At 36.3% G+C, this 72,089-nt stretch overlaps 1 protein-coding gene across 1 annotated transcript; it reads left to right on the top strand.

Moving 5' to 3' along the window:
* The first annotated feature begins 30,405 nt into the window (after window positions 1-30,405).
* ANKRD7 (ankyrin repeat domain 7) lies at window positions 30,406-42,156 on the top strand. The gene is made up of 5 exons (XM_030932566.1): window positions 30,406-30,611; window positions 39,974-40,088; window positions 40,244-40,417; window positions 41,274-41,380; window positions 42,015-42,156. Exons 1-5 carry the CDS (start codon window positions 30,406-30,408, stop codon window positions 42,154-42,156), a joined length of 744 nt encoding a protein of 247 aa, XP_030788426.1.
* The last annotated feature ends 29,933 nt before the right edge of the window (window positions 42,157-72,089 follow it).

Below are 72,089 nucleotides of genomic sequence, written 5' to 3' on the forward strand. Positions count from 1 at the left end.
GTGGTCTCTATCAAGTTGAAATTACTTTAATATTTTCATACTATTTATTTAAATGCGGAGAACATGTCTAACCATTCAGGGCCATTTACTTATCAAATTATTAATGATTCTTCCATAATAAACATAAACTGTCATATTTGTTGACTTATATTTCATTCCGTGAAATTCAAATTTAATTAATTGATAAAGCACATTGTACTTTTATAGTAGTTTATTCCTTAAGTGTTTGAATTTACACTTTTTTTCTCCTGTAACAGAATCTATTCCCAAGGCAATCAACATTTTAATGGAATGAACTGAGGTTTGCAATTGCTAATGTTATTCTCCCATCCCAGTTTTTACTTGTTTTTTGTAAAAAAGGAGGTTTCTAAATCTTGACTCTTGATTGACAATTAAATGGGCCAAGTTTCCCATTAGCAAACACTTTTCACATAATATTAGTATCTAAATTATATTAAAATCTCTGTAATTTGGTAGCAATTGACTTGAAATTTGTGATACTTCAACTTGTACTAGGTTGTAGTTTTGCTTGTATCACTCATAAAGAAGTACTAAAAATGCAAAGGGCAAATTTGAAATAACTATAAGAATAAACCTTTAATGAACTTTTTAATATGAAATACTCAATTGTAAATAACCATTATCTTTACTGAATCAGGAGATGTTTCAATAACTGTTACCAGTTATTGCAAGTTATTTATATGTTACAGAATTTTGAACTAAAGGTAAAGATCATCTAGCTGAATTTCCTTTATATTAAAGAAGAGGAGAAAATCTTAATTCTAGGTATGTATGAGCCTGGAGCAGCCATGGAGCATGTAGAGAGAGTCTCCTAGGTGATACCAACTCAGGAAAGCAGAATTAAGCAATAAAGAGACATTTTGGGCCTGATGACATCATTTCAGCACCTGGATCCAGCAATGCCTGAAGTTGTGACTCCTAGACTTTTCAATTACATGAGCCAAAATGGTTCCTTTGTGTCAATAAATTGCTCTGTCATGCATTTTATAATGTACAACCAAGAATCTTAAGATTTATTATTTTGCATTAAATATCAGTAAGTTTGATATAAAAATCTCAGTAAAATTCATTAATTTGAGAATGTGTCTGTATCATAGTTAAGTTTTAAACCTACATAATTTTCAATATTTATACCTTTTACTGCAAAAATAAAAATGAGTTTATCCTTGCCCTAAAGCTGTAAAATTAAACTCTGTACAATTCTAGTTATTTGAAATATAAAATAAAATTATTGGTCATTTCATGTATACATTTGTGGTAACACCTTAACTTTTTCCCTGTAAGGCTACCTTTTGATGTTTCTGTTTCCATCAAGCAGACTTTGAATGCAACTTTATCTTCTGGGTTTCCCTATTCATAATTAAGGGTTTGTCCCTAGTTCACAAGTAATCTTCTAGCACAAATTTTATAAACAAATGCCCTGTGAATCTGCATGGCATAGATCAAGTCTCTAGATCCTGATCACTTCTATGTGAATTTGTGATATTCTGCTTTTGGACTTGTAAGACCAAGAGCAGACTCCCTAAACACAGAGGAGGCAGTAATTTAGGACAGCTTATACATTGTGGCTGACTGCCACATCAATGCTATTTAATAACAGAATTCTGGGGATGTCTTGAAATATATACATTGGCAGTTTCTTTTGTTTTTGTTTTTGCTTTTCTCGCACATAATACTGATTAAGAATTCTGAAATTTGTTTAGGGTATAAGTTTCACAATTAAGAAAATATGCATACTGATTCTAAACAAGGGCTAGAATCTCAGATTTATTTGATCTTTTGTAAAATAAATCCCTAATGACTGTATTGGGGTAGGTTAAATAAGTAGGCTCAAATGAGACATTTAAAGAGAGAGGGGAAACTCTTTACTAGTGATAATTACAGTTCTACGTGCATAAAAAGATAGCACAAAGGTGTCCACAAGTCTGGACAGAATTCCAAACAAATTTATACAATAAGGTAGAAGAAAGAACAATTGAATCTGCTCTTAATTTCTCAGGAGACAAATAGATGCACCTCGTGATAGTCTCCTGAACACCTCTTAAGAGTTCATTTTGGAGGAATGTGATTATTCCTCCAAAGGCCAGAAGGTCCATACCTTGCATTGTAAAATCAAAAGGTCATGTCTCCTATTGGGCCTATTATGTTTTCAAAGAGACACCCTAATAAGAGGAAGGTAGACAGCCTTTCTCCTCAAAGAAAATCTCACCATTTTACCTTTACAATTTTCCCATTTCGTTACTAGTTTATAATAACATAACTTTCTATATAATGCCATTTGCCATATCTTTATTTGAGCAATAGCAATATACAAAGCAAAGCAATTATCAAAATTACAATAGGATGAATTAAGAAATTAAATAGTATGAATATGACAGCAAAGCAATCTACTTGCTTAGTAGCAAGCTTGTTAGAATATCTCTTTTTCTTAGGTTGGTGCAAAAGTAATTGCAGTTTTGGACCATGAATTTTAAATCATTATAACTAGGCTCAAACACATCTTTATTAATCAAAATAGGAACCATTACAATCAACACATTTTTACCAATGAGAAATAAGTTTATTACTGTAGTGTAAAAATCCTTGCTTCAGGATTTGACAAACTCTTGGAAAGTATTTTCTGCCTCCTGTTGTTTGTGGAAACATTTCCCTGCAAGTTCTCCAGATGCTTGAAGAAGTGGTAGTCAGCTGGCAAGAGGGCAGGTGAGTACGGCGGTGAGGCAAAACTTCGTAGCCCAATTCGTTCAACTTTTTTTTTTTTTTTTTTTTTTTTTTGAGAGGGAGTCTCGCTCTGTCGCCCAGGCTGGAGTGCAGTGGTATCGTTCAACTTTTGAAGCATTGGTTGTGTGACATTTAGTTGGGCAATGTCATGGAGAATTAAGCCCTTTCTGTTGACCAATGCCGGCTGCAGGAGTTGCAGTTTTTGGTTCATCTCATCAATTTGCTGAGCATAGTTTTCAGATGTAATGGTTTAGCCAGGATTCAGAAAGCTATAGTGGATCAGAATGGCAGCAGACCACCAGTGACCATGACCTTTTTGGTGCAAGTTTGGTTTTAGGAAGTGCTTTGGAGCTTCCTCTCAGCTCAGCTACTGAGCTGGTCATCGCCAGTTGTCATACAAAATCCACTTTTCATTGCACATCACAATCCAAACGAAAAATGGTTCGTTGTTGCTGCATAGAATAAGAGGACACTTCAAAACGACAATTTTTTTTTTTACTTCCGCTCAGCTCATGAGGCACCCACTTATTGAGCTTTTTCACTTTTCCAATTTGCTTCAAATGCAGAATGACCCTAGAATGGTTGACATTGAGTTATTCGGCAACTTCTTAGCTAGTTGTAAGAGGATCAGCTTCGATGACTGCTCTCAGTTGGTTGCAGTCAACTTTCAATGGCCAGCCACTGTGCTCCTCATCTTCAAGGCTCTCTCGTCTCCTTTGCAACATTTCTTGAACCATCACTGCACTGCATGTTTGTTAGCAGTTCCTGGCCAAATGCATTGTTGATGTTGCGAATTATCTCCGCTGCATTATAACCCATTTTGAATTCGAATAAGAAAATCACTCGATTTGCTTTTTGTCTAACATCATTTCCATAGTCTAAAATACACATAAAATAAACAAGTAATAAGTCATTAGCAAACAAACATAAAGCGAGAAAAGCTCATTAAAATGATGTATAACAACGACATTTCAGAATGTATTCCAATATCAAACGGCAAATTCCAACAATGCAAAAACCGCAATTACTTTTGCACTCACCTAATAAGTTGAGTGCATTAGATACTCTAGCAAACTCAGATATTCTAGGAAATAAAAGATTCTCTAGGGAGCTAATTTCAAGTTCTTTGTGGGAGTCATATATCAGTCTTCTTGAGTCAATGGCTTTAAAGGAAAAGCATGAGTCCAGTTGGGTTTTTCTTTGACTCTGATAGCAGTATGAAGTAATCAGTGACATCTAAAAGCTTACCCCTTGGAAAGGGATGTCTGTCCCTTCTTCAAAACACATTTATATTGATGAAATTTCGTGGTCACAAACTTCTTCAGGACACAAAGACTTTCTAGGTCCTTCTTCCGCAAATAAGAATTTTCTATCCTTAGGACTCTGTCTCAGGGTTTCTGATTCTGGGGGCATTGCTGAAATTTCGCCAGCTCACATTTTGCAGAAAGTCTTCAAGTACAGCTGGCTGTCAGCAAACCCTCTTAATGGGCCTCTAGCATTTTCAGCCCTGCCACTGTTATGGGGTGTTAGACAGTTAGCCTTTGTTGCCATCACTCCACCAATATGGTGAATTATCTTCGGGCTCCTGATGGGTTTGTTTCATTAAACAAGCAAAGCCTACTGGTAGTGGTATTTCATGCATCAGCCAGTGCTTTTCTTCATGCATAAGGCTGTGAATTGAAAACCCACTAAGGAATATTTGTGCAAACCTCCGGATTTTTCTGGGGTGAGGATACAGAAGTCTTTAAATGAGGTCTCTTGGCTGGAGAGAAGGGCATCTGCACTCCTAGATTAAGGTCCAGGATAGCTTCTTAATGGATCCATTTCACTGGTGACTCAAGTTCTGATGCCTTCGTGTGTGAATACTGTTTTATCTAGGTTTTCGATTATTCCTTGCTCACCTTTTATCATTTCTGCTTCTCTGATTACATGATATATGGAAGGTAGGGGACTCTTAGAGATGGAATGTGGGCTTACTCTTCAAACAGGAGACTGGATTTTAATCTTGGCTGTGTCACTTAAATGTACAAATAATTTAAGCTCATAAACGTTCAAATTTTTAACCTGTAAAAAATTAGACAAATGCCCAGACTTCTCCCTGGGTTGTTGTGAAGATTAAATGAGACAATGTATGGAAAGTACTTTAGAAACCATAAAGTGTCATATGAAAGGAAGTTATGATTATCATCAGTTAGAATGGTATTTGGCTATAAGCACTGGAAACTCTGACTGCCAGTGGCTTTAACAGGCAGAAGTTCATTTATCTCAAGAAAAAAGAATAGGCCGGGCGCGGTGGCTCAAGCCTGTAATCCCAGCACTTTGGGAGGCGGAGGCGGGCGGATCACGAGGTCAGGAGATCGAGACCATCCTGGCTAACACGGTGAAACCCCGTCTCTACTAAAAAATACAAAAAACTAGCCGGGCGAGGTGGCGGGCGCCTGTAGTCCCAGCTACTCGGGAGGCTGAGGCAGGAGAATGGCGTAAACCTGGGAGGCGGAGCTTGCAGTGAGCTGAGATCTGGCCACTGCACTCCAGCCTGGGCGACAGAGCGAGACTCCGTCTCAAAAAAAAAAAAAAAAAAAAAAAAAAAAAAAAAAAAGAATAGAAAAGTGAAAAGGAAGGCAGTTCAGACTGGGGCAACTACTCAAAGAAGTGACCCAGTACCCAGGCCACTATTTTCTGTTTGCCATCCTTTGTTCTAATAATTTGTCTGTGACATCTCATGACTCATATTTCCATCTAATTAGAGAGAATAAAGAAAGATGAAATAGGAAAGTGAGATTATCACATGGGAGAAATAAATGCTTTTCCAACTATAACCAGCAGACTATACTGGCAAAATATACTGCTTGAATGCCATCGGCCAGATCTTCGCCATATGGTCACCCTAACTACAAGGGAGGCTAAGAAGGTGAAGGATTTTTTTCCTTTTATAGTGACATTTTCCCATTTCAAATAAAAAAAGGATTGCTGTTAGGAAAAAGAGAAGAATGGGGATGGGATGGACAACCAGCAAAGCCTGCCATTGTGCTAGTATAGAAGCAAGTACCTCAGAGGCATGTGAAAACAACTTCTATGCCCAAACAGGATTCTTTTTATATCTCTGATATAAAATGCAGAATATGAATTTTAATAAATTCCCCAGGTGAATCATATGCACATTAAAGTTTGAGGAGCACTGATCTATACTGTCTTTCTACACACTTTTTTAACCTTACTTTATCCCTCAGGATTCTGGCATCGAGTCCCTCCCTATCAGTCTTTAAAAACTGTAGCCTTAAATCAGTAAGGATTTAGAAGACTTGAACAATATTCTCATCCATCTTGACCTAATTGCCATTTATAGAATGTTCTATCCCAAGACATCAGAATATATATTCTTTTTAAACATTTAATGAAAGGATTTAACTCCTAAACTCCAAAGAAAGATATTCTAAGAAGACTCATTAAAAAAATTAATCTTAAAAAACAGATTTTAAATTGTACAGGAGAAATGTGTATATGAGTACAGAATTATGGGGCATTCTGAACACTTACTTAAGAAAGAAATAGAAACCCCTTTTAAAACACATAATTTTCCCATTTCCCTTGAAGAAGATACTAATATTTTTGATATGACATAGGAGTAAAAACTGAGGGGAGGTCCTAATATCCAATATTAATAGAGCTGTGATTATTCAAGCTTTAGACTTAAATTTTTTAAATAGAGTAATGGTTGTTTAGTAGAGATTAATATCTAAATAAGGAAAATGAAGAAAGGGACCAAAAATCAAGTAAATAGGATAATTGAGTTTTAATGGGGAAGAATTTGTATATCATGATTTTACGACCCTGAATACCAAAGTCAGTGATGTCTCCAAAAGGCAAAGGGAAGTGTACCATTTTTTTTGAGCACTATAAAAAGTGAAAGGTCATCTGCCAGATCTAACATGGTATACTCTAATGGAAAAATCAAGATTCTCTTCCTTCTTATGATTCTATGGTAACTGTTGAATTGAGAAAATAAATCATAATTTGTGATTTCAAACATTTAATATGTGCACATGTATATTATAACATACTCATCCTTTATATTCATCATGTTTTTTTGAATAATTTTTCCACCTTATTGAATATGAAGTATATCTCCATGTTCTTATAGCTGTTTTTCTTGGTTGCTTTCAAATTCATTTCCTCCCTTATTGGTTACCTATGAATTGTTTAGTTCTAACAACGATTTGTAAATTTTAATATTATAGATGTACTGCTGTTAATTATTACATCTAAAAATAAATTATTTTACAGATACTACTAAGAATGTCCATGTTTTTTCTGAGAGTCTTGCCATATTTTAAGGGTGATACGTAATTATGGGGATAAGGGATGGTATGTAAAAATGGCAAGGACACACTTTTTTAAAAAACAAAAGTTTACATTTGAAGAAAGCCCTGGACTTTGATGATATAAGAAGAATTTTAATTATTGTCCCCAAGCAAGATTCAATTTTCTGATTTGATGGGGCTATATTTTTCATTTACTGCAGTAAAAAATAAAGCATATGAAACTATAAATAAGACACCTGCACGTGTATGCTTATCATCGCACTATTCACAGTAGCAAAGTCATAGAACCAATGTAAGTGTCCATGAGTGGTTGATTTGATAAAGAAAATGTTACACACACACACACACACACACACACACACACACACACACGCATATATAACATTTTTGTATATATACACAATAACATTTATTGTATACATATTGTATATATAGTGTGTATATATATAGTGTGTATATATATAATGTGTGTATGTGCATATATACACACATTCCATGATATATATAATACATAATACATAAAATTATATATATAATGGAATAGTATGAAGCCATTAAAAAGAATTAAATCATATCCTTTGCAGCAACGTGGATGGAGCTAGAGCCCATTATCCTAAGTGAACTAACTTGGAAACAGAAAATCAACTATCACATGTTCTCACTTATCACTGGGAGCTGAACAGGTACACATGGACACAAAAATGGAAATAATAGACACTTGCAATTACAATGGGGGGAGTATAAGACAAGGCTCAGGGTTGAAAAATTACCTATTGGGTAATTTTCACTCTATGAGTGATGAGTACACTAGAAACCCAATCTCCACCTTTACACAATATATGCATGTAATAAACATGCACATGTATCCTCTGAAACTAAAATTTAAAAAAAGTATATGAAATTTAAATTTCAAATTGTTACATAACTCAACTGACAGATTTCAAATACCTTACTTTCCTATATGGCTGAGAGGTAGTTATTAATTTGTTAAACTTAGTTTTGGTATATTCTGGAAAAATATTAAGAATAATGAGTATCAAATTGGGCCAAATAATAATATTCATCTTTGCTATGTGATCTAATTCAAAGAGTACAGGTTTGGGGTCAGACATATTTGAGATCAATTCCATGTTCTGTCTATTACTAACTCCTTTTTATAAGGCTAGGGTATAGATCAAATGAGATTAAATGTACACAATATACAAAAGATTACATTCCTTCCCCCTGTTTTATGACTATACATAGAATAGGGTATTCATTAGGTTACCATTTAGAGTACTATTGACGAATATTAGTTTTTGGAAATGAATCTAATTCATTATATATTGAAATGCCAGGTTCATGCCAACCAAATGATCTCTTGTAGAAAAAAATAGTTAAATTTAATTAGTGGTAGGAAGTCATTTAGATAAGTGAAATTATAAATGGTACAGGTTGCTTTGATTTGTTTAAAAAACTAAAGAAAAATGATTGTGCAAGTTCAGGTCCTTCCCAGAAAAAGAAAAAAAAAAAAAATAAGCACACACACATGCTGTGGGGGCAATGGGAGACTGTCTGCAGTTACACATAGCTATAAGTAGAAAGCTGTAAATAAATACACTGACAATGGAGATGAAAAAAGGAGATGAACTGAGAGAGACATTGAATAAACGGATTCTGTGAGGTGGACATTTCGCTTATAATAATTATCAAAGAAAAAGAAGAGAGAGAGAAGGAGAGGAGAAAGAGAGGCAAGTGAGAAAGAGGAAGGAAGGAGTGGTAGAGACAGAAGTGTGACAGGACAAACCAATTAGGTATGAGCTTAAGCCAAGGAAGCGAAAGAAAAAGGTAAGAATAATAAAGTCTATGACAATACATATCAGAAACTTTTTTCATAGACATTTATAATTAAAGTCATGTATATTATTTTACAATTATTTATTTATAAACACTTATTGTAATAAATATTAATAGCTTAATTTTATAACTATAAATTGTCATATGCTTATTACTACTACCTGACAGCTGTAGATTACTGGACAGAGCTAGAAGAGAGAGAGGTGCAAAAATAGATAAATTATTAAAATAAAATCTGATACTTCTCTCTATATATGGTTTGAAATGTATATTTAAGGATACATGGGCATGGGTTAAAAAATGAGAAATTATGGTCTACAATTCCCTGTATAAGCTTACAATTAAAAAATATCAGAGAACACACTGTGTTCTTCTTTTCTATTTATAGTTCTTCAACATAACTTAATTGAACTTACACATCATAAACATCAATAGGGAATATAAATGTATGCCATACATTTAGAAATTCAAAAATACTATTGCTAGGCATATTATGCAGATTACATTATTGTAATATTGCATTTTAATGCCTTTTATGTGCTGTACATTATTCCAGGTACTCCAGGAAATCTACAAATATGACTCCTGATCTCAAACAGCTTAAAATTATGCAGGAAATATAAAATGGGTATAAAATAACTATGAAACAAAAATTCCTGAGGTTGGGGAGCTCTAGAATGTGGTTATCAAGAGCTATTGCTTCTGAAATTATTTTTAGCAGAGCTTGCATTCTGGGATTTGGATGAAGAATTTTTACCATACTCTTAATGAATATATTTAGGAAGTATAGGGAAATTCCTTTGTAATATTGGTCTGGGGAAGATAATTTAAATTCATCTTACAAGATAAGCAATATTTCTAAGATTTTGTTCATTCGAAGTATAGAACCAGTAATGAAGATAGAGAAAAAGTTATCTCTCTTTATATACATAGAGTTCTCTTTCTCTATATATAATTACTAATATATATTAGCTTTATATATATTACATATATAATATGTTTATATATAATATATGAACATATTTATATTATATATAAATTTAGGTTATATATATATAAATATATATATATATATATATATATATATATATATATATATATACATACACACACACACAAAAGTTTTAGAACTGAGAGGTACCAGGGAGATTTCATGATTACTGCAGTAATTAATTCAAGAAAATAACATTTTATTAGGTATAGCTGATATAAAAGGCTACAATTAATTTGATTTAAATTCACAGTAAGACTCCTTACCCTCGACTTATTTTCCTAAGTAGAGAAACCAATTAGAAACACTCTCCAAATAGATGCTGAATCTAATTAGTATAACATAGTCCATATGCATAGTATATTTGCATTGTACATTGTGTTGCAAAATATGTATTGTAATTTCTAGAAGAACAGACTTGCCAGAGTAGGTATTGCTTATGTCAATTTCATGAAGCTAAAGAAGCCAATCAACTCACCTATGGTCCTGAGGCCACGGTTAACTGAGATCTGCCTTCAAACACTGGATGAGGAAAACAAGTATTATCACTTCAACTAGAACAAACTCTAGGCCTAATCAATCTTCTCAGAAATAAATTTCAACTGGAGTGAAAACATAACTAAATCTGACTTATTCAAGTGGATCTTATTGGATCCCACATTTTGATACTATTGCTGTACAAATACCATGGGGAGAGGAAAGAGAATGGGTTTGGGAGCCAGGCAGGCTTGGAGTTAAATTATGGTTTAACCATTTTTTTTAACTGTAGAATCTTGGGCCAATTAATCTCTCTGAACAGCATGGCAACCTTGTAGAGTTATTATAATTATGCAGAGAAGATATGCTTAGCACATAACATGGTGTCTAACCTGGAGTAAAACACTGAATAAATACTAGTTCCGTCTCTCCCCACTCTCTTATTTAAAAGATAATAAAATAATCATAAAATTTTGCCAGCTTAAAGACTATTCTTCAGAATTCTCATCCATTACTAAAAAGTATAAGGAATTCAATTAAACAATAGACAAATATATAACAACATTAAGAATATAATGTTCTGAGGCATTGCTACAAAGTAACCCTTGGAACATACTTGAACAATATTCCAGAGTGAATATTCATTATACTCTTGTTAGGCAATTAATGCATTAAAATGTCTCACGTGGCACATCATCATATGCAAGGGAGGATGTGATTTATGAAAATTTGATACCTAAAAGTGAATTACAGTTATCATAATCCTAACCTGACCCTATCAAACTAATAGAAAATGTCATCATGAACAGAATTGGTGTCACAATTGGATAATGACAAATTTAAATAGCGTGATGTTTCTGAGTTTATTCCAGTAGGGTCAGAGAGCATACTTATTTTGCTCTTTAATCCTTAAGTCCAAGGAGGGAATATTGGTAGACACCACTGAGTATAGCACAAAGCATCCATTGTAAGGTTTAGAGGCACTGTATTGTACAAAATAGCAGATGATAGAAAACAGGTAAGAGATAACGACCCTTGCAAAAACTTTCAAGATACCAGGGGAGAGATGTGCAAGAGAGACCAAAATACTTACTTATTCTCCCTATTCTTCTTCACAGGAAGATGTTCATAAATTCATTTAGTCCTAGCCATTTTATCTATCCTTTGACTGAATCCTGCAAACATGGGCATTTCTGTCTCTCTTGGAAAGAACAAATGAAAAAGTCCTATGTTAAGAATTCATATATTCTGAACGACTTGGAGGTTACACTCAATGAATTAAGTTGAAGAGGAACCTCTGAGAAAGTGGAGACATGTGCCAGAGTGGGACCATCTGGAGATGCAACTCATATCAACATGTTCAAGCTTCCAGAGTGTGTCATCAGTTGTCCCTCCCACAGTGGGATAAATGTTTGTTCATATCATGTAAGCAAAACTGTACCTTTTTTTTTTTATTGAGAAGGAGTCTTGCTTTTGTCGCCCAAGCTGGAGTGCAATGGCGAGATCTCGGCTCACTGCAACCTCTGCCTCCCGGGTTCAAGTGATTCTCCTGCCTCAGCCTCCTGAGTAGCTGGGATTGCAGAAAGGCACTACCATGCCAGCTAATTTTTGTATTTTTAGTAGAGATGGGGTTTTATCATGTTGGCCAGGCTGGTCTCGAACTCCTGACCTCAGGTCATCTGCCTGTCTTGGCCTCCCAAACTCCTGGGATTACAGGTGTGAACCACCACGCCCAGCCCTGAACTCTATTTCTAATAAAGAGTTTGTGATTCTTGTTTTAAGTGATGATCTCTTGGGATTCTCTCTTTTAGGTGGCAGAGAAGTTGTCTAGACTACTTCTTATGGCATGATGGTTCAAAGAGTTAGCATCATATGATGTCACTTTTCTAACCCTTTCCATAATCATGCTTTATCAAGCATTATGACAAGACCTATGCCAAAGGACAAAAACAAACAAACAAACTTGAATGGCTATAATCCATTAAATTGGCATTTAATTTTTTAAACTATTGAAAAAGCGATTTGCTGATTATTCTATTATGGTATATTGCAGCAAAACTTAACTGCCTGGAAAATTGAATATAATTAAAGATTTAAGTAAGGGAACATAGATATCACCCTCAAAGTAGAAGCATATGTAATACATAAAGTAATTTTAAAAGTATATTTAGGTAAGAAAAATATGTTTTATTCCCCAATATTAGGTCATAACCTAGTACCCCTGAAAGATACTTAATAATTACTTGTTGAATGAATAAGTGAATGAAATTAATTTGAAAAACCATTAAAACTAACTGTTCTGTATGGATACTTTGAAGATCAGAACTACACCTATTTCATGTTTGCATTTCTGGCATCTAGCAAAATGCCTGACTCATAGAAGTTTCACTAAACGTAGGCTAAACTCATCGTGGCCTCATGCAGTTGTTCAGGTCATGCACTACACAAGTTACCACACCTAAGGAGACACAATTTTCACTCTAGCATTATACTTTTGTTTTCGTGACACATTTTTGCACATCTATTAAAACTTTGAGTAGAGTCCGGAGATGGTTTCTTTGTATATTTATTAAACAAATGCACATCTTCTGGCTAATGCCAATAAAGTATCTTTGTTGTAACAAAATTAGTAAATCATGATGATTAACCAACAGATGAAATAAAAGTATTTTGTTCTAATGGGAGTCAACATATATCATTCCTTTCAACTTATGAAAGGGAAAAGATATTAGTAGACTGTTAATACAACATGTTACAACCATGTGTAAAATAACTTGTGATTTTCAGTAAAATGTTGCTTTTAATTTCTATAAGAATCCACAGGAGTAAACTGAAAATATAATTTGGCATTAATGTACACTGTCTAAACCTGACATGTCTTTTTTTTTCTTTTAAATCCGACATTTCTTATTGTAGTTCATATTTTCTTCTGTTTGTTTACAGTCTTAGTTTAAATAGACAAGCATTTTTATTATGAATAAGTCATATTGTATTTAATGGTTATTTATCAGTAATAATTCACTTCTAAAAGCAGTAGATCAATTTTATAACAAATCTAATGTTATAGAGAAACAAATAATATGCTTATTTTTAAAGTATATATGTACTTAAAATAATTTACTTAATTTAAGTAAAAACAAATATTATTCTTAATTTATTTTTTACTTATATAATGGTACTATATGGGCTTTTTGAACATAGTGAACTTTAGAACCTAAAAGTTTCTTCTAAATATATATATATACAATGGAATACTATCCAGGTTTTAAAAAGCAGGAAACAACATTGGCATTTAATTTTTAAAACTATTTATAAATATAAATATAATTTATAAATTAAAATTATTCATAAGTATAATAAATAGTTTAAAAATTAGACGTCATTTGTAACAACCTAGAGGGCATATGCTAAGTGAGATAAGCTAGGCACAAAGGGACAAATATTGTATGACCTCACATATAAGTGGCATCTAAAAAATTGGAACTCACAGAAGTAGAGGGTGAATGGTGGTTATCACATGCTCCTGGTGGTTGGGAGCTAGAGAGAAAAAGGGGAGATGTTGGTCAGTGTACAAAGCTTCAGTTGGACAGGAGGAATAAATTCTGGTGATTTTTTACATGGTATGATAACCATAGTTGATAATAATGTATTTTATACTTCAAAATGGATAAAAGAAGATTTTGAATATTCTCACCAGAAATAAATGATAATATTTGTGGTGGCAGATATGTTAATTACCCTGATTTGAGCATTCCACAACAAATACATGCATCAAAACCTCACACTGTACCCCATAAATATATGTAATTATAATTTGTTAATTGAAAACTTAAAAAAACCTCAAAAAGCACAAAAGTTGTACCATCTTCCAAGCATACTCACTGACAGGAGAACAAGAGCATCAAAAATAATGGGGAAAAAAAGGCATGAGGTAGAAAAAAATGGAAAAAGCATTTATTATTTAATGGATATTCATATTTTATATTTCTACTTATTCTGGTTCTGGTATATTTTAGATTTTAAAGAATTTATCCACTTTATCTAAGTTGTTAAAATTGTTGGTATTAAGTTTTTCGTAATACTACTTTATTATTTTTTAAATGTCTATGGAGATCTCCCCTTTCATTCCTGATAATGGTTATTTGTGTTCTCTCTGTCTCCGTCACTCTCTTACATGGGCTAGCTATGTTTTATCAATTTAGTTACTCTTTTCAAAGAACCATATTTGGTTTCATTTATTTTTCTCTACCTTTTGTACATTTTATGCTTCATTGATTTCTACTCTTATTCTTTTCCTTCTACTTTTTTAAAGTTTAAGTTGGAAGCTTAGGTCATTCATTGTAAGTCTTTCTTCATTTGTATATAAATATTCAAATGTACAAATTTCTCTCTAATCACTGAATTAGCTTCATCCCACATTTTCGTATGTTATGCTTTAACTACCAATCATTTAAAATGCTTTCTAACTCCCTTCATGGTTTCTTTTTTGATCCATGGCTTATTTAAAATGATCTTAAAATACAATTTTTAAATATTTGTGGGTTTTCCAGAAATATATGTTTTACTGAATTCTAATTTCAATCTGTTGTGATCAGAGAACATTTACTGTTGCATTTCAGACCTCTAAAATGTATTCAAACTTGTTTTATGGTCCAATGGTCTACCTTGGTGAATGTTTCATGACTATATAAAAATAATGTATAATCTTCAGGCATTAGGTGTAATGTTCTATATATGTTAATAGGTTTAGCTGATTGGTAGTGTTGTTTAAATTTTCTGTGTACTTACTGATTTCCTTTCGTCTAGTTGTTTATTGGGAGAGGAGTGATTAAAATCTTCAACCACTATGAAAGTAAGTTTGGCTTCAGATATTATTTCATAATTTGACAAATCACTTCTTAAATAATCCAAAATTCTTGACTTTTAAGAGAAACTAATAAATTTACATAATGATTTTTAAAATGATCTTTCATTGTCAAAACTTTCATAATCTTACTTTCCTCTTTAGCAGGACTACCAAAAGAAAACCTACTATCAGAAGTTTTAACCAGATTGCTGTATCTGAGAAAAAGAACATTTGGGTCTCTTATTTTTCCTGAGAAATTACTTGGTGATTGCTAAGTAAAAAAAAAAGTGTGATAAATAACACTACTATTTTAATACTGATATTAACATAAAGTAGCAACCGTATTACATAACACTCATTTCTGACAGAAGAGACAGCAGCTCATAACCATATTAATAATTATATAAAATTAGTATATATCTATCCACTTCAAATTTCTGAGCTGTATGAGTTTTATATTAGTATGCAACTGAAAAATTATGGCTGAGTAGTACTAAACTGAAGTTGCTATAACTCTTTAAGTGGAGATGGCATGATGTGATGGAAAGAGTCCTGAAGTCAAAAGAGTTTAGTAATTCTTGCCCTGGCTCTTACACGTAGTTATATTTTCTTGGTTAAGTACTTTCTCCTAGGCTCAGTGTCTTCTATCAGGTGTAGATCTTATCTGTACTTCTTAACTTAAAATAGTTGTTGCAAGGATTTAACAAAGACACATGTACACGTATGTTTATTGCGGCACTATTCACAATAGCAAAGACTTGGAATCAACCCAAATGTCCATCTGTGACAGACTGGATTAAGAAAATGTGGCACATATACACCATGGAATACTATGCAGCCATAAAAAAGGATGAGTTTGCGTCCTTTGTAGGGACATGGATGCAGCTGGAAACCATCATTCTTAGCAAACTATCACAAGAAGAGAAAACCAAACACCGCATGTTCTCACTCATAGGTGGGAACTGAACAATGAGATCACTTGGACTCGGGAAGGGGAACATCACACACTGGGGTCTACCATGGGGAGGGGGGAGGGGGGAGGAGGGAGGGATTGCATTGGGGAGTTATACATGATATAAATGATGAATTGATGGGTGCTGACGAGTTGATGGGTGCAGCACACCAACATGGCATAAGTATACATATGTAACAAACCTGCACGTTATGCACATGTACCCTAGAACTTAAAGTATAATAAAAAAAAAAAAAAAAAAAAAAAAAAAAAAAACCAGATAGCATATACTACTATTTTGTGAGGTAGTGAAGTAACAGAAGAATTTGCTCTTGAGCTTTACTACTGAAACTATTCTACTGAAACCCACTGTCTATTTTAACATAGGTTTTATGATTTCAAAGTTCTGCAGTTTTCACAAAATGTTGTAAATCCTGACATTGATTATTAGGTAGTCTATTGTTTGTGGTTTATAATTTCATGCACACAGGTTTCTATAGCAGCCTTATTCACAATTGCCAAAACTTGGAAGAAACCAAACGTCCTTTGACACATGAGTGTATACTTAAGCTGTGGCACATCCAGATAATGGAATACTATCGAGTATTACAAAGAAATGAGCTCTCAAGCCATGAAAACATGGCTAGTGATACAGTTTGGATATTTGTCCCCGCCCAAATCTCATGTCTAATTGTAATCTCCAGTACTGGAGGTTGGACCTGGTGGGAGGTTTTCAGATCATGGGGGTGGATTTCTGACGAATGGTTTAGCACCATCCTCTTGGTGTTGTACTGGTGAGTGAGTGAGTTCTCATGAGACCTGGTTGTTTAAAAGTGTGTGGCACCTCCCTTCTCTCTCTCTCTCTCTCGCTCCTGCTTTTGCCACGTGACATGCCTGCTCCCCCTTTGCCTTCTTCTGCCGTGACAGGAAGCTTCCTGAGGCCTCCCCAGAAGCAGATGCTGGTATGCTTCCTGTAAATTCTGCAGAACTGTGAGCCAATTAAACCCCTTTTCTTAAAAATAACCTAGTCTCAGGTATTTCTTTACAGCAGTGCAAGAACGACCTAATGCAGACATGGAGGAAACTTAAATGCATATTACTAAGTGAAAGAAGCCAGTCTGAAAGGTTACATAGTGTATGATTCCAACTACAGTATATGACATTCGGGAAAAGGCAAAGGCCTGGAGACAGTAAGATCAGTGGTTGCCAGTGGCTGGGGAGAGGGAGAGACGAAAGGGCAAAGTAGAGAGAATTTTTAGGGCTGTGAAACTATTCTACATGACACTAACATAATGAGGGATACATCATTATACATTTGTCCAAACCCATAGAAAGTACAAGACCAAGAGGAACCCTAATGTCAACTACAGATTTTCGGGTGATAATGATGTCTCAATGTAGGTTAATCAATTGTAACAAATGTACAACTCTGATGGGGTGATAATAGTGTAGGCTATGCATGCGTGAGACCAAGCAGCATATGGAAAATCTTTGTATCTTCTTTTCAATTTTGCTGTGGATTTAAAACTGCTTTAAAAATTGTCTATCGGCTGGGCGCGGTGGCTTACGCCCGTAATCCCCGCACTTTGTGAGGCCGAGGCGAGCAGATCACGAGGTCAGGAGATCCAGACCATCCTGGCCAACATGGTGAAACCCCATCTCTATTTAATATACACAAATTAGCTGGGTGTGGTGGTGCATACCTGTAATCCCAGCTACTGGGGAGGCTGAGGCACTAGAATCGCTTGAACCCAGGAGTCGGAGGTTGCAGTGAGCCGAAACCGCGCCACTGCACTCCAGCCTGGTGACAGAGCAAGACTTCGTCTCAAAAAAAAAAGTATATTAAAAAAAGAAAAAAGTATGTTAACTTCGTCAAAAATATTTTAAATTCAGAATTGAGTATGTTATGGAAGTATTTTTCTCTTATTACATACTTTTCTATAATATACTAATATTTGATCATCAGAAGTGTGTCTACTAAAATGGAAATGATGGTGTATCTACTTTATTTCTATTGCTGTTTATATTTAATGAAACCACTTTAAAGTTGTCAATCAAGTGGTCTATAATGGTGAGTTGTAAAAAGACAAGGATCCAGCTAAAGGTGTGTTGTCCCCCGACCCCCCTGTTCCCCACCCCCCATTCTTTGCGCTGTTTTTAAAGATTTGATTTATGAAAGACTGATAGGCACACTTGGCCTGGAGTCTGTGTGCAGTTACTGTTTCAGGTGCTTCGGTGTCCCTGGCTGAAGGAGCCTTAGAAGGACAGAACAGGCCTCTCAGAACTTGAAGACTTGACCAGCTCCGCAGCGGTGGACTCAAGGTCAGAGCGCGCCTCTCCCAGAATCTGTCCTGGGCTCAGACCCACGGGGCCTGTGTGCCTCCTGTCGCGCCGTCCTGTTACCTGTCCTTTTTGACTCCTAGGTTGAGACCATAGATCCCCAGCAAAACACTGTGCTGCATTTTCGCCACGCTGCCCAAGCGGCACCCCGGTGGATTTTCTCGAGCTCTGTCATGGCGCACGGTTCCCATCCCTCGTCTCTAGCCAGCGCCCTGAGGCCTCTCCTCTAGTCCTGGAGGAGCCGGGGGCCACTGTCCCTTTCTTCTGCGGGAGAATAAACCGTTTCATGTCTCTGGGGAGAGGGATGAGGATAGCCCGGACAAGTCCAGACGCGCAGTTCTCCTCTCTGCTTTTCGCAGGAACCCCTACACTAGGGCTGGGTCACAGAAGCAGGTCTCGCTGTGGCCCCTAGCACCAAAGCCCTGCTGCTTACAAACCATGGCTTCTGAGGCGGGAAAGGACGTCACAGCCAACTCCGCAGGTCTGCCCATGCGCGCGCCCTTTTGGTCGGCGCAGACCCAGCGCGCACGCGCAGACCAAGCACGCCGGCTCTAGGCTCTAAACTGGGTGGCGGTGGTGTTCATTGCTAGGTCTGGAGGTAGAGTATCTGGGGAGGCGGTCAAAGGGAGGCTGATGTCTGTGGAGAAGAAGGCTTGCACAGGACCTGGACCGTGCCGACTGGGGCTCCAGGACCCTGAAAGTCTCGTCGCAGTAAGCTTCCCCTGGCATCTCGCACTTAACTTTTTTTTTTGTTTGTTTGTTTAAAGAATCTTCTTCTCCCACTTTAATACCAGCCACCTCAGTCCCGGAGCATATTCTTTACCCACTTCCCTCTGGGCTCTTCCGCATATCGCATATGTTTCTAGAAGGTAAAGGAGATTATTAATGATTGAGAGCCCATTCAGCAACCCATGTCGCGGCTGTGGTTTCAGAGTGTGGCAGCACATCTTCAAGGGAAACTTATAAGAAAGAAGAGAAGTACGCAGTCTAGATGTAAAGAAAAAAGGGTATTCTGCAGAATCACTCCTCCTCTCCTCTTCTGGCTCTGTCTCATTCCATAAAACCTTACCTTTAAATTTTAACCCTAATGTCAAATGAGTGTCATGAATTCAGTCACAGAGATACACATACAAGATTTGAAGAATTCAAATTTGTAGCCAACGAATGCAATTCATATCAAAGATACATGGTTCCGAGGATGCTGAAGTAACATACACATAGGGTAAAGGAGAAAAGGTTCTCCTTTATGAGGTCAATCCTGGGAAGTGACCAGTACATCGTCTTTATATTACATCGAGGGAAGTGGAGCTATGGTTAATGTCTTAGTCTGTTTGTGCTGCTATGACAAAATTCCTTGAGACTGGATAATTTATAAACAATAGAAATTTATTTCTTACAGCTGTGGAGGGTGGGAATTCCAAGATCAACATGCCAGCAGTTTTGGTGTCTGCTGAGAGCCCAGTGTCTGCTTCCAAGATGATGTCTTAAACACTGTGTCCTCTAGAGGGGATAAATACTGTGGCCTCACATGACAGGCAGAAGGAAAGAGTTAAAAGGGCCAAGGTAGTTATCTCCAGACCTTTGATGAGGCAGTAATCTCATCCATGAGGTCAGAGCCTTCATAGCCTAATCACCTCCAAAAGGCCCCTCCTATTAGTACTGCTGGATTGGGAAGTGAATTTCAACATAAATTTCGGAGGAGATGCATTCAAACCTTAGCAGTTAAGAAGTTTGAAAATTATGATGCTTCTAAGTGACTAGGTAGGAGTTTGAATCTACTATATCATTTTCATTCTATTACTAAGATTATCAATGGAAATAGTAAATATATTAAGGAGGCATACAATATGGAGAGTTTTTCTCTTATGTTTGTAAAGGACAGAAAAATAATTTAAAAGCTTTAATAATAACTCTCATTAAATAGCCACATTTTCTGAAGATTTAAAACTTAAAAATCAGGATGCAAAGATATAATATTAGAATATGTGTCAGAGAGTGAATGTACAAATAGACAATGGCCAGACCATGTATAAAAGTAGAACTCTGACCCACAACCTCTGCAGCAATCAGCCCAGAATGGTCAGTGACTGCCAGTGTTTTGCCTCGCTCCGACCAGAACCAACCAGAGAAAACCAAATAGATCCTCAAACCAATCACATAAGTTATCCCATTTCTAGTTCGCCAACTTCCAGCGTCCCCATGCCAGCAACCCCCCAATCAGAGCACACTGGAAGTCTTTTCTTTTTTTCACCATTAAAGTTTTTTCATTTTCCTTTTTGCCTTTGAGTCTCTGTCAGATGCAAGTAATGGTGGCTGACTCCCTTGCCATGCAAACTCTGAATAAATAGGTTCTGATTATTCTCATTTGGGTTATCTTTATGTGCACAGTTTCCCTAGACCACCAGCGAGATTTGGTCTATACTGCCTATTACTGCAGACCCCATCCTTCAACCAGTGCTTCCCGTGGAGACTCCTTGCACCTTGCTTTTCATGGCTTGTTGAGTCTTTGCTGATGTGACTAAGTCAGCACAAGTCTGCATTCTGCTTTATGTATGTGTGTTCAGTTCCTCTACTATTTTTCTTCGATTTCTTGGTTTCTTAGTTTGGTATCTGGATTTTGCTACTGAGTCTCATTCGTTTGGCATCTTTGGTGAAATCGGGCCATTCTCTTTTATTCCTTCTTGCTCTGTATTTGGACTTTCATTTTGCATTGTGTTGTCTAAAGTGTTGTTTGTCATAAGAAGGAGAATCACAACATAAAACATATCCAGTGTTTTGTAAGCCTGGTGTTTAAGCTGGTCTCACAGACCAGTGAATGTACCAGGCTGGCATCCTATTTGGACAGACTTTGTTTTTGGTCACCAATAAAACTGGATGCAGCGTCAATTTTTTTTATCCTGAGATCTTGAGTTTGAGTAGTGTTTCAGATTTTCTACCTGTCAGGGGATTAGGAGAGGGACACATTGTAGAGTCTGTGTTTGGAGCAGTTCAACCATCAGATCGGGTACCTGAGGTACAAAGTGTCCAAGCATCACTTTTGTCAACATAAGAATCACAAATGTATAAATTAAGAAAGGAGACTTTATTTCTTATAAAAGGCTGCAGCCTATAAAGGTGGCCGGCCATTGTGACAGGCTGGGAAGCCTAGCCTTTAGCAAAGACTGTAAGCATGCACTTTGAAGGAGGAAGTGTTGGGGCAGGAACTTTATGTTGCACAGGTTGGCTAAAGATTACATATTTAACAGGTTATAGGAAGAGCTGTGAATAATCATAAAAGGGGTCCTGACACATGAATGAGGAGCATACATGCATGCTACATGCATTCCATGTTCACTTTGCATTTAAATGCATTACATTTAGGCCCATATGTCAAAAGGTGAAGCAGGGATATTAAGGCACTCAAGCACAGAGGCTCTGTAAACTGGCCAGAGCCAGTCTATGGTCAGCGAACTCTTATCAGAAGAAAGTTACTGAAACCAGTCTCTTGTCCAATCAAAACAGAGGTTATGGCTTGTGGAACAGAGGGGTCAGTTATTCAGTGTCTGTCGGTTGGTGAAATGCAATTGTTTGAATATTGCTTATCATGAGGTCAGTGCTTGTTTAGCTGCTAGAGAAAAATAAAAAGTATCCTGACAGAACAGTTTATTCTTTAGGTGTGGGGGGTGTGTGTGTCAGTTAACCCTTGCTTGGCATGACTCTAGCAATAAGATGCCAAATTAAAAACAGGACACAGATATCTTATTGCTTTAGGTATCTTGTTCCAATTTGATATCTTATTGCTACAAAGAGTCCATTCTGTCATTCTTATGATCTCTGTTTTGACATTAATGCTGATCAATTCTTGTGTCTGCACCACAAAAGGGAGGGGGTATAATGAGGCATATTAAGGCTCCTGTACTGTCATGGCTGGGAGCTCAGTTTTTAAGGTTTCTCTGGGGTCCCTTGGTCCATTCAGTCAGTTGCAGGGATTAGGATTTTATTTTTAGTCCTCACTTTAGAGGACTGCTAAAGTGACTGCTGCCAGCTGTATGGATGGAATCATCTAAATCAAAATTCTCTCCTCCTCCAGGAAAAGCTGCTGCTTTTTACATGTACACTTTTAAACCATGGAGGAAAAAACACTGATAGTACAAAACTGAAGCTAAAATATGTCCCAGGCAGAGAGAACAACATGTGTGAGAGCCCTGAGACCACAAGTAGTTTGTGGCATGAGCACAAATGAGCAAGGGAGAATGGTTTAAAGATATACTCAGAACACAGATCATGTAGAAGCTTAAATATACTGGCTAAGAATTTTTCATTTTTCTCCATGAAGAAACAACATAGAGTTTTAAGCAAGGAGAGTGACACAATTTGATTCATATTTTGAAAGAAATATCTATGTAAGAATTATCTAAAAGGTTTCTTCTCTCAGGCACAGCCTGGTCCTATAAGATAAGCAAACATGAAGAGATCAATAAATTATCTGAAATATACTCCAAACCAGCTCTGTCTCTTCTGTGTTATCTCTTCTGTGTTCAAGGCTGTGTGTTACAGGACTTGGGGAAATTGCTCTATGTTACATCAGGCTAATGTTTATATTTTGAGTTGTAGGAAGTGAAGATATATTGGAAAGTTTTCATCAAAGTTTTTAATAAAGTTAATGCTGGCAGCAGTGTGGAGGATGGGCAAGACTAGTCATAAAAGTTGCGGCTCAGTGATAATTTAGATGTCTGTTGTAATAGTTTAAGGAACAAAGAAGAGCCTGGACTAAGGCAACAGGAATGGGAGACAAGGGAAAAAGGGAAAAGATAAAAAACAGCTCGTCAGAGATAGAAGGCCATAACCTTTCTCTGTATCTGTGTGCCTCTCACATAAATGTAGATCTCCTGGGCTGTAGGTTCTGATGGGCGGTCCTATAGGATAGAGGTGTTATCTTCCCGAAGAGAAGGAACAGATATCTGGTGGAAGCAGGTTTGAGAAAGAATGTTAGGAGAAAAACTAGAAAAATAATTCCACACAACTCCATTAAGGAATTTTTGTGCTAAGAGAAAATGAGATCTAGGCAGCAGCTGTGTGTGTGTGTGTGTGTGTGTGCGCGCGCGTGCACGTGTGTGTGCATAAGCACACTATAAAGCATTGAGAAATTGCAGTATCTATTGAATGAAGGTAAAAGAAAACATCATATTCAAATCAGAAAAGGGAGAGTTAGTGGAGCAATATCCTTCAGAAGTTAAGAGGTGATGACCTGTTTCTCAAGGGCTGGTCTAATTAGGAGCAGGTGCATTTCATCCACAGTAAGAGGAAAAAAGGAACAATGGGCAAGATGCAGGCAGGAGGGTCAGAGTGGTCCAGGAAGCCTGTGTAAGTTGCCTTCTGCTGGCTTTTCACGTCAGTGAAATACAAAGTCATCAGAGTAGGAGACAGGTAGATATAGAAGATAAGAAATAGTGATCTGCAAGGATGGAAGTGTCAGTAGATCAGGGAACTATCATTATAGCCAAGTGACATTTAAATGCAGTAGAGGAAAAATTTCACAAAATATACACACCAGGTATTTTCAATGACTCACTTAGAATTTAATAATATTGTAAATGGAACTTTGAAAGATCGTCTAGTACAATAGCCTTTATTCAGAAATGCTATACTTTAAAGAGAAACAGAAATCTTCAGTTGGCACTTAGTACTAATACCTTTACTTTTTTTTTTTTTTTTTTTTTTTTTTTTGAGATGAAGTCTTGCACTGTGGCCCAGGCTGGAGTGCAGTGGCTTGATCTCTGCTCACTGCAAGCTCCGCCTCCTGGGTTCAAGCCATTCTCCTGCCTCAGCCTCCTTAGTAGCTGGGACTACAGGTGCCTGCCACCACGGCTGGCTAATTTTTGGTATTTTTAGTAGAGACAGGGTTTCACCGTGTTAGCCAGGATGGTCTCGATCTTCTGACTTCATGATCTGCCCGCCTCAGCCTCCCACAGTGCTGGGATTACGGGATTACAGGATTACAGGTGTGAGCCATCACGCCCGGCCACTTTTGCATTTTTCAATCACACTGACCAGAAATAGATAAAAATTGTTTATAGCTAGAAGGTCCTGAGAAATGGGAGTAAATGTCACAACAGGGCTCAGTTCACCTCTGAGGTATGTATGAATGAAAGAACTAATGGATAAAGGCCCTTGGAGGACTATTTTTAAAGAAAATTCAGAAAGAAAGGTAATAATTTTGGTATAGAAATATCTCACAATTTTGCTATTTTTAATTTTCAATTTTCTTAAGTAGGACTTGATTCTAATCTTTGTAAAATCTACAGAGTATACTAAAAAATACATTATTTAATTTGGAAAAGGAATTATATATTTTCAAGTAATTCAAAGAAACTACTAATACTATAACGAAAGAGATGTAATCTTTAGGTTTATGAGATTTCTGTTCCTGTACTTCCCAAGAACAGTTTCTTTATACTAAACTTTTAGGAAAATTTTGTATATGAGTATTAATGTTGATTATAGAAAGTAGGAAAATTGATGAAAAAAAGATAAAAATAGTAACCATAAACAAATGTGAAAAACAACCATTTATCACTTTAAACACACATACTTCATTGCCACTTTTATTCAGAATCATTTTTTTTTTCATAAATCTTGCTTGGATACTTCAACAGTTGATTTCAATTATTATTCTTTCTAAATTTGTATTGTCTATTTTTTAATACTTCTTGGAATAGGCATACTGTAAGTATTGAAAATAAGCCCTGATATGTAGTTCTTGTCAATTTTCTTGATGACCACTGTTCACACTGTCCACTCTGGGACTGAGTCATCTGGTAAAAATCAATATATAAGTCAATATATAAATTTGGAATTTACACGGATTTTTATTTTTTATTTTTATTTATTATTATTATTACTATTATTTTGAGACAAAGTCTTGCTCTGTTGCCCAGGCTGGAGTGCAGTGGTGCAATCTTGGCTCACTGCAAGCTCCGCCTCCCAGGTTCACGCCATTCTCCTGCCTCAGCCTCCCGAGTAGCTGGGATTACAGGGGCCCACCACCATGGCCGGCTAATTTTTTTGTATTTTTAGTGGAGACGGGGTTTCACCGTGTTAGCCAGAGGGTCTCGGTCTCCTGACCTCGTGATCCGCCAGCCTCGGCCTCCCAAAGTGCTGGGATTACAGGCATGAGCTACCGAGACTGGCCGCCTATTTTCATTATGTAAATACTCCCATTTCTGAGTGTAAGCTTCCAACAGTTCTTGTATATTTAGCAATCTAACCCTAGGTACGATATGAATGACCTCCATGGAGCTCACCACTGTTTGAATGATGTTTAAAGTGAAGGTACAGAAGCTATTTAAAAGGTCACAGAAGTAATCTAGGCAAGAGATAAAGAGACTAAATTAAGGTACTGGAAATAGGAGAGACTTTTTCTGAATAGCAGAGATGGAAGGGAGCTCCTGAGGGAAAGAATCCTTCCATATGTCTTTATATCCCTCATATGGGTGTTGGACTCCTGTGTTCTGATGACTTGTTCTGTCAAGCAGAGGGTATATTGCCCTAAACATAGTGGATTTTTAAAAAGCAGTCATCCAAATAAAAGATATCCTGGAAGAGGAAATGAAGGATTGAGTTGCGGATCTTTATCACATGGTAGAACAATTCACTAGTCTCTTAGTGCTGGACTCAGAAGATTCTAAGACATGAACGAGGGCATATTCTTTAAGTTGATGGCCTTGGAAAAGCAAAACAAAACACATTCATAGGTACAATCATGTGCCATTTAACAACAGGGTATTATCTGAGAAATATGTTTTTAGGTGCTTTTGTCATTATGTGAAAATCCTAGGGTACACTTACACAAACCTATATGGTATAACCTACTACACACCTAGCCTGTATGGTGTAGCCTATTGCTTCTAAGCTACAAACCTGTACATCATGTTACTGTACTGAATACTATAGGCAGTTGTAACACAATGATAAGTGTATATCTAAGCTGTCTAAACATAGAAGAGGTACAGTAAAAATACAGTATAAAGGATAAAAAATGATACACATATATAGGGCACTTACCATAAATGGAACTTGCAGGACCAAAAGTTGCTCTGGGTGAGTCAGTGAGTGAGTGGTGAGCAAATGTGAAGGCCTAGGACATAACCGTACACTGCTGTAGACTTTATAAGCACTGTGCACTTAGGCTACACTAAATTTATAGAAAAACATTTTTCTTTTTTCAGTAATAAATTAACCTTAGCATACTGTCATTTTTTTACTTTATAAACTTAAATTTTTTGACCTTTTGACTTTTTGTAATAACACTTAGCTTAAAACACACATTGTACAGCCATAAAAAAATATTTTCTTTTTCTACATCCTCATTGTACAAGGTTTTTTCTATTTCTATTTTTTTTTTAACTTTTTAAACTTTGTAGTTATTGTACACATTAGCCCAGGCCTACAGAGGGTCAGGATCATCAAGACATCCAAGACATCAGCAGGTCACAGAAATTTTTCAGCTCCATTACAATCATATGGGCCTATAATTGTATATGCAGTCCCTTGTTGACTGAAATGTCATTATGAGACACATGATTGTATTTTTTTGATTTACATACTAAATATACGAGTTCATGTGTCAGTGCACTAATATATCATGTCTATTGTAGAGCATATAAAATTATTTTCAAGGGAAGATGTAGAAATAGGTGTGAAGAAGTTCTGATACTTTTTTCCCCACCTGGCAGATCACTGTTTTTTATCACTTGAGTATGATGCACTGCTCTTTAAAGATTCCTGCTCTCAGGAGCACCCTAAGGGAATAGGAACTGGCAGTCTCCCATGGCCAGGACACTGCCTTCTGAAGGCACTTATGGAGATGGACTGGAGTCTGGGGTCTTGGAAAGTAGGCATATTTGATGGGCCAGTTTTACATTAAGTTCTGTAGTCTTATTGCATCTGACACCCTCAAGATTTTTATTAAATACTACAGCCTGGTTTTTAGCTTTGTTCCAGAGTAGGAAAAGTTTGAGCATAGGAAAAGTTCTGTGCCCAAAATTGCATCCAAGAATTCAAAGGGCAAACAGAAGCAGAGGCTATTTTTCATATACTTATCTGTTCATTTGACATAGATTTACTGAGCACTTAATGTGCCAAGACCTGTTCTGAGAGTTGAAAAGTAGCCTGGAGTAAAGCATACAAAAATGGCTGCCTTCTCAGAGCTTATATTATTGGGGCAGGACCAGCATTCCAGGAAAGGGGAGCGACAAGGTCAGGGTCCCTGAGACAGGAACATGCCTAGTGTGCTGGGAAATAAAGAAATCACTGTGATTGAAGCTATTTGAGCTTGGGTAGGAAGAACTTGAGGTCAGAAAAGTAAAAGTGGAGGCAGGGCATATGGGATTGGGGTCACAGATTGCATAGGGCCATGTGGATCAGTATAAGAAATTTAGCTCTTACTGTCAGGAATTCGAGAATCAAGTGGAGAGATTTTTTGCAAATAATTAACTTATCTGACAGTATGTTAACTGGATAATTCAGGTGGCTAGGTTGAGAATAGACCAGGGCAAGGGCAGTGTACAAAGGCAGAAGCATGAAGATCAGTCAGGATTCTAGTGTAAAATATTAAAGTAAGGTAATGCAAATGAGAGAGATGATATTAGTCTGGGATACATCAACAGGAGTGGTCAAATTCTGTTTATATTTAGGAAATAGTGCAGTTAGGCTTTGCTAAGTGATTAGATGTGGCCTTTGAGAAAGAGAAAAGTCAAGGATGGCATCAAAGCTTTTGCCTTGATCAACTGGAAGAATAGGATTACTTGATTTCAAGTAGGAAAGACAGTAAGAGTGGAATGTCAGGAGACCAGTTTAGACCTGTTGCGAGTGAGATGTTTTTTGAGTCTATAATAGAAACAACCAAATTCAGGTATTGAATAGGCAAGTGGATATACCAGTTGGGAGTTCAGGAGAGGGACCACACTGGAACTCTCAATTTGAGTGTCAGTAGCATATAGATGCCATTTAAAGCCATAAGACTGTGATAACCCAGAAGGGAATATGGATAAAATAAAAAAAAATTCTGAATATATTTTGTAGTTACAATTGACAGGATTTGCCGGCTGTCTAAATGTAAGTATAAAAGATAAAATTTGAGAATGTCTCCAAGGATTTATAAAGAATAAAAAAAAGCTGTTGGTGGATTGATTCTGGGGCTCTCCAATAATTGAAGATAAAGAGGAACCAACAAATTGGATTGAGAAAAAATGTTTAAAGAGGTAGGAATCAAACCAGGCAAGTGTGATATCTTGGAAGCCAAAAAAAAAAAAAAAAAAAAAAAAAAAAAAGTGTTTCAAGGAGGTAGCAATGGTCAGCTGTGTCAAATGCTGCTGTATTTACATGAAAGCTCAGAAATGACCATTAGCTTTCATGTGATAGACATCATGGTCAATCTGGCTTAAAAGTAGTGTCAATTGACTGATGGGAGCAAAAAGATGAAGATGGGAACTGCTCTAAGTGAGAACAGAAGGAGAAAAATTGTAGCAGAGATTATAACATTTTAGACAATCCTACTGAGGAATTTTGCCACAAAAGAGAGCAATTGCGGTGATGATTTCAGGGGTAGATGTGGTCAATCTTCCTGTTTGTTTTTTTAGGATGAGGCAAATACTAGCATGTATTTAAGCTAATAAGAATTGGTTAACAGAGAGGGAAACTTTAAAGATACATATGAAAGCAGGGAAGAAGGGTTTACTGAATAATGTTTTTGGATAGGCTAGAGAGGATGGGGTCTAGTACATGCAAGAATGGTGCTGGCCTTTGCAAGAACATGAACATATCATCTATATGAACAAGAGAGAGAGGTAAAGGGTTTTTTGTTTGTTTTGTTTTGTTTTTGCAAGGTGCAGGTAAGTGGGTAGATATCTTGGGAGCAGGTACAGTTTCTCTTTTGATTGGATCTTTTTCTCAATGGATCAGGAAAAAGGGCCATGAACCAAGGAGGTGTGAAGAGAGAAGAAGAATAACAGATAATCTGAGGTGGATTTTCCTGAACTGGAAATGAAAGATGATGGCAGGACTATGTTTTTTCCTTCGGTCACATTTCAGTGGCTTAGGGCAGACCAAACAGTTTAGATTTAATGAGGGTTTTGGTTTAGGCACAGATAGGTAAGAAAGGGAATGGGGGAAAACTTATTGAAGGTATCTGCATGAGAGTGATTATGATGATTGACCGTGGAATTTAGTTAAGTAGTGAAGTGAGGACACAGGGTGTAGTGGTCCAGGCCAGGGAAAGGATATGAGACTCATGGACTGTAGGCGCAGTGAGTTAGATTTTCAAAGGACTTTTGGAGTTTTGTGACCAGACAAAATGAGCTGGAATATGAGAAGTGGTGTTAAAAAGTTTGTATGAAATTGAGGTTATTGAGGAATTGCAGTTATTATGAAGACAATTTGTAGCATGTGGCCAGGGAGGTGAGAGGCTGGGAGTAGGTTGGAGGGAAGATCACTGGAAGAGATCCATCCCTATCCCCATCCTCATCCCCATCCCCATCACAAGGAAGGTAAATATTAGTTTGCAAGAGTTCAAGCCCTTAGATCTACTTCTGAAGGAGAAGAGGCTATTTGTAAGAAAGTTGTTAAGTTTCTATTCCAAGGTTCATGATCTAACAGGAAGACTGCAGGTGTGGCTGTCAGGCCCAAGTCCTAGGTGAGAATGCAGGTCTGCGAGCCCCTGGGACCGGACCATAACGACCTTAACAACCATAACGACCATAACTGCCATAACGGCCGGCTGCGCAAGGCCCTTCCAGCATTTCCACTTTCGTCGGGTACTGGAGAGAGCTGCCGTCCAGGTGCTAGGGCAGAGTGGCAGGGCGGACGGCTAGGAGGCCAAGGAACATCCTGGTCTGACGGAAAGACTGCAGTCTGCACCGCCATGAATAAGCTTTTCAGCTTCTGGAAGAGGAAGAATGAGACCCATAGCCGTACCTCCTCAGACCCGTCCATAGGCCAGGGTTACAACCTTCGAGAAAAGGATTTAAAGAAACTTCACAGAGCTGCTGCAGTCGGGGATTTGAAGAAGCTGAAGGAATATCTTCAGCTCAAGAAATATGATGTAAACATGCAGGACAAAAAATACAGGTGACCAGACTGAAGAGCCAGCGGGGGAGGACGGGTTGGGGCCCGGGTCCTTCAACCAGAAATAAGACAAGTAGGGGCTGTTTGACCCTAATTGTCACTCAGGGTTTCCCAAAGAAGAAAGATTGTCTGGTGATTATTGGCAGAGGGTCCCACTCCAACTTTTGGCTATTTATTTATTTTTAAATGCTGGGCCGGGCGCGGTCGCTCATGCCTGTAATCCCAGCACTTTGGGAGGCCGAGGCGGGAGGATCACCTGAGGTCAGGAGTTCGAGAGCAGCCTGGCCAACATGGCGAAAACCCGTCTCTAACCAAAAATACAAAAATTAGCGGGGCGTGGTGGCGGGTGCCTGTAATCCCAGCTACTCGGGAGGCTGAGGTAGGAGAATCACTTGAACCCGGAAGGCAGAGGTTTCAGTGAGCCGAGATCGGCCGCTGCATTCCAACCCGAGTGACAGAGCAAGGCTTGTCTCAAAAAAAAAAAAAAAAAAAAAAGGAATGCTTACTTGAATATTTTCTGCCCTTCCTGAATCCATCCCCTCCTCGCACCGGCTTGGTCTCCACTGGCAGTCCATCTTTTCCCCAACTTGTTGTTTTGCTTCTTGGTAATTGATTGTCCCCAGGCACTAAGATGCACAATTTTGCTCATTGGAGAATAGTAAAAGAGTAGAGATGACCCCCTAGAACATTGGTTAGTCAGATTTTAACACTTGGAAACATCAAAACAAGTAACTTTTTAATGTTTTGAAAAAGAAGCTTGCTGAGTTTATTGATACTTAGCAAACTTATTTGGACAGAGAATGATTTTTTCTCCCTTCATTGCTACTCATCACCAATTTTCTTAAATCGGTTTTCATTTTCTCACCAAATATGTGCTGCAAATATGTGTAACAACTGTATAAACGTGTCAGATTCTGGGATAATATGATAAGCCGTACTATTCATTAACCACACTCATTACCATTGAACTTGTCAAGTCACAAAGGTCCCTTGCAGCCCCCTGGGGCCTTGATGCAACACAATCAGCAATATGAACTCTGTTAAACCACTGTCCTTACTTTAGTTACAATTTAAAAGAGACTTTGAGAGTCTCCAAACTCAGAATTGCTGTTGAGCTGGGGTTGACAAAGAGAGGGACTCCCCAGATAGCTTCATACCCAGGTTAGCTTTATAACAAGTACAGTTTTAGACTCTATCTTGGCATGCTTGAGAGCACAATGGCTGCTTCCAAACAGGCATTTGAAGTCGCTGTTTAATCAAATTCTCCTTAAATCTAAAGTGAGTTTCTGATAGAGAGCATATACACTTAACCCTTGAACCACATAGGGATTGGGGTGGGGAGCCAACCCCCTGTGAAGTAAAAATTTGCTAATAACTTTTGGCTCCCCCAGAACTTAGCTATAAATAGCCCATTGTTGATTGGAAGTGTTACCAACAGCATAAACAGTTGATTAACACATATTTTGTATGTAATATGTATTACCCATTGTATTCTTACAATAAAATAAAGTTAGCAAAAGAAAAGAAAATGTTATTAGGAAAATTATAAGGAAGAGAAAATATATTTACTATTAAGTTGAAGTGGATCATCATAAAGTTGTTCATCCTGTTTTCTTCACATTAAGTAGATGGAGGGGGAGGAAGAGGAGGGGTTCATCATAGTATGTCTGGTATTTTATGGTAGTTAATGATAAAATAGACTGGTTCTACATATATTTTATGCATTCATGGCATATGTAACCTTTTCTTAATTTTTTAGTATTTTTAGGCTACTTGTTTCATCTGGAAGTTTTTTCAAATTGTTGCAAATTTCCAAAATTTTTCTAATATAGCTATTGAAAAAAATCTGTGTATAAGTGAACTTACACAGTTAAAACACCTGTTCAAGGGTCAACTGTAGTTGCACCTTGTGTTTTGTCTATTCAGCCACTCTTTGATTACAGAGCTTAATCTATTTACATTTAATGTATTTATAGATAGGGAAAGTTTTACTATTGCTATTTTGTTAGCTTTCATATTACTCTTATAGTTCCTTTGTCTTTTTCTTTCTTCCTGTCTTCCTTTGTGTTTTCTTGATTTTGTGCTTTGATATTGATGTGCTTTGGTTCCTTTCTCTCTTTTTTTTGTGTAACTTCTACAGATTTTTTGTGGTTACTTTGGGACTTACATAAAATAGCTCATAGTAGTTTAAGTTGCTAACAATTGAAATCCAATAGCATGTAAAAATTCTAAATTTTATCCCCCCCCACAAACTTTGTTGTCATAGTTAACATGTATTCATATAGTTTATGGGGAAGCTGGGGTGCTGGCAAGCCACCCTCTTTGCTCTCTTGGGTAAAGCTGGGAGCTAGTGGGTCTCTTTCTGATCATATGGCACGGTGTTGGAGGCAGGATCTTCAGCAAGAGGGTGTTCTGAATCTGTCTATTAGTTCTAGTACCTCTGCTTTTGTGTTCTCCCAGGATTCAGGAGACTTTCAATTAGTTTCTGATTTTTCACAAAGGGAGTTTGTCCTTACGCTGTTGCTGAATTGGTGTGTTTGTTGTGGGGAAGGGTACTTCAGGGTTTCCTACTCTGTCATATTGCTGACATCACTCTTGTTAATCTTTTTAATGTGGATCACTTATGAAAAATTTCCTCAATTACATATCTTCAAACCCGTTAACCACTTGCTGCAAAAATTAATACATGTTAAGAAAAAGAGTTATGTGTTTGGCATTAGTAACAGTAAATATGTACTCTCTGTGGCTGCCCTAAAATATTTTTGGGAGTTTCAAGTCAAAGGGTATGAAAAGCATCATCTTTCATCACAATTGGCTAAGTGAAAACTATATGGTTAGAAAAAAGATTTGTATTTAGCTTACTGGTAGTATTATGTCTCCTTTTTTTTTTTACAAAAACAGTGTTGTCCAATCTTCTAGATGGCTTTTATCCTACATCACTCCACTGAATGACTTTATAAGGTAATCAGTAACTTCAACATGACTTCATTCAGGGGTCAGTTTTCAGTCTTACCTTGCTGGCATGTCAGCAAAGTATTTTATTTGCCATATCAGCGGTATTTGAATTAATGTCTTTCAGAACACTGGGGCCATCTGGCATTTCTCTTAATTCTGTGGACACTTAAAGCGAGACTCCTTTGCTGGTTTCTCTTCATCTTCCTAACTTGTAAACACTTAAGGAGTTTCACCAGAAATGATTTCTGTCTGTGTTTTGATCTTCACTCTCCTGGTGAAGACAGATTAGTTTTAAATATATATATTCCAGTGCCTTCCAACTTTTAATCTCCAGCCAACGAGACCTCTTGCCTGCCTATATTTATACTTGGATATCTAATATTCACTGGTGTGCTAATAAATGTTTAATAACAGGCCCTTAATGGGTAGGGGAGGGAAAGAGGGAAAACCCTGATTCATAGGGTTTGTAAATAGTGGCCAATTTTAAGCTACCAATGTGCTATCAACTGGCTTGCAAAATTCTAATTTCAATTTCAGTTCTGAAAATTTTAACAGTTAGCTTGCAAGAACCATGAGCTCCATCACATCACTACTTAGCTTTCTCAAACTGAGGTCTCAAACATTCCCAAACTAAGATCCTGTTATTTCATTTCTGACCTGCCTTTTCTTTTTCTATAAATGACAAATGTTGTCTTTCAATTGCTTTAGGCTGAAATTCTAGAATATTTTTGATTCCTCTAATTCCTTCACATCCTTCATTTGATTGAATAGGAAATCTTGTTGGCTCCTCCTTCAAAATATATCTAATATCCAAGCATTTCTTACCACCTTTATAAGTACTACCATAGTCAAAGCCACCATTATGTCTCAACTAGAATTACTACAGTGCCCACTTAACTACACTTTTCCCTTTTCAGCTTATTCTCAATACAGCAGTCAGAATGATCCTGTGTAATGTATGTCAAATGGTATTACTCCTTGTTTTCATAACTTACAATCACTTCCCATCTTATTAGGGGTAAAAGCCATATCCATCCAGTGTCTCATACAACCCTATATGATCTTCATCCTCACCCTGTTACTTCACTGATCTTACATCCTGCAGCTCTTCCTTTCATTCATTTACCTCCAGCTACACTGGTCTTCTTACCGTTCCACAGAAATGCAAGACATGCATTTAGGGTTTTTGGACTTGCTGGTCCCTCTGCCTGGGGTGCTTTTCCCTCAGATAGTCGTATGACTTGCTCTTTCACTTCCTGTAGGTGTTATTCAATTGTTACCTTACTAGTGAGGCCTTCCCTGGCTACTCTTCACCTGCAATTGTACCCTTTCTCCTCACTGACGTTTCCTATCCTTCTTCCCTGCTTTTCTCTTTAGAACTTAATATTGTCTGATGTACTTTTCATCTTTTAAATTGTTTGTTGTTTACCTCTTCTACTAACATGTATGATTTATAAAAGCAGGTATTTGCACATCTTTGCTGATATATCCTCATCAGCTAGAACCCTGCCTAGCCATAGTGAGTACTTAATATTTTTAAAATACATGAATGAAAGGATGAATACATACATACATACACATATAAATAGGATAACTTAAAGATATTATTCAGCAATAAATGCTATGAATTATGGATATATGCAAAAAATATGGGTGAATCTTGAAAGTGTCATGCTAACTGAAAGAAACCAGACACAAATGACTCCACTTACATGAAATTCTAGAAAAGGTAAAGCATTGTAGCATACAGGAAACAACGAAAAAAAAAAAAAAAACTACAGTCCAATATTCCTGATGAACATAGACACAAAAATACTAGCAAACCAAATCAGCAGTATATCAAAAAGATAATTCAACACAATCAAGTGGGTTTTACTCCAGGTATACAAGGATGGTTCAACATATGCAAATCAATAAATGTGATTTACCACATAAACAGAATTAAAAGCAAAAACCAGATGATCATCTCAATAGTTGCAGGAAAAGCATTGATAAAATCCAACATCCCTTCATGATAAAAACCGTCAACAAACTAGGCATCGAAGAAACATACCTCAACATAATAAGGGCCATCTATGACAAACACAGCCAATATCATACTGAATGTGGAAAAGCTGAAAACATTCCTCCTGAGAACTGGAATAAGACAAAGATGTCTGCTCTCACCACTCCTATCCAACGTAGTACTGGAAGTCCTAGCCAGAAAAATCAGGCAAAAGAAAGAAAAGGCATACAAAATTGTCAAAGAGGATATGAAATTATCTCTATCACATGGACATAAAGGTGGAAATAATAGACACTAGGGTCTCCAAATGGGGGAATGTTAGGATGGGCATGAGAGTTGAAAAACTACCTATAAGATACTATGTTCACTATTTGGGTAATGAGTTCAGCAGAAGCGCAGCATTATGCAAGATACCCATGTAACAAACCTACATATGTACACCCCAAATCTAAAAAAAGAGGATAGTAACATAATGCAAATTAATAGTTAGCAGTGGTTTTAGATACGGGGGCAGGGGAAAGAATTGATTGCAGAGAATTGACTGTAAATTGACTAGTCAAAATTCTTAAAATTGTACACTTTATTATAAATTACACCTCGATAAAGCTGAATGAAAAAATCTCAAACTATATATTTCTGTTTGAATATTTGTGTGTGTGTGTGTGTGTGTGTGTGTGTAGAGAGAGAGATACTGAAAATGAGAAAGATAAAATCTTAAAGAACATATACTTAAATTGCTATTTCTGAGAGAGATGAAATGTGGGGAGAGGAAAGTAGATAGAGTGAGATGGTCATTGGGAACTATTCGTTTTGTTTGAATTTTTAATAAGGTAAATTACAATGTTTTATCAAATGTTTCACAGATTCATTTTGGAAGCATTGTGCTTAAGGTCTCTGAAACCTCATGTAAGCATATGTGCATATTAATGGCCTAATGGAAGTAATATTTTTATATATGTTTTCTAGTAAAAATAATGATACTGAAAATTGGAATTTCTGGTTAAAAAAAAAAAAAAAGAAACAGGGGAAATAGCATAAGCAGATCGTTCAGGAAGCCATAGTGGCCTAGTAGGAAAAACATTGTTCTGAGAGTCAAGATGGGAGTTTGAGGCCTTCTCTACATTTGTATAATGCAGAGATACCTTCAGTCTCATCTTTCAAACTAGAGCTACTACTCGATTAGTGTTTTTTTAAACAAAGATCTGCAAAGCTCTGTTGCAGGCATCTTATTAAATCAGAATAGCTCCCTGTTAATGTGCTCTGCATAGTTAGCTTCTATTATTGCTTTTATTTCAAGAGCACTGTGCCTAATAAGGTTGAAAATGAATTGGAGATGTTTAATATCTCTCCTGCTATAAAATCACTTTTATGGTTTTTAATAAAAAAGCCCTTCAGATCACCTTCATAAATTGGTAAGTGGAGGCCCAATTCTAAATTAATACCTTCAACCTTACTACTCAAACCTAGATTACATCGAAAGTGCCCAGTCTAGAGTTGAAAATAGATGACCTAGGGTGAGTTAGCATCCTTGGTTACCACTCACCCTGAACTCTTTAAGTTATCAAGAGTCCAAGAATATTACTTAAAAAGGACATTCTCATGATGAGACTCAATTGAAGGCTACAGCTATGCCCTGGCCCTGTACTCTGTCTAGCAGACAACACTTTTCACTTCAGCTTTCAAAGTAATCATTCAGCCTTGACACTCATCTGAGTCATGCCTTTTGCTGAAGTTCAATTTGAGATTTCTGGTATCTGATCATCACCTGTCCATAGTCTATGCTGACAATTTTTCCATTGATATAAAAGAGAGTGGGAGTCTGGGGGAAAACAGAACTTGAGTGAAACAAAATGACACCAGTTAGCCTGAAAACCTAGTAACCAATACTAAGCTTCACAGGAATTTAGATTTCTGGTTAGATTAAGTACCATGAGTTAAGAAGTAACAATATAAAGTCTTAAATTAGGAGCATAATGTATTGATGAAAGTTAAGGATTTTTGACAAATGGAATAATATTGATTTAAAAATGTTTCTCCAAGATATCTGTAAATATACTTTTTGCATTCAACTATTTCAAAAAATAGAATGGCTTTTGTTTTTGACATTAAGTGGAAAAGCATTCCTATTGGCCTTGAGGCATTTACATTATGTGTGTAAACATATAGAGAAGTGGCCATGACAATTTTTTTTCTTTTGCTGCTTACTTCAAGTGTGAGCTCTAAAATTTTACACTTAAATCTAAAATTTAAAATAAAATGAATGTAAATGTTAAATCTGTATATTTTTAAAACTTTTTTTTAAACTAAGATAACTGCTTTAAAAGATGCCAAATATTCTAAAAATCTTCTTTACAAGACTGACGGTTTGCGTGAATATTGTCAACTTTTTAGTGTTTTGTGCATGCTCAAGCTAGATTAGTTCTTGTTTTCAGATTTTGTATAAATGACCCCAGGCTGCATTGTTCAATACCTCCTTTGAGGGTGGAATCTTTCAAGGCTATTTTATTTTATTGAATTTATGGCTGATTTCCTAAGTTCTTGGAGTTTAATATGGGCCATGAAATTTTTTTGTAGATTTGTTACTGAAGGTTTTAGATTCAGTTGGTGGAAGAGTGAGGTATACAGCAGTATGCAACAGCTATTTGTGGAGGACCTATTGGGAATCCATTTACTTTCTTAGTAAGAGCAGTGTCTCTCTGTGTGTGTGTGTGTGTGTGTGTGTAATTTTATGTATTTATTTTAAATTAGGTAAAAAATAAAACTGGAGTTGGAGGGAGAGGCAGATCTAAAAATTGGGTGGAAACCACCAAAGTTCCTTGGAACTAAATTCTCAAGATATGTGTAATGGCAGATGAAGGGGACACATCAAAATGTTTGCCAGGATTTGCTATCTACTGCAAGGACTTATCTTTGGTGGGCTTAAAGCTATTTAGCCCTGTGTTGTGTTGGGATTGAGGGCTCTGAAAACTCCTATTATGTAAGGAATTTCATCCTTAAACCAAATTGTAAATGTGAGCAGAAAGGTTAATCAGTGCTTCATTGTATCAGGATGACTGAGAAATTAGTCATCAGAAATTTGCTTGGTAAGGATGGAATCACAGTAAAGTAAGGTGGATAGTTTTGAGGGAAACATAATTTAGACCATGGTGTTTGATGAATCACTTTTGTCCTACAACAAAGTTCTTCTTTGTTTGTTCCTTAAATTCAGATTGTCTTTTCCATGAAGTATGTTAATTATGGATAACTTCTGGTTTTATTCTGTTATGTTAGCTGACTGTCCTCTTCCTGACTGTGCTCTCTCTTTAGCTAAATAATAATATAATTGGGTAAAATTTGACTTTTTATATTGTAGTTATATTACAGTCGTGCCTTCCAGAGATTACATTCAGGTAAACTTAATTAGATTTTTAGCTTCCTCCAATTTTTTTGAACTGTTTTTGTATTTTCTTGGTTTATTGCCAGAGATGGTAAGTTATTGTGAATAGGTTTTGTTAGTTTATCTTTTTGAAAATTACCTTGTTTTTAAGTAGTTATCTTATTTTTGAGGTTCATCTTTTTGCTACTCCTGTGTGTCAATAGCGGGTCTATTTAGGTACCCATAGAGTACTTCTGAGGAGCTAGAGTGAAACAAGGAAAATATATTTAAGCTTCTTGTTTTAAATGGATTATTTATATGTGGCCTTGGTATTATAAAATTATCTAAAAACAAGGCTATAATGATATCACCTTAGAAGAAGATAAATGTTTATTGAGGGTCAGTCCAGGCTAAAAATTACAAAATTTAAATGGATCTAATTAGTCTTCTGTCAAAGTTCATGAATGTGTGTCTTGTTTCTGGCAGGCTACCTAGAATACGGTTCTTCAGAAGTGGAAATTAGTGTAATAACTTAAAATAGGGTTAAGATCTACAACTTAGAGAGTCCTTAGGCATTCATCTTTTACTTCTCAGATACAAATGCCAACTTTAATCACTGAGTAAATAAAGAAAAACACACAATTAGGGATAGCATGTCATTGATTAAGTAATATACTTTCCTCCTGTTACCTATTAGATGCATCTCAGGTTTTAAATATAATTTCTAAATTTTATTGTGATACCTAACTTTATTATCTTTTCCAAGCCCAGACATCATTTTGGTACTTTTTAAAAAATCTGCTTTTCATCTAATTATAGTTACATTTTCCTTGAAGTGAAATCAGTTAAATATTTAATCTTCAACACACTTGCATAGTCCTGAAAGTTCAATAAAAGGTAATTGTAGTTAATGTACATTTGTTTAAATAGAAATATGTGCATGAAGCAAGTACTTTACCAATGTACAATCTGGCTTGTTTTTAAGTAAAATAAGTAACTGGCTCAAACGGAGACTTATCTCTAACTTTGTGTTTTGTTTTATTGACGTAGAACACCTTTGCACCTGGCCTGTGTGAATGGACATAGAGATGTTGTACTTTTCCTAATTGAGCAACAATGCAAAATAAATATCCGGGATAGTGAAAACAAATCCCCATTGATTAAGGTATGCCATAATTTTTCTTTTTCAATTGGAATGTGTTTGAGTTCTCCTAGTTAACTTTTGTTGATTTTTCATGTTTTAAAACATAGTATCAAACATTAATTTATCATATCCCAAATAGTAAATTTGTTACTCATCTACTCTTGTTGCATTAACAGGCAGTACAGTGTCAAAATGAGGATTGTGCTACTATTCTTCTAAACTGTGGTGCAGACCCAAATCTGAGGGATATTCATTATAATACTGCTCTTCACTATGCTGTTTGTGGTCAGAGTGTCTCATTAGTTGAACAACTGCTTGATTACGAAGCTGATCTTGAAATGAAAAATAAGGTAGTTTTCTATTAAAGAAAAAAATCCTATATTTTAGAAAGCAACTGAAGAGCATATTTCAGATAATTCATCTATGTTGAAATATATGTTATATAAAGAATGAATTTTCCAAACTGAAATTGGGGAGAAAGAGAAGAGATTATCAAAAACTGATAAAATTTTTCTTCTCTTAAAGTCTTCTTTATTTTATTGCAGATTGTAATCCTGACCTCCAAAGAAACACTATATTTAACAATTATAATTGTCTAACAGTCCATAACAAATGAGGAATATTTAATTTTCTTATAACTTGATATTGATAAAAACATAAAACCCACCTTTTTTCTATTTTATTGATATACTCATGAATAATAATAATAGGGTTGAAATAGCAAATCACATAATATTAAAATTAATCTAACTCTTCCATTAAGGCATTATGAATAACTGATGAATTTTTTTAAAAAGCATATTGATACTTTACTGATATTTTGTCTACATGACATCCAAAATAAGTGCCAGCCTTGGAGGTTTAAATGAAACCCAATGGAAATCTGAAGATGACAATATTATGAAATGTGAATTGATGGTGTGCAATACTTACAATAAATGCTAGGTGCTCATCACTTACTTATTCTAGGCTGCTCTTACCTACAATTTGAATTAAGCCTAAAATAGCAACTTTAATTTTTTGTCTGGCTCAACCCTGATTTGTTTTATTGGTCTTTGAAATCACATTTTTTTATGTACTAAAATCTTTTAAGGGTTACAGTGTATATTCAGAAGTTTTTATACACACGTATTTTAAGTTGAACTTAAATCTAAAGAGCATGAAAATTTGCTACAATATTTTAATCATTTTGAAATAATTTTTCAGGATGGTTATACTCCACTATTGGCTGCCGTTGTTAGCAATAATCCAAAAATGGTAAAATTTCTTCTGGAGAAAGGGGCTGATGTGAATGCTTCAGATAATTATCAAAGGTATAATTAATAAATAAGATAGCACATAACTAGAGCTACCTAATAGGATTATGTGTGTGTGTATGTGTGTGTGTGTATGTTCACAAAACACGTATATGATACTGAGAAAATATAGAACCATAAGACCCATAGGATGTATGCTCACATGCTTTTGGACAGATTATCTGAACTTTCAGGATTTGTTTTTCCCTTTGTAAAATCAAACAGTTGGACCAACTACTAATTGGTTATTATTGTTATTATTTATTTATCATTTATTATTAGAATTTAACATTAGACTCTTACATAGGTGATCAATTGTTGTAGTTAAATGGGATCAGGGGACCCAAAGTCACAAGACACATTCCTTCATGGAATTTTGAGACATGTTTTTGAAAACACTAGGCTTCCAGGAAGAAGAGATTGAAAATGACTGAGCTAGCTGCTTCCTAGGTACTATTCATGTTTAGACTCCATGATATGATATGTGACTGGCACACTTTTTTGAGCAGATCTGCTGTACTTTTTACATTCTTGCCTTGACTCTTTCTGATAGAGGTCCTACATTTGAGTAGTAAATTGAGAAGACTGACTTTTTAAAATGAGGCATGTTTAAGCTCTTTAAATGGGCATTCGTTTCTATTTCTTGCTCCAGAACAGCCCTTATTCTTGCTGTCAGTGGTGAACCAACACGTTTAGTAAATCTTCTTCTTCAGCAAGGTGTGGAATTATCTTGCCAAGATATTTGTGGATTCACAGCTGAGGAATATGCTTATTTCAATGGTTTTACTGTGTAAGTGATACTGCATGTCTTTTAACAACTGTGTGGGGTTTGATTATAAGGATCAAAGCCTAAGCCCCAAAGTACAAGCCTGGAATAGGCTCAACAGTAGGGGTAACCACATGCAAATCTGTGCAGGGATTCTTGATTTTCTCTGTTTATGAGTTCAGTCGATATAAGGGCTACAGATGGGCTGAATATGCAAATAAACTACCAGAGGCATGAGCAGTGAAAGTGTGCCAGGACAGGGATTTAGACACTTGTAACATAGCCATTAAAAAACAAAAGGTGATAGAGTTGGACAAAAGATGATTCTTTCACACAAAGCCTTTCATTGCCTTTAGATGTTATTAATGTATGGATTTTATTCATGTTTTGAATATTATTGTTAACATTTCATTAGCTAACTTTAGTTTGATAAGTGTTCAGAATTCTAAAGTATACTCTATTTACACCCAAAAGAAAAACTACTTTCATGTATGAATACGAAGTTCGGATTTTTAATAGTTAATGAGAAAATTAGATATGATGTAGATAAATTTAATTTATAGCTAATGAATTTAGCTTATAGATAATTTATAGCTAACTTAATTTATAGCTTAATGAAGTTAAATAACATACAAGGTATTTTCTCTCTAATTTTATTTTAAGAGCAATTTAAAATTATAAGTAGGTATTTTTTTCCGTTTTTATTCTTCTTTCACTGCTTTATTCACATTTTAGGAATACTTGTTAGTGATTAGTTCCATATGAAAAGCATAGATGGGAGGGAAGAAAAATAATCACATATAGATACAGGTGTTTAGTCTTAATTTAACTTTAGACACAAAATAATTTTTATTCTATTAAATGTATGAACCATAATTGAATAAATATAGTATTTTCATCTTTGTAATATGGAACAGGTGTACTTTGTTTTACTTTGGTTTAAGCAGATCATATGCATAAAAACTTAAATGAAATGAACACATAAATTATTGGTGAATATCCAAACTATAAAAGGATTCTTCACTCTATAAAAGGGGTCCCTAAATTTTTTTTATGTACAATTTTTTTCCATCACTTAAAAAGCTTAGGTATATGAAACTGGAAGACACATGTATCTGTTTAGTAATGTGTCTATTGGTCAAACACAGTACTTGTATATTAAAATACTTATTTACATCTATGTAAGCAAGTCTTATGAAGGCATTATTGGATAGTTTGATGAGAAGGAAATCTTACAATCTTCCTTTATCTACCCCAAATGGCTTTTAGAACAGAAAATTCTTTTTGTACATTGCTCCATCATTAATTTAAAAATAAAAACATTGACCATGAAGTTTTTGTCCTCTTAATAGATTCACATTTTCAATGTTGAAAATTCTAAGAGAATTACATTTTTTTTCTTTTTTTTCAAAGAGGTGAAAGGGAAGAGAAGCAACTTCCTAATGATTAAGCAATTACCTCTAGGATGTGGAAATGATCAACATTTAATAAAAATTACAAGTGACAAGTGACTCTTCAAAACTACAGTCTAATTCCCCTTGTTCTTTTGCAGTATTTGCCCCTCTTTTGCAGTGGGAACTAAGCTTTCTGTAATTGTGACTTTTGTTGCTCGAGTAGCTGTTGCCTATCTAACGTACTCAAGCATGTGCTGCTTCATAGCATCATTTGTTGACTCTCTATGTAGAATCTACATAGATTCTATGGCTTAGTAAAGTGGAAGCATAGATAATATTCCTTATATAGTTTTAAAAAATTAGTGAAACACCTCCAAATGAAGGAATTATATATTAAGTATTTATTTTATGGTTAGCCATAACCCATGCATTTCTTCATTTTTCGCATTAAAATTCAGAAGTCATATGGCTCTTTTCTGTCATGGAGAAAAAGTATATTCATCACTGGATGTGTTTCAGTCCCTGACTGAGTTAATTGTCTTCACTTTGTTAATTTACTATTAAACCTGAGTGCTGTGAGCTGAATTTCCACCTAAAATTCACATGTGAAAGCCCGTGGCCTAGTACCTGTGAATGTGACCATTTTTGGAGATAGAGCCTTTAAAGGGGTGATTAAGTTAAAGTGAGGACATTAGGGTGGGAAATATCAAGTGATCCCCCGCAATACTCTGAGCCCTAGGCTTTATTTTCCTTTTTACCGTAGGAGGTCTAACCGGCATTGTACTAGCAAACTCATCACTAGATATCGTACTACACGATACCTATTATGTCGTAGCTAATTTAATATCTAACCTGGGTCCTTATGAAAGCGGGAGGTTAGAACATGCAGAGAGACACTGGGGTGCTTGTGCTCAGAGGGATGATGTATATGAAAAGGCCAGTCATCTAAAGGGCAGTCTCCTAAAGCAGGGTTCCCTAACCCCTGGGCCATGGACCAGACCTGTTCCATGGCCTGTTAGGAACCAGGCAGCACAACAGGAGGTGAGCCGTAGGCCAACAAGCAATGCCACCTGAGCTCTGCCTCCCGTCAGATCAGCAGAGGCATTGGGTTCTCATAGGAGCGCGAACCCTCTTGTGAACCGCTTTGCAGGGCATCTAGTTTGTGATCTCCTTATGATAATCTAACTAATGCTTGATGATCTCAGGTGGAACAGTTTCATCCTGAAACACCCCTGTCCCTCAACTTCTGTGAAAAAATTGTCTTCCACAACACCGGTCCCTGGTGCCAAAAAGGTTGGGGATCACTAATCTAAAGAACAGTTATCTAAAAGGCAAATGAATGCCTGGGACAGATTTTCCCTTAAGGACCTCAGAGAAAGCCTACCCCACTGGCACCTCAATAAATGTGCAGCCGACAGAACCATGCGAAAATTAGTTTCTGTTTAACCCACCCCATTTGTGGTGTTTTGTTATGGCACCCCTAGCAAATGAATACACCAAGTATAAATTAAAGCCATTTTTTTTTTTTTTTTTTTTTTTGAGACGGAGTCTCGCTCTGTCGTCCGGGCTGGAGTGCAGTGGCCGGATCTCAGCTCACTGCAAGCTCCGCCTCCCGGGTTTACGCCATTCTCCTGCCTCAGCCTCCCGAGTAGCTGGGACTACAGACGCCCGCCACCTCGCCCGGCTAGTTTTTTGTATTTTTTAGTAGAGACGAGGTTTCACCGTGTTAGCCAGGATGGTCTCGATCTCCTGACCTCGTGATCCGCCCGTCTCGGCCTCCCAAAGTGCTGGGATTACAGGCTTGAGCCACCGCGCCCGGCCAATTAAAGCCATTTTTACTACCTTGATAGTGGCTTTTGAAAAAATCATATTTGTGATAGCAGGAAGAAAAGAGGTGCCAGAGAATGGGAGTACATGAAATAAAAGTGGTGTCTGTTGACAGAGTTGGCTCAAGAGGAAGCTTGTCCTCAAGTGTGTTACATTCTTGGGACGGCATTGGCTGGTGTCTAAGGTTTTGATTTGATACTTGTAGGTTAGGAATTAAATTTCTATGCATGCTGGCATTCACCACATAATTTCCTTTATGGATAGATATCCACAATTCACTGCAAGTCATGGAAAGAAGAAACATGTTAAATAGACACCTTATTCTTGGCACTACATGTGACTAAAGGAAGGTAAGAAGATTGCTAACTGGATTAGTGTTTTTTTTCTTCCTTTTTGTTTGTTAATTTTTTAGGAAAGGAAACAACTTTCTTAAGTAACATTTAATTTTAAAATGGAAATTTTGTATTATTTTGAAATGTCAAATATTTTTAAGAACATTCTAAATAATATTTGTGATTAAAATATTCCAACATTGTTTTGGCTGAAAATGTAAAAATGTAATGTAAAAATATGCTTAATGATTAAGATCATTTTTTAACCCATTGTTTCATGTCTAGCTATAAAAAACAAAATTTTTGCACATATATAGACATTTTAATAGATGAAAAGCGATCATAAAAATTTTAATTTTATTGTAAAAATACATTAAGCAGTGTCGATAGTAGTTGATATGATATACCAAATAATTATATAAAATTTAAAACAAACAATATTTGTAAAGAATTTACTGTGCATCAACTAAAATAAAATTTTGTTATTCATTTTCAAGAATGTATGCAGTTATTTAGGTCTGTAAAAAATAGTTTTTATTGACAAGTATGTTTTACACTGACTTGTTTTATTGGATGAGAGAAACTTTTAGAACTCTCCTCTGTATTCACTAGCAGACTCCTGCACTACAATTCATCCCCAGTGTAAAATGGAAGAAAATAAAAAGGACATAGAAGGAGTGTGTAGGCAATAGGAGATCATATAAATTCACAATTATTCAAGCCCTCTCCATCCTCCATCCCCACAAATCTATAGTGATAATGCTTATAACAATGTTTGGTCCTATCAATTCCAGGTGAATAAACTTAAGGGAGAATTTCTCTGAATTATCTTTTTGTTTGTTTGTTTGTTTTGTTTTGTTTTTGAGATGAAGTCTCACTCTGTCACCCAGGCCAGAGTGCAGTGATGCAATCTCAACTCACTGCAATTTCTGCTTCCCGGGTGCAAGCAATTTTCCTGCCTCAGCCTCCCAAGTAGTTGGGATTACAGGCGTCCACCACCATGCCCAACTAATTTTCGTATTTTAGTAGAGTTGGGGTTTCACCATGTTTACCAGGCTGGTCTCGAACTCGTGACCTCAGATGATCTGCCAACCTCGGTCTCCCAAAGTGCTGGAATTACAAGCATGAGCCACTGTGCCTGGCCCTCTGAATTGCTCTTAATGCACACTCTTATTTCCTCTTCTCCTGCACCTCTCTCTCTCTTTTAAATGTCTCTGCAGCTCTAAGAAGTGAAGAATTTCTGTGATTTACACTTCGTTTCTTAAGGGAACTAAAGCAGTAGAAACTACTGAAAAATCATTGCTGCGTTTTGAGTGCCTCTTGAGGGTAGACACTTAAAACCAAGCTCAATCATTTTATTTTGGCAAGCTTTGTTTACAGTTCATAGTGAAATGTTAATCTTAATTAATGTTTTAAAGCATAGATTTATTGTGTCAAGAAAATTACCAAAAGATGTTGCAAAAATGGTGAACGTAAAAAGTTATATTTCTGTCAAATTCAAAAGGGACAACTTAATCATTTAAAAAATTACTATTAGGTATAGAAATGCTAAATTATAATTGTGTTGTAGCTGAGACATATAATTTAAGAAATACATGTAGAAATGGAAATATTTAGACATAAGTAAAGACATTATAAATATCATTTGTTTCCTAGATTTGGAACCCATTTCTACAATTTCTTTGTTGCTTCTTTGAATTGGAAAAATATATTTTGAAAGAACCATTAAGTGAACTATTACAACATTTTTGCTGACTACCCAGTTGAAGAAAAGTTTGTTAAATGGATGGGATTTTGTTTTTCGCATTAGAAGACATGAAGAAATTTTAAAAGATAAACATCTACATTGTGAACCATCAGCCAAAAAGATATAATTTGTGTTCAATATATAGGCAGAAAAAATTTGTGTCAAAATATTAAATGGAATAATAATGAGTAAACTGTGTTAGGCTTGCATTAAAACATTTAAATAAAATAAAAATACATTTCAGCTACAAAATGAAGGTAAACATTATAAATAATCCCGTATAAATCAAAATTATCTTTTATTTACAAGTATTTTCACTGGTAAAGCCTTTTTGATTTTTTAGAAACACTGCAGTACTATAATATATATTCAGAAAACTTGGGTATTACAGAAAAGAAAAAAAGAGAATGCATCACTCAAAGTCTCATTACCCAAACAAAACATTTATTAAATTTTTGGCATGTTTTGTAGTATTTTAAAATTTGCTTAGATTTTTTTTTTTTCCTCAATGAGAATTTCCAATTTTACATTTTTCTTCTTGAAAACACAATACATTGTTCAGTTTTCACTGTGCTCTTTGCTACAGCTTAAACGCATCAAGTGTGGTCTGGCTTCAGAACAGTTCCCTATAAGACCCTTTTTCCTTTAGCTATTTCCTAGGACAACTCCTCATGGGACCTCAGTCGCTGCTCTGTCATTCTGTCACTTACAATGTACAGCTCTCTACTCTTCTTGTATCTTGGAATTAAAGCTCCATAAGGGCTTGAACTTTTTGTTCCCTACTACTTGTAAAACGCCTGGTAAATAGTAGATATTCAATTTGCTGAATAATAAGTGATACTTGTCGGTCCCTGTTCCAGTAACCTTACGTATCTTACCTCATGATCTTTGCACAGTCTTGTTGAGGTAGGAAGTATTTATATCCTCATTTTAAGATGAGAACATTGAGGTGCAACATGGTTCAATGACTTGCTTGAGGTTACTGAGCTAGAACACTGGGAGCTGGTGTATAAACCTATGCTCTCTGGATTTGAATCTAGCCAGTCCCATGCTAGAATTCGTACTGTAAACCAATATGCCATGTCATTTCTCTCATGAATGTATATCATCCTTGTAGGCTCTATTTTTAATGGCTCAGAAGGAAGGTTTTCTTTTAATTTGAAACTTGTTTAAATCACTCTTTTATTTAAGTATGTTTGTTTCACTTATTTCTAGTGCTAGGTGATGTTGAAGAGCTAAAATGGAGGGAAGAAAAACCGACAATCCTGACTTCAAGTCAAAGAACATTTAATTTCTGCTATGGTTTCAATCAGTGATTCTTAACTGGGAGCAATTTTGACCCCAGGGGATATTTGGCAATGTCTGCTGAGACTTTTGGTTGTCAAGACTGAAAATCAATACTGCTTAATATCCTGTCATGCATGGGACAGTCCCCACAACAGATAATTGTCTGGCCCCAAATGTCAACAGTTTCAAAGCTGAGAACTCTGATCTAGATTCTATATTATGTGCTGGGGACCAAAGATGAAAAAGATGTTTTTATATACTCTGTCTTAAATGAACTCACAAATGTTTAGTTTCCCTCCTCCCAGTCTTTTTAGTAGGTAAGTAAATGAGAGAACATGTGTAATGTACCTTCGCCATTAGCAGAAAAGGAGGGAGTGGTAACTAACTAGAGTAGGGAGGGTCAGGGGTGATTTCAGCTAAAAAGGAACTTTTTGGCTGGGATCATAGAATAAGTAGGGTTTCTCTAGGTCTCCGAATCAAAACTTAACCATAATAAAAAGTTCATAATAGAGGCAGAAGCAAAACACCCAAGAATCAGAGGAGAGAGGAAGTCACCACAAGGTTAACACTGGTGGGGCAGATGAGATTTTAACCAGGTTCTGAAGGGTAGGTGGAATTTTGACATAGTACATCTAATAAAAAATTAGGCTTGGCACGTTGGCTCACACCTGTAATCCCAACACTTTAAGTGGCTGTAGTGGGAGGATCACTGAAGCCCAGAAGTTTGAGACCAGCTTGGGCAACATAATGACATCCCATCTCTACAAAAAATTTAAACTCGTCAAGCACGGTGGCACATGCTGGTAGTCTCACCTACTCAGGAGACTCCTGCTGAAGTGGGAGGATTGCTTGAGCCTAGAAGGTCGAAGCCTCAGTGAGCTGTCATTTTGCCACTGTACTCCAGCTTGACCTTGTCACAAAAAGAAAAAAAAGTAGATTAGGTGGAATAAAGAACTTTGTGTGTTCTATAATAGAATTTGTGTTGACTACTCTTTGGGGAAAATGTATATTCTAAAATGGTATGCTGTAGTGCAGATGTAGTGCACAGATATTTGATCTGATTTTGCTAGCTCTGCTTCTCCATTACTGTTACCTCTCTAGGAACATTTTTGTGAATTCTCTCAAGTATTTCAATTCTTAGAATATTGTCAAATTGTGAATTACTTTTTAGTGTGTCTGGTAATATCTAAAACAGAACATTTACTCTTCCTTTAAGAAGTTTAACAACAGAAAACAACTATTTAATACATACCCAACTTTAGGTAAACATGTACACTTCCTTTAAGCAACCATATAAGTAGACTACTTTTCTCATGTGGACAGCTGGGAGGAATACATTTCTTCGTGAATGATCTCTTCCCCTAACCAACTTAGAGTTATGGCATAAAGTGGTGCAGATTTAGAGCACTCTCGTGGAGGGAGTGATGCTGACTAAACCATGTGCTTTGACACAAGTCCGTGTCAAAGAAAGGGCACATTTTTCTAATTTTTCAAAGGTAAGTGGAAGTGACAGGTTGCCTTTTTTTTTTTTTTTTTTTTTTTTTTTCCTATCAGAAGCCCATCACCCTCTTGCACTCTTGCCATCCGCTCCAAGGAGAGCGTGTTTAGATAGCAGCTACTTCTCCAACCTTGGTCTCCCAATGAGACACACATGGGGCATGTCTGATTTAAGCCCAGCTGATAAGAGGAACCCTGCTGGACTCAGCAGAACCACAGCCAATACTCAAAAGTAAGAAATAAACGTTTGGAGTTTAAACCACTGATACTGTGAGATTGTTTATTGTCCCCAGCAAAAAGAAGACTGATAACAGAAATCCTGGAGTCAGCTTGTCAGATCGTGTGCATCTCGACCCATGTTCATTCTCTAGAAATCAAGCCTCTCCCCACAAAAGATTCTTTTACCAGCTGCAAGGAAAACTATTTCATGTGTTACATAGGTGATGCTTTTATTCTGCAGTCTTTACTGAGATTTATCATACATTTACATAATCACTTTTTGCCTTAAAAGAAATACCTGACATTTCTTTCCTAAGGAGTTCTATGAGTTTGCTGTTGTTGCTTTAACAAACTACCACAAATGCAGTGATTTGAAACAATGCCAAATGATTATCTTACAGTTTTGGAGGTCAGAAGTAAAAAGTGGATCTAGCGGGGTAACCACAAGATGTTGGCAGGATGAGTTCCTTTCTGGAGGCTCTGGGGGAGAGTTTGTTTCCTTGCCTTTTCTAGCATCTAGATGCTGCCCACAATCCTTAGCTCCTGATCCCCAGCAATTATATCACTCTGACCTCTGCTTCTGTCCTCAAATCTGCTTCTCTGACTTTCCTGCCTCCTCCTTTCACTTATAAAGATGCTTGTGATTACATTCAGTCCACTTGGAAAATCCATGGTAGCCTGCCTCCCATCTTGAAACTCTTAATCTAATCACATCTTTACATCATTTTTGCCTTTTAAAATAACATATTCCCAGGTTCTGGGCATTAGAATATGGATATCTTTGACAGGCCATTATTTTGCTACGCACAGGTGCAGTGGAGTGGATTGGAGATTACTTACTGATTTTATTTTAAATTTTGAAACAAACAAATTTAGAGAAAAATTGTCTTCTCAGTACAATTTTTTTTCTGAACCATTGTGTGAGTAGCTGACCTTATGTTGTATCGCCCCTAAGCCTTTTGTGTGTATTTTCCTCAAATAAGAACATTCTTCTGCATAATCACAATATAACTATCTAAATTGAGGAATGATTAATACTGATACAATGCTAACATATACTTCTCAGATTTCATTCATATTTTCCCAAATGATCCAATAATGTTCTTTATAGCAAAATAATCAAATATTGCCTCTATCTTAGCTCTTGATTCTCCTTCACTTTCCAATAAATCTTTGGTCTTTCATTTTTATGGCCTTGACACTTTGGGAATTATAAGCCAGTTGTTTGATCGGATGTTCTAATTTTGAGTTTGGTAATTCTTTATGATTGGGTCCATGTTATGGGTGTTTGGTAAAATTATCCCAGAAGTGTTGTTGCATCCTCCCTTGTGCCACACCATTTCAATTTGCAGTTTACTTTGATCACTGGATTAAGGTGGTATTGTCAGCCAGTCTTCTGCAATGTAAAGCTGCTCTTTTTTTTTTTTTTTTTTCTATTTGTAATAATATGTATCTTGTGGGGAAGTATTTTGAAACAATGTAAAGATCCTGATCCTCATTACAGTTTCCATTTGTTTACATGAACTTGAATTCATAGTTTCCTATTTCAATGGATTGTGTAACTTATTTGATGCTCAAATTTTCTCAGAGTTGCATGTTTAATTTTTTTGGTTTTTTTTTTTTTTTTTTTTTTTTTTTTTTTTTTTTTGGTGAAAGACTGGACATTCTAGAGAATATATTTAGCAATTCTGGTTTCTGTTTTATTTTTCTGAGGGATTTTTTTTTAAGCCTAGTATACTTCAGTTATTTTTCCTGATCCTCTCCCTCCAATTATCCGCCATCTGATAGGACCCAGTGCATGTTATTCCTCTCTATGTGTCCATGTGTTCTCATAATTTAGCTCTTGCTTATGATTGAGGGCATGCATTATTTGGTTTTCTGTTCCTGGATTAGTTTGCTAAAGATTAGGGCCTCCAGCTCCATCCATGTCCCTGCAAAGGACACGATCTTGTTTTTTTTTATGGCTATATGGTATTCCATGGTATATATATACACCACATTTTCTTTATCCAGTCTATCATTGATGGGCATTTGGATTGTTTCCATGTCTTTGCTATTGTGAATAGCACTGCAATGAACATATGCATGCATATGTCTTTATAGTAGAATGATTTATATTCCTTTGTGTATATACTCAGCAGTGGGATTGTGGGGTTGAATAATATTTCTGTCTTTAGGTCTTTGAGGAGTCACCACACTGTCTCCCACAGTCATTGAACTAATTTATACTCTTAACAGCAGTGTGAAAGCATTCCTTTTTCTCCACAACTTTGTCAGCATCTGTTATTTTTTGACTTTTTAATAATAGTCATTCTGACTGGTGTGAGATGGTATCTCACTGTGGTTTTGATTGAGCTTTTTTCATGTGATTGTTGGCTGCATGTATGTCTTCTTTTGAGAAGTATCTATTCATGTCCTTTGCCTACTTTTTAATGTGTTTTTTTCCTCTCATAAAGTTGTTTAAATTCTTCATAAATGCTAGATATTAGATTTTTGTCAGATGCATAGTTTGCAAAAATTTTCTCCCACTCTGTAAATTGTCTGTTTACTCTGTTGATAGTTTTTTTTTTTTTGGGGGGGGGGGCGGGTGCACTGTGCAGAAGTCTTTAATTAGATCCCATTTGTCAGTTTTTGCTTTTGTCGCAATTACTTCTGGCATCTTCATCATGAAATTTTTGTCCATGCATATGTCCTAAATGGCATTGCCTACGTTTTCTTCTAGGGTTTTTATAGTTTTGGGTTTTGCATTTGAGTCTTTAATCCATCTTGAGTTTATTTTTGTGTATGATGTAAGGAAGGGGTCCAGTTTCAATTTTCTGCATATGGCTAGCCAGTTATCCCAGCACCATTCATTAAATAGGGAATGTTTTCCTCATTGCTTTTTGTCAGGTTTGTCAAAGATCAGATAGTTGTAGGTGTGTGGTATTATTTCTGGGTTTTATTTCTGGTATTATTATTTCTGGTATTATTCTGTGGTATTATTTCCATATTCAATGGAACTATTCTGTTCCATTGTTCAATGTGTCTGTTTTTATACCAGTACCATGCTGTTTCAGTTATTAGTATAGTTTAAAGTTGAGTGGTGTGATGCCTCCAGCTTCATTCTTTTTGCCTACGATTGCCTTGGCTATTTGGACTCTTTTTGATTCCATATACATTTTAAAATAGTTTTTTTCCAATTCTGTGAAGAATGCCAATGGTATTTTAATGAGAATAGCATTGAATCTATAAATTACTTTGGGCAGTATGACCATGTTCATGATATTGATTCTTCCTATCCATGAGCATGGAATGTTTTTTCCATTTGTTTGTGTCATCCCTGATTTCTTTGAGCAGTGGTTTGTAGTTCTCTTTGTAGAGGTCGTTCACTTCCCTTGTTAGCTATATTCCCAGGTATTTTATTTTCTTGGGGGCAATTGTGAATGGGAGTTCATTCATGATTTGGCTCTCAGATTGTTGACTTGTTTAAATGTTAGACCATGCCAATGTATTTTTAATGTGGACTTAAGTAAAACTGACACTAAAAAAGAGACTGTATCTTCTAAAAATGCCTAAAATTCTAAAATGTTACTGAGAAGAGACTTAGGGGCTCAGAAATCTGGCTGAGATTTTACTCTCCCATCCTCACATACGTGAAATATTTTGAAACATAGACATTTCACAGGATGAAAACAATGTTCACTCTAACTTGGTACCTTAATCATTGGTATTACAGGGCTATGCTGCTATAAAAATAAACAGATTAAATGGAAACCACTGGATCCATATGATGATATATAAGATGCACAATAATCCTTCTTTTTGTGAGGAGACTATAACCATTTCTAATAAAAAACAGCTGTTGGTTCTATTTGTTTGAAAGTTACATATGCATCATTCATTGTAGCAGACAGTATGTGGGAGAAGTGGACACAGAGGTCAGAGGATCTCTTATATCCTGAGTCAAATATTTTCCCCACATTAGTGTATCTAATTAGTAAGCACATAAACTCTTGCTGAAAAACATGCCTAAGAAGGAAGCAACACTGTGTGCCTCAGAACTCACTATATTTTTGAACATGATAACTTTTAATATTTTGATATAACATTTCAAAAATAATTCTAAGGACATTTTTGTGGAAACATCCATTTTTGGAAAGATGAACCCTTTTGTATTGGATAACTCAAGACTACTGTAAATCAGCAACTGTACTATTAAAAGTATATCATTGTTAGTGGACCTGGCCGTTCCACATCTTGGCATATATTCTAAGAAAATGACTAGAAAATAAGGCAAATATTTATATATATTGATGTACATCACAGATTTATTTAAATATTAGCAAAAGTTTGGAGGTCATTTTTGTTCAATCATAGAGGATGCCTTGGACTTCTAGGGTGAGATGATCTCCTAATGCTAAATACGAAAAATAAGTTTCTTGCCCTCCTGCTTACTGGCCAGTAGCCTATGTTGATGATTCTGCTGATTCTTTGCTGTTCTTTACTGTATTTGTTTTGCCATTTTCTTTTGATGTATTAGAAAATATAAACTTGGGATCAATTTATATACTTATGAAGGGAATAAATTGACTTACCCATCAACCTTGGCTGTGCCTCTCTTCTCATGTGGCAGCACTGGGTATTAGCAATCTTCAGATCTACCCGTTGGATACTAGTGGTGGGGGAATATCTTCATATTTATTAGCCATTTGATTTCCTTTTGGGACAATAGTATAAAACGCCTGACCTATCCTTTCCTGTTTTTTTCTTAATTACCTTCATTAATACTTAAAATATGAAGACTACAAATACACATTCATATGCATTTTTTGCATATGACATACTTTGTAGTTGATTTAACTTTGAGTCAACAGATTTTTTCAGTGATTTCTTACAGCAATCAGCTCCACCCCCAATAATATATTTATTCTTCACTGAACTACTACATATTTGAATAGGTCCTCTTCATATGATTAATATTTCTCTTCTAGACATAGTTATTATTAATAAGTGATTACAGTCTTTTACAATCTAGACTGTTTTACTCACAGAGTTGATTATGGCACATGTTTATCTTATTTACACCTATTTCACTGAAAAATAACTGTGCACCTTGTATTTAGTCCCTATAGTTAAGAAAGATTTCCTTTATATAACTTTTCATTTCTTGTCTTTTTTCTCTTTTTGGCCATGTTTTTGATTTCATAAGCAATGATAAGGTAATAGGAACATCAAAGGATTTTATTCTGGATAAGATTAAGATTCAAGGTGCTTTTAGAATATTTTATTTGGCATTTGCTTCATTTGTTAAAAGCCCTGCCTTTTCTTTATAACAGAATCTATAATTCTATAAAGTATTTGTTCTATTGTGTATTTCCCTGTGTAAATATTTGCCATCTAGTGGACAATCTAAATGCTGCTCAGTTTTGCAAAATAAAGTTTCCAATTTGATCTTTTCACAATGTCTTGTAGGGAGAAAACCTTTTTTCCACATTTTCAAGTTTAAACTATTTTAGTACACAGGGATTTATAAATCAGTTCTGATTTGTATATAAAAGAATTGTTATTTTGAAGGAATTTGCATCCTCTCCCATATCTACTACATTTCTTAGCACCTAGTAGGCACCTATTGAAATTAAATATTTTATTGAATGGAATATTTGTTGAATGAATGAATAAAATGTTTAGTGAAGTATACATGTCTTTCAGTGGTTGCTGCATTTACAATTTTAATACTTCATTATTTCTATTTAGTAGAGTTAGTAAAAAGAATGGCTAGAAGTCAGAGGACTTGTTCATATATTACCAAAGAATGTCTATGTTACATGACCAATTTATGCATCTAGACTACATGTGAATGAATGTTGACCGATTTGCTACTTTTGCATTTTTTCATATTCAGGGTTTTCATAATTCATGGGCATAGTGAGTGAAGCTATGCTGCTTTTACTAGGAACTATTTCCTTTGGGATTTTGGTGGCATATTCAACTAGCAGGGAACTTCAAGTGGAAGTTCAAGGCAGTGGACATCTGATTGCCTTGAGCAATTAAGGCAATTGAAGGTGCTGGAGAGTAAGGTTAATCAATGCATGTTTTAGAAGTCTGTATTCACAAAGGAAAGTCAAGTGTTCCATTCAACAAATACTGAGTTTCTGTTACATATCGGTCATGTATTATGCATGACAGTACTAAGATAAACAACATCTTATGGTCTATAAGATTTTTTAGCTAACTGGAGAGATAACACATTGAAAATCTCTTACCTTAACTTCTTCTTTGAGAACTTATGCTTTAGCTTTTTTGGTTCCCCATGCCTTGTGTGATAGGCAGAATTGTAAAATGTGCCCCTGTGACCTATGCCCTTATGTATTCTTCTTTTAAGTGTGTTTGGAAAGTGTGAATATGATCAAGTGTCACTCCTGTAATTATGTTACCTTAAATGACAAAAGGGAGATTAACCTGTTTGGGCCTGACCTAATCACATAGGTCCTTTAAATTTAAATCTAGGTCCAGAGTTCAGACACAGAAGTCAGAGATGCAAGTGTAAGAAAGATCTGAGGTGAGGGAAACTCTCCTGCTGGCTTTGAGTATAAAGGGGGCCATGTGGCAAGATCTGAGAGTAGTTTCTAGAACTGAGAGTATCCCATGAGCAGTAGCTAGCAAGAAAATGGGGACCTCAACCCTGCAGATACAAATTATTGATTTTTTTCTGCACCTATGTGAGCTTGGAAGAGAACTCTGAGGAATAGCTGAGAAAGCAGCTTGTGGACACCTTGATTTGAGACCCTGAGCAGACAGCCCACCACCCTGTGCCAGGACTCTGACATATACAACTTTGAGTTTATCAATGCTTTATAGCTTTCAGTAAGCCTTTCACCTCCCTAGCTAAGTTTATTCTTTTGGGTGTTATTATAAATTGAATTGTTTTCCTAATTTATTTTTCAGGTAGCTGGTTGTTGGTATATAGAAGTGTAGTTGCTTGTTGTATATTGATTTCATATACCGCAACTTCATGGAATTTGTTTATTAATTCAGAGTTTCTTTGCAGTCTTTAGAGTTTTCTATTTAGAAGATTATGTCATCTGCAAACAGACAATTTTACTTTCTCCTTTCTGATTTAGATGCCTCTTCTTTCTTGTTGTGTAATTTCTCTGTCAAGGACTTGAGTACTTGATTGAATAGAAGTGCTGAAAGTGGGAATCCTTTCATTGATCCTGTCTTACAGGAATAGCTTTCAGTTTTTCACCAGTGAGAATGATGTGAGCTACAGGCTTTTCAAATGCAGCCTTTATTATATTTAGGTAATTTCCTTATATTTCTAGTTAGTTGAGAGTTTTCATCATGAAATGGTGTTGAATTTCATCAAAAGCTTTTTTCTGTATATATTATGAGGGTCATGGGAGTTTTGCCCTTAGTTCTGTTAATGGACATGGTCATACTGATTGATTTTTGGATATGGAACCACCCTTGCGTCCTAGAGATAAATCCCGCTTGATATGATATGCGATCTTTTAATGTGCTGCTGAATTAAGTTTACTAGTATTTTGTAGAGAATTTTTGCATCTTTGTTAATCGGGCTTGTTGACCTGTAGTTTTTTTTCTTGTGTTGTTTGTCTTTGATATAAGGGAATGCTGGCTTAATGAGTTTGCAAGTGCTCTTTTTTCTTCATTTTGGGGAAGAATTTGAGAAAGGTTGACATTAACTCCTGTTTAAATGTTTGGTAGAATTCACTAGTGAAGCCATCTGGCTCTGGGCTTTTCTTTGTTGAGATGCTTTTGATTACTGATCCAATCTCCACATTAAAATAGGTCTGCCTTTATCCTTGAAATAACCTTCTCAATTGTCAACAAGAAGTGTATCTGGAGACAGCTTGCATTCCTTTTTTGTTTCTTTAATGTTGACTATGTCCCTGATAATTCAGGCATAAATAAAAACATAAAGTAAAAAATTATATGTATAAAAATCTATGTAGTCGATGTAACTAAAATATTTGAGGAATTAATGCTGGATTTTGAGAAGAAAGTATACATAATGGAGATTCTGGAGAAAATGCAACTGAGCCACCCACAACAAGTGTAATTTTTCTTCTTCTTAGAAGCACATGAAATTAAAAGGCTACAGTGATTATCTATTGTTTATAAGTATGATACGGTAAGTATTCTTTCCTGCTTTCCAGAGATTGACCATTCAGAGACAATAAGGAAGGGGAACGTGTGTTTTACAAATCATTCTTGTTTATTTTTATGTTTCTTAAAAGTAAGAAGTTTCTCCTTTCTATTTAAGTAAGATAAATTTAAGATGTGATAGAATGTCACGATGGATTTCTGATTTCTGCTTCAGGTTTAGATATATGTACCCAACCCTTGTTTTAGTCACATACACACACACTTGCTAGAAGGATCATCCAACTTCATTCAAAAGACTTGGCTGTACACTGAAGGCCTTCATAGCCAAGTGAACCACACCTACTCTGGGACTCAAAACTATTGGGATTGTTGAAGAATCCAAATGCCAGCAGAAGCCCTGAAGCCTTAAGGGAAATGTTGATCTTCTGATGCCCTGGAATATTTCTATTATTATAATTAAATAATCAAAGTATGATCTTAAGGAAGGCAAAGTATAAGAATAGGAACTTGGAAGGTGGGAGTTAAGGAGGCCACTGGAATTTTATCAGTTAATTGCTCCAATATATAATGGGATATCAAGATTTCCTGAGAAAAGAAGTTTGTGTAATACACTAGAAAAGGAAAATAGCAACACTTTCCTTTGGCCTCTCTCTTAATAGTGATTCTATCTATACATTAAAGGGCCTGAATTGTTATGGTAATAGAAGGCATAGAATTATAAGGAAATTGCAGCTGGTATATAGTATGGATACACATTTACTTTTCAAATTTTGTGAATATTTCCTCATTTGAGTCAGGCATAGAAACTCCCTAAAGTGCTGATAGATACTATAAGATAAAAAAAATACATTGTGATATTCTATTAACTGAATCTGTCTCAATCTTGTTTACATTGTTCCCAAATCTCAGACGCTATAAGTGAAAGAGCCTTTTGACAGTAAATCTGTCAGTGATTACATATAAAAACATACCAAACCTCACAAAATTGACCAATCTATATTAAATACCTGTGAGAAGATAAAAGGCATGATTGTCATGCTATGAATTCTACAGACAGTTAACAATCTTTGAAAAACTGTAAATGCAACAATAAATTATCTGGTACCTTATCGGTCCCATAAGGTAAAAGCTGCTGTAGGAAGTTATATTATGAACATGCAATTTCTCTATCAGTATTCAGTTAATAGTGTGTTAGTGTCCAAATAGTTCATAGAAAAAGATACATGCTTTACATCAGGTTTTCCAGTTTTTTTTTTTTTTTTTTTTTTTTTTTTTGAGACGGAGTCTGGCTCTGTCACCCAGGCTGGAGTGTGGTGGCTGGATCTCAGCTCACTGCAAGCTCCGCCTCCCAGGTTTACGCCATTCTCCTGCCTCCGCCTCCCAAGTAGCTGGGACTACAGGCGCCCGCCTCGTCGCCCGGCTAGTTTTTTGTATTCTTTAGTAGAGACGGGGTTTCACCGTATTAGCCAGGATGGTCTCGATCTCCTGACATTGTGATCCGCCCGTCTCGGCCTCCCAAAGTGCTGGGATTACAGGCTTGAGCCACCGCGCCCGGCCTAGGTTTTCCAGTTTTACAGCTTGTGGTGGGAGCGGTGTCTAGCATCACCAAATTGTTACACCTAGGTACGATGGAAGTAAAAACTTTGTGTTGTGTAATGAAAATGAGTGCTTGCCTAGAGGGTCAGGAAACATTTCCAACTTAGTTCCATCACAGAGAAATATGAACGGAAATAAATCTTCCAATCTTTTGGGCCTAGGTTTATTCATTCATTAAGAATAATAGAACTTAGTTTGACTAAAACCAGCATGAAAGTAAATAAAAAAGAATAATAGAACCTAGGACTTAAAATATTTGAGATATCACCTCTCAATTTTTTTCACTGTAAATAAAACGTGAGTTTTTCAATGATTACCTTATGGATCACTCCTCTGTAGATGTTGGAACGTACTCTCCATCACTGGAGGGAGTGATCCTAGGGAAACTACAATAAATTACAAAGTAGATATTTTCTCTTTGCTTTCATTTCCTATTCTTCCTAAATGCTTGAGGTCTTTGTGATGTCATTTGCCTAGTGTGTCAAATTATGCTACAGTGCTCTAGGATTTAAGCATTTCCTAACTTCTATTAATTAAATTGTTTTTCCTCTTCACTAGAGCCCTGTTTTCGTTTAGGTGAAATTGACTGGTAGTGACTTACAGTCAATATTTTTATCCTACTAATATTTTTAGTAACTAATATAAATTACTTATTTCAGAGGGCTGTAAAGAACAATATTCCATAGTGATTAAGATAAAGTTTTGTAGACAGATACCATCTATTCAAGTGTAGCTACAGTTAGGTGTATATCTACTCTGTCTTCCCGGGTTCCATGACAGAGTCTATGGTTATAGTATTATTTAGAGTTGTTTCTAACCAGGCTGGTAGAAAGAAGTTAGTGTAGAATCTCTGGTTAACTTTTGCTCTCTTCCTATAGAAAGACATAAAAATAGCTGACAAATATGTGTGATAGTGTGAATAGGTGATGGTGGGGATAGAGGAGAATGGAAGAGAGAAAAATAATGAAGGTATTTTGTTTTAAAAGGCTACCAGTGATTATGGCGTGATAGATATTCCCTGTTCTGCTACCCTGCCCCTGGATTTTGAGAATCATTAACTCAGAGTTTACTTGAGAAAGGAATATACATTTTATTATCTAATTTAGACAAGAGAGGAAGAGAACAAATGAAAAAAGAAAAATAAAAACAGGTTCTTATAGAAGTAAAAAGTATATTACTGTATTCTTCTATAAAATTCTTGCTTTGATATTGGGCTGGAAAGATAAATAACTATGTTGACTTTTTAAATATTTCTTAGGCTAAAATATACCTAACTTTTACTTTAGTATCTTTATGGGTGTTTCTAATGCCATGGATTATTGAAACCCACACATAATTACAAAATTTTATTTTAAATGATATTTTTGACAGCCATCCTTTTTATTCATTTCCTATATTATCTGAAAAGTATTCAATTTAATTGATTGGAGGTTTATATTATCCACCTATTGGCACAGGATCAAAAACTAGGCAAATGTAGGTTGCAGGTATGACAATTGACGACCCAGGCTTGAAAATTTGAGTTTTTGTCCACATACAAGTCTAACTGTAGTAGACTGAAGTATGTTTCAGAAATATCTTGCCATGTCCTTGATGTGAAGCTTGGTATGATCACTTGCCCTGACCAGGATTTTGGAGTGTAGACAACATAGAGCAGAGCTTCAGTCAACCAGTAGTGGACGTCTAGCATGGACATAAATAAATCGTTGTTGTTTTAAGCCACTGAAGTTTCTTTAGCCATAACAAAATACAGTCTATCTTGACATATACACTATCCTGAGCTTCGTATGTGTGATATCAAAAGTATGTATCAGAAGAATAAATGTATTTGTTCTTCCTTAATTTTAGAGGTATGGTCAGTGAGAAAATAAAGCTTAATACCACCAGAGGAATCTGTTTCTATCACTTCGAAGCAACTTGTTTGACATTTAAAGAAATATCTGAAAAAACAGGCAGGAAGTACAATGATTCTTTATGTTCTCATATAGAGTGGCTAATTAGGAATATTAAAAATAATGGCATATTTTCTTTAGAGAAGTAAAACAAATGCATCACCTTTGAGAATATCATATTTATGTACATTTTCTGTGGTAAATTACTTACTTCAAATGTATTTGTGTATCAGAAATGACAGGAATATCAAAACTACTTATGAATAGCTGTAATTAAGAACACTTGACTTTTGTGAAAATTTAGAGATCAAAAATATTTTTTCAAGTTGGTTTATATGTGCAGCAGAAGGCAGCCTAAGAAAAAAGAAAGTTAACTTAGAGAGTAACCAAATTACAACAGAGTTCTTTTTAGAAACTATGCAATCCAGAAGACAATAGAGGGCATCATCTTAATAATACAGATTGAAAGAAAAAAAGTAAACCCTAGAATTATATGCCCAGTGAAAATATCTCTAAAAAAGGAAGGTGAAAGTCTTTTTTACACAACAAAAAGCAGAAATAATTCCTTTCCAGCAGACATGAAATGTTAAAAGAAGTTCTTTAGACAGAAGGAGTATGAAAAGAGATAGAAAGTTAGATAACAACAAAGAAAGGATTGTAGAGGCCAGGTGCAGTGGCTCATGTCTGTAATCCCAGCACTTTGGGAGGTGGAGGCGGGCGAATCACCTGAGGTCGAGAGTTTGAGACCAGCCTGACCAACATGGAGAAACCTCGTCTCTACTATAAATACAAAATTAGTCGGGCGATGTGGTCCATGCCTGTAATCCCAGCTACTTGGGAGGCTGAGGCAGAAGAATCACTTGTACCCAGATTGGGAGGTCGCGGTGAGCCAAGATTGTGCCATTGCACTCCAGCCTGGGCAACAAGAGTGAAACTCTATCTAAAAAGAAAAAAAAAAAAAAGAAAAGATTGTAGAAATGGGAAATGTGAGAGTAAATAAGAAGTTTACCTTTTAAAAATTTATAACATAGGTAAATATAGAGATGTAACGTGTAAAAATAAAGGACAATGCAGGAAAGAAAATATATGGAAGTATATTGTTTGAAGATTCTTATGCTACATGTGAAGAAACATAAACTAAATGGACTTCTACATACTAAAGAAATGTAGATAAATATTTTTCACAAAGACAACTCCAGATTCAGATGGCTTCACTTAGTCAACATGGTAATATAATTTCTAGACAGCATAATAAAGGCATGAAAAGAAAATAAAAGGCATAAAGATTGTGAAGAAAAAATAAAATTGTTCTGATTTGTAGATGACATAATTGGCTACATATAAAATTCAAAGGAACCTAAACCAACAAATAAAAACCAACTACTAGAAGTAATGAGTTTGTCAAAGTCACAAGAAAAACATACAAAATTAATTATATTTATGTATACTAGCAATGAACATGTGGGCATCAAAACTAAAAATACTTTTTCATAAAGGAAACACTTCTATGACATACTTGTAAATGAAAACATTACAGGATTTCTATGCTGAAAACTACAAAATGCTGATGTAAGAAATACAAGATCTCAATAAATGGAGAGACATAATACGTTTGTAGATTGGAAGACTCAGCATGGTGAAAATGACAATTCTTTTCAAGTAGATATGTAGGTTTAATGCAATCTCATCAATATCCCAGCAAGATATTTTGTAGGTACAGACAAGATTATTCTACAATTTATATGGAAAGGCAAAAAGAACTAGAATAGCTAAAACAATTTTGAAAAAAGAATAAAGTGGAAGGAATCATTCTACCTGATTCAAAGACATTATATGGCTATAGTAAGAAAGTCTGTGTAGTAGTATTCTTGGAGGGATAGACACATAAATTAATGAAACAGAAGAGAAAACCCAGAAATAGACCTACGCAAATATGCTTGAATTTTGATGAAGATAGAAAAGCAATTCAACAGAGGATAGACGACAAACAAAGAGAGCTGGAGCTATCATACATCCATAGGCCAAAAAATGAACTTTGACCTAAATCTCACTTTGTACGCAAATAAACTAGAAATGGATCATGGAATTAAATATAAAGCATAAAAGTATAAAACTTTTAGAAAAAATCAGAGAGAAAATCTTTAGGCTTGGGCTAAACAAAGAACTCTTAGACCTGACACCAGAGGCATAGTCCAGTAAAGGAAAATTCAGTGAGTTACATTGCATTGAAATTGGAAATTTTTGCTATGTGAAAGACCTAGTTGTAGAGAATAAAAATTCAAGCTACAATCTATTATAGGAGAAAATATTTGCAAATTACATATCTGATAAAAGACTAGTATGTGAATTATATTGAGAATACTCAAAAGTTATTAGTAAAAAACAATCAATTAGAAAAAGGACAAAATCGATGAAAAGACACTTCACCAAGGATGATATATAGATGGTAAATAAGCAAATGAAAAGATGTTCAACATCATTAGCCATTAGGGAAATGGAAATTAAACTGTAACGAGGTACCACTATATACCTGTCACAATGGCTAAAATAAAAAACAGTGTCAGTGTGAAATGCTGGTGAAGATGCAGAGAAACTCTACCACTCATTCGTTGTTGCTAGAAATGTAAAGTGGTACAGAAACTCTGAACAATAATTTAGCAGTTGATTAAAATACCAAACATACAACTATTATACAACCCAGTACTTGCACTCCTGGGCATTTATACCAGATAAAAACTTACGTTTACACAAAAACCTGTTACACCAATGTTCATAGCAGCTTTATTTGTAATATCCACAATCTACAAACAACCTAAATGTCCTTAAAGGGGAGGAGCAGTATTGTATGATATGGATGTGCCACAGTTTGTTTAACTGTGATCCTTTCCTAAGTTTGTTTAACTGTGGTACATTCATATCATACAATACTACTCCACCCCTTTATGGAAATCTAGGTTGTCAGATGACCTAGATGGATGTGGTACATCCATATCATACAATACTACTTAGCAATAAAGCACAACAAACTATTGGTACATACCATGACCTGTGTAAATTGCCAGAGACTTACGCTTAATGAAAAGAGCAAGGCCCAAAGGTTCTTATATTGTATGATTCCATTTATAGAACATTCTTGAAATAACAAAATTATAGAAATGGAGAACAGATTAGTGGTTGCAAAGGGTTAAGGAAGTAGTGCAGGGCAGGAAGGAGGTAGGGATGGCTATAAAAAGGCAACATATGGGATCCTTGTGATGACAAAAATGTTCTATATCTTGACTATGTCAATGACGATATTTTAGTCATTTTGCATGGGTGAAACCAGGATAAAGAGTAAATGGGATTTCTCTGTATTTTTTTTATAACTGAATGTGAATTAACAATAATTTAATATAAAAAATTTTAATTAAAAATTTATACATATGAAAAAAGTTACTAGGCTAAAACATGTTCCTCTGAAGATACGGGTACTTAAGGATAGTTTACTTCTTTCAACCTAAGATAAATTTAGGGGCACTTTACTTTGTATATTTATGGCCTTGAAAACTAACTCTTCTATATTTTTGGAGAGCCCAGACTGTTTTATGGGTACAATATTCATATTTTTCCAGAGACATATAAGTTAGCAAAAATAGAACTCAAAAAAAGATGTATTTATTTTTCCAAACAATAGGTGGCATCTGAGTTTCACAAATTGATAATTCATGCTTGTATCAGAAAATGTAGTTTTATTTTTCAAATTAATTTAAAATTTAGTTTACATAGTACTCATTATGGTTTATATTTATAAGTATTGATTAATTAAAAATACTTTTTTTCTAAAATTAACACTAGGAATTTTGCTAGTTTTGAGGGAAAATATGAAAATAAGCCATAGATTTCATAATGTAATATTTTTTGAATGTTATAATTTATACATTGTATAACAATGCACTTTTACTCTCAAATCTGTACTGGAAATTTTAACTAAAATTTAGTGATTCTAATGCATGTCGAATGTTAATTTTTCTAATTTTCTTTCACATTATTCAGCTGTGTAGAAAAATCTAAGTATGCAGTATATGAATGATATATAACTTCATTTTCTAACAAAACTTTCATTATTTGGAAATACCAACCTTCTTGACTCTCAATTTTGACTACTGTTTTATACCTCAGGCACCAAATGTTTTCTTGCTTCCCTCCCTTTCACAGGTTGGAACTTATTCTTGGGGACTATTCTAAGCCTGAGGAACCAACAACCCAAGGTGACGTGTCTGGAATCGGTGGATTCTTGGTTTCGCTGACTTCAAGAATGAAGCCATGGACCCCCGGTGAGTGTTACAGTGTTACAGTTCTTAAAGGTGGCATGTCTGGAGTTGTTCATTCTTCCCGGTGGGTTCGTAGTCTCGCTGGCTTCAGGAGTGAAGCTGCAGACCTTTGTGGTGAGTGTTACAACTCATAAAGGTGGAACAGACCTAAAGAGTGAGGAGCAGCAAGATTTATTGTAAAGTGCGACAGAACAAAGCGTCCACAGTGTGGAAAGGGACCAAACGTGTTGCCACTGCTGGTCAGGGCAGATTGCTTTTTATTCCCTTATCTGACCCCACCCACATCCTGCTGATTGGTCCATTTTATAAAGAGCTGATTGGTCCATTTTGACAGAGTGCTGTTTGGTGTGTTTACAATCCTTTAGCTAGACACAGAGTGCTAGAAAAGTTCTCCAACTCCCCACTAGATTAGCTACATACAGAGTAGATTAGCTAGATACAGGGCACTGATTGGTGCATTTACAAACCTTGAGCTAGACACAGGGTGACTAAAGCTTGACATAAAGGTTTTCCAAGTCCCCACTAGACTCAGGAGCCCAGCTGGCTTCACCTAGTGGATCCTGCGCCAGGGCCGCAGGCAGAGCTGCCTGCCAATCACGCACAGTGCCTGCACTTCTCAGCCCTTGGGTGGTCCATGCAACCAGGCGCCACAGAGCAGAGGGGGGCATCCGTCAGGGAGGCTCGGAGGCCACCTGGGTGTGAGTGAGGTGCTCGCGCATGGCTGGCTGCAGGTCACGAGCCCTGCCCCGTGGGGAGGCAGCTGAGGCCCCGCGAGAATTCGAGCACAGCGCCTGCACTCAGTACTGCTGGGGGACCCGGCTCACCCTCCGCAGTTGCTGGCCCAGGTGCTAAGCCCCTCACTGCCTGGGGCCAGTGGCACAGGCCGGCCAGCTGCTCCCAGTGCGGGGGCGCCCAGCCCACGCTGACCCAGAACTTCCGCTGGCCAGCAAGTGCTGCGGGCAGCCCCGGTTCCCACCCGCACCTCTCCCTCCACACCTCCCCGCAAGCGGAGGGAGCTGGCTGCGGCCTTGGCCAGCCCAGAGAGGGGCTCCCACAGTGCAGCGGTGGGCTGAAGGGCTCCTGAAGCGCGGCCAGAGTGGGCGCGGAGGCCAAGGAGGCACCAAGAGCGAGGGAGGGCTGCGACGGCTGCTAGCACACTGTCACCTCTCAGTGAGACTAATCATTTCCTGTTGTTTTCGGGTCTTCAGTACCTCTATACCAGTTTTAAAAAAAGAAAAGTGTGGAGGCTTTTGTGTTATTTCTCCTAGCTGTAAGACTATACACTCTGATACGTATTCAAAGCTGTTGAGTTTATTCTTTCCTAAGAACCGCTAGATTATACTGGCTCTGAATATCTTTATATTTTGTTCTCATCCTTTTATGGTGCCTGCCAGCACACAACCCTACGGCGAAAACCATCTGCCAGCTTTGCCATAACTACCTGGGTCTGACTCTCAGGCTTCAGCTCCCTAGCTCAATAGGATAAAAGCCCAAACTCTGAACAAATGAGTGGTAGAAACAATGCCAGGTTTTCACTTTAAAAAATGGATTTGGATTCATCCCCTGCCATTTTTGAACTCAGAAACTATGGTTAAGTTTTCAAACCTATCTGAGGCTCACTTTTATCGATGACATAATCTGTTGTGAGAATTAATTTAGGTTAAATATTACATTTGTAAGCCATTCTGCAATGGGGCCTATTTATTTTTTGTTCATTAGAAAATAAAAATTTTAAAGTGAAATAAATATGTAAATTCAAGCTATTGTTAATAGAGTAATAAATATAAATTTTGAGTAATACCTAGCTGGCATAGCTGGCAGTTGTAAGCTACAGGAAATTTTTAAAAACAGAATTTTTTTTTTTTTTTACTTCGAAAATTAGTGTTCAGCATAGACAGAGTAGAAATTTCCTTCCTTCCTCCCTTCATTCCTCCCTCCCTCCCTTCCTCCCTCCCTCCCTTCCTTCCTCCCTCCCTTCCTTCCTCCCTCCCTCCCTCTCTCTCTCTCCCTCCCTCCCTCCCTCTTCTCCTTCTCCTCTTCCTCCCCTCCCCTTCCCTCCCTCCCTCCCTCCCTCCCTCCCTCCCTCCCTCCCTCCCTCCCTCCCTCCCTCCCTTCCTTCCTTCCTTCCTTCCTTCCTTCCTTCCTTCCTTCCTTCCTTCCTTCCTTCCTTCCTTTCTCTTTCTCAGAGTCTCACTCTGTTGCTTAGGTTGGAATGCAGTGGCACGTGCTTAGGTTGGAGTGCAGTAGCACAGTCTTGGCTCACTGCACCCTCTGCATCCCGGGTTCAAGTGATTCTCCTGCCTCAGCCACCTGAGTAGATGGGATTACAGGCATGTGCTACCACTCCCAGCTAACTTTTGTATTTTTAGTAGAGACGGTGTTTCGCCATGTTGATCAGGCTGGTCTCAAACTCCTGACCTCAGGTGATCCGCCTGTCTTGGTCTCCCCAAAGTGCTGAGATTACAGACGTGAGCCACCATGCCTGGCCGAAGTGTTCTTTATTGTAAAGGTATTACCTGTTTGATCAAAATATTAACTATAAAATCTTCAAGGTGGGAGTTTGGAAAACCAGAAGCAGTCATGAAGAGGGTTTATTTTCACTAGACAGAAAGTAAAGACAGACTTTAGGAGAGATGAGCAATGTTGGAAGGGTTTTGGTACTCTGTGAAGTGTGTGTGTGTATGTGTATGCGTGCGTGTGTGTGTTGTGTTGTTGCTATTAATACTAAGTCAAGAATGTGAATGTGTGGTTGAAAACCTAAACTAAACATCATCTTATAGCAATGTTCTATCATATCATAGTCATATACTGCCAAATATTTAATAACTTTATGAGAGTATATCTTATCTCTGTAAGGACAGCTTTTTGAATGGTAATGCTTTATATTTTCGTGTCCCTAAGAGTGTCTAGCACTGATAATCAGATTAATATGTAATCTGACTACATAGTAGATGCTCAATGAGGAATGACTTAAGTTAGCCTTTCCAGCTCTAAAATTAAAATCTTAAACTTTACATCTGTATTACAAAATGGTTTTTTTTGTTTGTTTGTTTGAGATGGAGTCTTGCTCTGTCACCCAGGCTGGAGTGCACTAGCGCTAACTCAGCTCACTGCAAGCTCCGCCTCCTGGGTTCACGCCATTCTCCTACTTCAGCCTCCTGAGTAGCTGAGACTACAGGTGCATGCCACCACACCTGGCTAACTTTTTGTATTTTTGGTAGAGACAGGGTTTCACCGTGTTGGTCAGGATGGTCTCGATCTCCTGACCTCATGATCCACCTGCCTCTGCCTCCCAAAGTGTTGGGATTACAGACGTGAACCACTGCACCCAACCACAGAATGGTTTTTATTAACTCTGCAGTACACATCAATGCATATATTTTATTTTAGCTTTTCCTATTAGCCTCTTCAAGGATTTACTGTAGTCAAATCCTTTTAATAAAGAGTTATTTATTTTACATAAATGTAGTGCATTGTAATAGAGAATAGGGAGGATACTAGCTATATTTCCACTTGATGACTGGTATCTTTTAATATTTGTGTATGCCAAGTCTAGGTAGTGAGGAAAATGTTTTGCCTAAGATTTGCATCTAATTAGCATATAAGGGAAAAATTCCTATATTAATGGAAGTAACATCACTTATTCAAACAGTCTTTCAGAATTTACTATGAATTTGACTTACATAGGGAATATGGGTAAATGTTAGGTGCCTTAATCATGCCTCAACAACTTTTTTTCCTTTTACCTCTGTTTATACTGCCAATGAATTATCAAAGCATTTACAAGTGATTTAATAATATATCCAGATTTTGTTTATGTAAGCAAGCTATACTAAATTATTTTAAATTTGAATTCCATACCAAAGGTGTTCGGCAACTCTTCTGGTGCACTAAAATTTTAACTAAACTCTTCACCGGGAAGAACATGGTTGGAAATTACGTAGTACATAAGTTCCTTGTACTGTGGTATTTTTCTTAGTTGATTTACTTTTGCAATCATTATTATTTATTATTAACTAGCCAAATCAAATTAAACCTGCTGTATTTAGAGGAAGCATGGTCTTTGTGTTCTGTGCTGAAACATTTTATCCAAAAACTGACCATCAGCAAATTTCATCAATATTGAGTTCCACTGTCCAGTGTGAAGCAGAACCTTCCCCCACTGCACATACACTCATGGGTAGAGGACTGAAAGAGGAGGGCAATAACATGGTCTATTGCTTTTTATTTATGAAAACATGGTTCTCATTTTGTCTGCTCTGGATAGGAATAAAGTAGCACATTGCAAACACTTTTACTGTTCACTTATCTGTGGAAAATGGCTTCCATGAACAAATTTAAATAAGGGAGAAATATGCTTAGATTTTTTTTTTTGTATAGAACAAATACTGCCCTCATATAATATTTCTTTTTGCTTGGCACCACTGCTGAGATCAGCATAACTTGTCAGTGCTGTAAACTGTCTAATAAATTTCCAGTCCTAATATATATTAAAAATAACACAGTGATCTGACAGACACGTCATCAGTAGAAATGATTGTTCATGCAGAATGATCTAGTGCTGAGATTAGTTTAATTTTATTGGTGTTAGTGAATGTTTTATATTGTAGAAAGTCATAAGAGATCTTGTTATTCATGTCCCCTATTAATCTTTATAATATGGAAGCTAATCCTTTTAACTACTGAATTGTAGCTACTGTAACATATTTGGTGATGGCTGGTGGTGAGTTACCTCCCTGACTGGTCCTCTTCTGGTAGGTGCTGTTTGTGGAGAATTTCACCTACTATTGCAGCTTGAATAAACTAAGTTATTACATGAATAGAGTGGTTAAAACACATGTAAACATGTGTAACATATAGAATATTCATTATAACAGTCAGAGTCCCAGAAAGAAACTATAAAACTTAGATAACACGAGACATTAAGGAAGACATAATTTAGAGAGTTACATCAGGATTAAGGAAACCAGCAAGGAAGTTGAATAATTTAGAGACTAGCAATATTGAGATGCCATTAGTAGTCCAGTGACAGCTGGAGTCCTTGGACAAGGGGTGCAGGACAGGAACCGCTGTAACCAAGGGATAAAAGCACTGTCAGAAAACACATCTTAGATAGAGAGTAAGGAATACACAGACATCGTTTTCCCCTTACCTCTGATCACTGCCACCTCCCACTGGCTGAATACAAATGGGAGCCAGTTGGCAAGATGCAGTCTGTAGGGTTCAGAATCTTGAAGAATAGAGAGAGGGTACAGAGAAAGGCTAAAAATGAATCTGGGGCATGGTAAGTGGATGATATGTGAATAACCAGCAAACTCTAGCAACAATAAACTTTATTAAGATCGCCTCTGTGATGGTTATTTCTACTATGAATTTTTCTACTTTAGGCACCAGTTAGAGCCTTATTTGTAAGGCATGGACATTTAACAATACTTGGAGGGGTTCTTTAAATCAGAACTTACAGTGATGTGGTTCAGTGGCTTCTGGTGTGAAGATTCATAGTGGGGACTAGATCCTTCTAGTTGGGCTTGGGTGGTGCCTCAAACTCAAATATCCATTTGCATCTCTTCATGTACACAGAGGTCATGAAGCCCAGTAAAGATGTCTTTGACCTCTGTTCACCAACAGAGTTCAATATAATGGTTAAAGAGACTGCTCCAACAAATGGTAGTTTGCAAAGATAAAGGGAAAATGGAGTCTGTCAGTCCAGCAGTGGAGCCTGAGTTAGCAGAGAAGTGTAGGTTACAACTATAT

The sequence above is a fragment of the Rhinopithecus roxellana genome, chromosome 6 (assembly GCF_007565055.1).
Source record: "Rhinopithecus roxellana isolate Shanxi Qingling chromosome 6, ASM756505v1, whole genome shotgun sequence".
NCBI classification, from domain to species: domain Eukaryota; kingdom Metazoa; phylum Chordata; class Mammalia; order Primates; family Cercopithecidae; genus Rhinopithecus; species Rhinopithecus roxellana.

Bases quoted from the DNA above. Each gene is read 5' to 3' on its own strand.
- ANKRD7 (XM_030932566.1), top strand. From the start codon at position 30,406: ATGAATAAGCTTTTCAGCTTCTGGAAGAGGAAGAATGAGACCCATAGC. The intron at 30,612-39,973 runs GTGACCAGACTG...TTATTGACGTAG, and splicing joins ATGCAGGACAAAAAATACAG to AACACCTTTGCACCTGGCCT. The intron at 40,089-40,243 runs GTATGCCATAAT...TTGCATTAACAG, and splicing joins ACAAATCCCCATTGATTAAG to GCAGTACAGTGTCAAAATGA.